The sequence below is a fragment of the Chlorocebus sabaeus genome, chromosome X (assembly GCF_047675955.1).
Source record: "Chlorocebus sabaeus isolate Y175 chromosome X, mChlSab1.0.hap1, whole genome shotgun sequence".
Taxonomy (NCBI): domain Eukaryota; kingdom Metazoa; phylum Chordata; class Mammalia; order Primates; family Cercopithecidae; genus Chlorocebus; species Chlorocebus sabaeus.
In genome coordinates, this window is record NC_132933.1 from 146,419,294 (window position 1) to 146,491,382 (window position 72,089).

A 72,089-nucleotide genomic window follows, 5' to 3' on the forward strand; every position below is an offset into this window, starting at 1 on the left:
GGGGAGGGAGGGAGGAAGGGAGGAAGAGGTGGTGTGTGGGGAGGGAGGGAGGGAGGAAGAGGTGGGGTGTGGGGAGGGAGGGAGGAAAGAAGGAAGGAATAGGTGGTATGTGGGGGAGGGAGGGAAGTGGGGTCCCGCGGGGTTGAGGTCAAAGGGACATGTCACAGTTAGCCAGACAGGAGGATAAGGATTCCGTCACGGCTGAGAACCGGAAACAAATTTCCCCTTCACGGGATGACTCCGCTTCTTGTAACGTTTGTTTCTTCATGCAATCTTGCTGGCACGTACACCAAGTACCAAGAACTGGATTCTACCTACTTAGGTTTCATTGTTAAAATACCTTTTCGTTTATAGAAACCGATGCAAGAATCATCTCCATCCTCTTTCCTTTCAGCGTCCCCTCCCTACAATCTAATATGATTAAGAAGAAAAATTCAAAGTAGGGCAAAATCTGTCTACTTGAAAAAAGCCTTTTTATTTTTGCAACTGAGGAGACAAAAAGTACATTTCATATTTCCATACATCAGAAATACACAGGTCTTTTCTATATATAGTAGAATTTACTGTACAAAACGTATTTAAATATATGTAAATAAAATACAATATACAACTATATTTACTATATACAAACCTATATAGATTATATATATTTATATATAAAATATATAAATACGAATATAGAAATATGGATTATATATTTATATAATATATAAATGTATATAGATTATATATACACATGTTCAAAATACATAGGTCTTTTGTATATGTACTAGAACCTACTATACATATTTATATATTTATATGTATTTTTATGCTTTATGTAGAATACAGATATTTATATATAAATATATATTTTATGTATAAATACCTATATAAAACATATACTTATATTTATATATTATATATAATCATTTGTTTTAGAAGGTAAGGCGTTAGTATTTTTCAAGCATGGTTCTCAGGCAAAAGGAGAAAGGAAATTCTCACTTTAAGAAGAAAAGAGTACAAAATTATCACAATTTAATTTCCAGTTGTTAATAATTACACAGACAGAATAACTCATGCCCTTTAATCTTATAATGAATAACATGTTAAACTTTTATGTGATTATGAAAATACGAATTTCCCATATGATAAGCGTTTGAGATGTAAAGCACTAACTTTACAGGCAGTTTTCACTTGTTACACAGATTGTTCTTATATCTTTAAAGATGTTAAAATTAATGGTGGCTTAGAAGAGATAGTAGCATCATTTGAGAAACAACAGATGAATTCTGTTTCATCCCTTCCTTGGTGCAGTCAGGGCTTCACTTCATTAGCTTAGGAAGAGATTTCAGAGCTTTGCATGTTGAACTTGTAGCTGCCTCCTATGGAATCCTATGAAACCTAGGATGCAGAAATAGGGCATTGCCCCATGTCCTGAACGCCATCATTTTGTGGTGTATTTCTTTTGTATTTCTTATATGGAAATACCATATAAAGATGAGCATGCTTGGTATAACTCAAAGCCTGTTTATTTGCAAGGCTGTATAGACCCTGACCAATAAATATTTGTATGTTATGGATGGGAACAAGTCCGCATGAAAAGCTCCTGCTGTCTTTTAGGAAAGCCTGTTGGCTGTGGTTGTATATCTCTTTCCAAAGGGCAATTGGTGAACTTTCTGCTATAGTTTTTTCCATAATGACAGCATAAAAGCTGAAGTAAACTGATCTTGTCAGTGGTCACTTTTGGGTTTGGTGTATATTAGGGAACAAGTTTGCAATGTGTTTCAAAATTACATTCAAGAATTAATGTTGTGCACCTTATTTTAATGCCATATTTCCATTCAAGCTCTGCAAGCCAAAACAGTCTGTGATGATTCTTTTGGCATTGAAAAAATTATCCATGACACTTAAATCGTGTTTCTTTCATCATTTCATGGCAATAGGAGCTTCAACTGCTATTTGTTGGGAACCCATCCTGACTAGCTCTTTCACTGGGGCTTCATGTTTTATTGTGATGATTGGCAGACCTGTGTTTCAGGCATTTTCAGCTTTGGAAAGTTATTATGATTTTGAAATTATAAATGCAAAAATATCAGTGAATTTATTTTCACAAACTGTTTTAATTCATTATAGACAGTGATTTAATCAGAAATCAATAATTTAAATAATCTTTTAATTTGTTGGAACATTCACAAATACTACATCTTCCTTTAAGTCTTTCTTGATTCTACATGTTAAATACACAGTTAAATTAGTTAATAAGAGTGTTAAATATTTTCCCTCCTTCTCCAACTACCCACAAGCTGAGGCTTAAAGTAAACAGTGGAATGAGTAAAGACCCGAAGTAATATAACAGCAAAGCTGTAGTTGGCTTTTATAATAAAATAATAGATATCAAAGCTTTCTGATGTTTTTAGGCAAATCTTCCTGTGTCCCTAAAGGGAGGATCCCTTTGACAACAGTCGTGAACAACAGGTGATCTGCAGATTCTCAGCTGTCAAAGACAGTTGGTGAGAAAATTTGAAAACACCTTGTACATACTAAAGAGCTCAGCATGAGATGATGTCTACATACATATGTCTCTGTCTCATTAGACCACAGGAAATAGGACACATGGCAGGAAGGCTCACGTCGATTCCCCTTGACCATGCAGCTTCCTCTGCTCCTGACTCCTAAGAACTTTCTGACTCATTGGTCATTCCCAGTTTCAGATCCCTACACTTATGAATTTTCTTTGACCCCATGTCAGTGATACACGGGACATAGAATTGCTCTCAAAAACACTCTGGAATTGAAAAATGACAGGAGAAGCTCAATGCGATGGCCGGGTACCAGAGGGAAGGCCTTCCACTGTTTTGAACACTGATGCTAAGTTCTAGAATAACTGCAGCTGCAGCCCATTGGACCTGGGCATGTGTCAGGCAGGGTGTGAAATGCTCCCCATGCACGTCCTCATTTCTCCCTCACATTACCCCTGTGGATTAATCGGGGCTCTAGAGAGACACCAACAGGTGATCAGCAAAGATAGATGAGAGGGGATTTATTAGGGGAATTAGGGGGTGAAAAGTCTCGGGGCAGGCTGTCTGCAAGCTGGAGCCCCTGGGATGCCAGGAGTGTGACTCAGTCCACACCCAAAAACCTCAGAACCAGGGAAGTGGATGGTGTAATTCTCAGTATAAAAAGAGCCTGAAGTTCTGATGTCCAAGGGCAGGAAAAGAAGAGTCTCAGCTCCAGGAGAGAAAGGGAGGAAAGTGCCTTCCTCTGCCCTGTTTCCTCTATCTGGGCCCTCAGAGAACTGGATGGCACCTGTCTCTATTGAGGGCATCTTCCCCACTCTGTCCACCAGCTCACACCATTCTTCCCAGGAATACATGTGCAGGCTCACCCAGAAACAATGCTTTACCAGTTCCTGATGTATTCCTTAAGGCAGTCAGTCACGTTGACACCTGAAATTAACCATCACACCCTGTAAAATGGGTAGTGTCCCCACTGGACAAATGACACAGACAGTTTGGGTACCTTTCTTATACTGCTTATAGGTTATAGAGTCAGGATTAAAACTCAGGGCTGCAAAGATCAAATTCTAAACTCCACCCTCTTAAGGACTGCTGCTCAACGCTGTGGAAGCAGCACTGTATTACACACTGTACGAGGACTGAAGAGGCATTCGAGACACATTCCCTGCTTTAGGGACCACTTCCTAGCTTGCATTCGTGACAGGAGTCATGTTTCTGTGACTTTACTATAGAGCCCAGAACCAAGTGTGAATTGGCACGCTTTAGGTGTGCATAAGCTCTGCAGAAATCCTAAGAAAGAGCAAGATAATTATAGGCTCAATTCACACAGGGAAGTTTTTATGAAAACAGCTTTCAGTCAATTCCTGAAAGAAAATATTTTCACTGGCAGAAAAATGTTCTGCTGGAGAATAACTAGCTGAAGGGCTTTGGCGGCAAGGGGCCCTGGACACATGTCCACAGAAGTAGGGAAAAAAGACACAGAATAGAAACAGAATTGGGGACCCTTCAGGGAGAGGAGTAAGGAAAAGTGCTAGCCCAGCAAGCTGATATGTAATTTTGAATCTTAACTAGATTGAGAATTTGGATACAACTCAAAACTAGATAAGAGTAATTGCACTAAAAAAATGCAAGGAGCAGGGTAAAATAAAATAAAAATTCTTTAATAATGAATTAAATTATTCATTCAACAAACATTTATTGGGCACCTACCATGGTCCAGGGAGAGGGATAGATGCTAATCAAAAAATAATAATCGCTGCCATGACTGAGCAATGCCTATGAGTCATCCTTAGAACGGTGCTGGAAGATAGATGGGGCTGTCTTATTCCATCCTGAGTTTACAAAAGATGACCCTGAGGACCAGCCAGGCTAAGTAACCTGTTCCAGATCACCTAGTACTTGAACCGAAGCTTGTCTGACTCCAAACCCACACTTTCTCTGATACGCCATGCAGCCAGAAAAGGGCAGTGACGTACTAAGGTTTGCTAAGGTGTTGAGTGTATGGAATAAGATAATCAGGAGTATTTTTAAACTTGTGGTAAAACACACACAACACGACATACACACTCTTAACAAATGTTGAGGTGCATGGTACAGTATTGTGAACTATATGCCCATTGTGCTACAGTGGATGCTTACAACTTTCCGGGATGGTTAATATTGTCAACTTGATTGGATGGAAGGATGTAAAGTATTGTTCCTGGGTGTGTCTGTGAGCGTGTTGCCAAAGGAGATTAACATTTGAATCAGTGCATTGGGAGAGGCAGATCCACCCTCGCTCTGGGTGGGTAACATCAAAACAGTTGCCACTGCGGCTAGAATAAAGCAGGCAGAAGAAATTGGGAGGAACAGACTGGCTGAGTGTTCCAGCCTTAATCTTTCCCCTGTGCTAGATGCTTCCTGCCCTCGAACATCAGACTCCAAGTTCTTCGGCCTTTGGACTCTTGGACTTACACCAGAGGTTTGCCAGGGGCTCTTGGGTCTTTGGCCACAGACTGAGGGGTACACTGTCGGCTTCCCTACTTTTGAGATTTTGGTACTTGAACTGATCCACCACTGACTTCTTTGCTCCTCAACTTGCGGACAGCCTATCATGGGACTTTACCTTGTGATCATGTGAGTCGATTCTCCTTAATAAACTTCCTTTCACATATGCATCTATCTTATTAGTTCCATCTCTCCAGAGAACCTTAATACAGCTTGGTACACCAAGGTTGCTGTGCAGTTCTGGGCATGACATGGGGAGAAATATGTGATGTGGAAGCAGAGAGACCGTCTCCTCTTGTGTATATCTACTAGTTACAAAGGCACATCTCACAAGAGCCTTGCAGAAGACATCCTTCCTCATCTTATTAGCAACAATAAGTTTACTTTCCCGATTCCTGAGCTGGTCACCAGCAGGGGTACAGGGATTGCCTGTGGTTTCATCAGGTATCCCATGGAGATGCACATAGCATCAGCTATTTCATAGATGCTGCACTGGCTACATAGGGATAAAATTGGAGGATAAGAACATGAACAGAATCACACATCAAAGTGGATGTATCAATGGGGAAATATATCCTGGAAGGCAACTGCTGATGTTCCAATGCATATATCTACAAGGGATTGTTGGTTTCTGTTTTTGTTGCCAACAGAATACACTTTCTAATGGTATAAGACTATGAATGCCTGCTTTTGTTAACATCAAATTGAGCAAAAGTTTAAAAGGGTTAGGAAAAAATAGCATGATAATGTTTATGCGTTCTTTGAATTTTATTTTCACTCTGCTGAACATGACAGAACTCAGTAACAACGGTCCTCTTCATATAGCAAAGTTCTTGCGAGAGGAGGAATGAAAGTAACCAAGCTGAAATAATAGCTGAAGACTTCCCATCGCTAACATGCATTGGACTTTGTAATTTTCTCATAAAAGAAAGTGACTCCATTTGAAAAGTCTTTACACAAAATCCTCCTTGTTGCAGCCCTTGTCACCAGTGGTCCGTTTGAAGAAAGACAAAGAAAATAAAGTATCATGAATTCAACTTAATTAGTCTCAGGGCATTTTCTTGGTTTTCTCCATATAACTTACTAGTACCTCAGAATGTCAACTGGAAGGATCTTTTCTTTCTTCTTTTCTTTTTCCTTCCTTCCTTCCTTCCTTCCTTCCTTCCTTTCTTCCTTCCTTCCTTCCTTTCTTCCTTCCTTCCTTCCTTCCTTCCTTCCTTCCTTCTTTCTTTCTTCTTTGTTTTTTGAGATAGATTCTTGCTCTGTCACCTAGGTTGGAGTGCAGTGGCACGATCTTGGCTCACTGCAATTTTTTCTTTTCCTTCCTTCCTTCCTTCCTTCCTTCCTTCCTTCCTTCCTTCCTTCCTTCCTTCCTTCCTTCCTTCCTTCCTTCCTTCCTTTTTGAGATAGATTCTTGCTCTGTTACCCAGGCTGGAGTGCAGTGGCATGATTCTGGCTCACTGCAAGTTCTTCTCTTTTCTTTTCTTCTTCCTTCCTTCCTTCCTTTCTTCCTTTCCTTTCCTTTCCTTTCCTTTCCTTTCCTTTCCTTTCCTTTCCTTTCCTTTCCTTCTTTCTCCTTTCCTTCTTTTTTTCTTTTTTTCTTCCTTTCCTCTTTGAGTTGGAATCTTGCTCTGTCACCCAGGCTGGAGGGCAGTAGTATGATCCTAGTTCACTGCAGCCTAGAACTCCTAGGCTCAAGTGATCCTCCTACCTCAGCCTCCCAAGTAGCTGGAGCTTCAGGTGCACACCATCATGCCTGGCTAATTTTTGCATATTTTTGTAGAGTACAAGACCTCGCTGTATTACCCAGCTCATCTTAAACTGAACTCCGGGCCTCAAGAGATCCTCAAAACTCAGCCTCCCAAAGTGCTGGAATTACAGGTGTGAGCCACTTCACCTGTCCCTGAACTGGGAGTTTTTATACTCATTTGCTCTGAAAGACTGAGAAGAAAATTTGTGCATTTCCATACACAAATCAACAAAATGAAATGTGTCAGATTGTAGCACAATGATGAATGTTTCCGATAAGCCCCAGTAGTATTTTTGGATCTATAGCAACTTAAATGGGCTATTCTGAACTAATTAGCAAAGTACCTATAATTTTAGTTTTCAATAAACATAGATTTTCACTAAATTCTTTTCTTTGACTTTACCTACTCATAGACAAAGATGTTTATTCCTGCAAAATAGCTAATTAGACCTCCATGATTCAATAGGAGTGGCAATACTTGAGAGGGAAGCTTCACTCACAATTTTGATAGAATGACCAAGAGAAGTTTCATTTTTATTCCTGTATGTGTAAATTCCTATTTGTATTACTATTTATTTAAATTTTTATTTATGTATTTATCCAATTCCCATTAGGAACTGCTGTTTACTCAATGCCTCCTCAATCCTTTTGCTTCTGTTTCTTCAGTTCTCATCTGGTCTCAATAGGAGCACTATCTGAATTCACTCTGGAGTCATGGCCTGTCCTGTAATTTCTGTGTCCTGTAAACAAGGTGTCTTGTGACTGGGTATAGTGACTCATGCTTGTAATTCCAGCACTTTGGGAGGTTGAGGTGGGCGGATCCCTTGAGGTCAGGAGTTCAAGACCAGCCTGGCCAACATGGTGAAACCCCATCTCTACCAAAAATACAAAAATTAGCCAGGTGTGGTGGTGCATGCCTATAATTCTAGCTACTCTGAAGGTTGAGGCACAAGAATTGCTTGAGCCCAGGAGGCAGAGGTTGTAGTGAGCTGAGATCACACTGCTCTCTAGCCTGGGTGACAGAGTGAGATTCTGTCTCAGAAAACAAACAAACAAAAAAAGTGCCTTGTGTTGCTTTGGGAATTCTCAATAATCAAATAGTCACTGCTTTTCCTTGTATCTAAGAGACCTTCAATGATAAGACGCACCCCTATTCTTGACTTCTGAAAGAGACTAAGTAAACATCGCCATTTAAACAGATAATACAATATTTTCTTATCACTTATAGTTTGTATTTTATACTTATTCAAACAGCACTTTTTCGTTTATTTAGTTACACCAATTTTGTGTATATATAAAAGAGAAATGATATTAAAAAATTAAAAAATAAATGAGATAAGGGATCCCTAAAACTTTTAAAAAATTCAAAGCAATCAGAGATTACTCTGAGTTATTGAAGTTTACGTTCTTGGGCACTATGGCATAATTTTCCACGTCATTAAATGCACTGCTAACATGCCATTTTTTGCTGTGTTTACCATTTATGTGGAACTATAGCATACATACAGACAAGTGCACAAATAATTCATACGCAGCTTGATGAATTATCACAAGGGAACACACCTGTGCATGTACCTCCATCTTTGAAAAATGGTCAAGAATCTGGCAAGCAGATCCTCTCACCACTAACTCCTCTGCTTCCTCTCCACCAGCTTCCCAATTATGACTGCACCACAGACCAGTTCAGTATCTTTTTGATATTAAATACATTAAATTGTAGAATAATTATTCTTTTGCATCTGGCTTATTTTGCTTAGTGTTATGTTTGTGAGATTCACCAGTGTTGTGTGTAGTGGTGGTTAGCTCATTTTTATTGCTATGTGGTATTCTATTGCATGAAAATTCTCATTTATTGATTGATATTACTACTGATGAACCCTTGGTGTGTTTCCACTTGGGGCTATTGTAAATAAATGTCTTTGGATATATACTTAAAAGTGAAATTGATATGTCTTGGGGTATGCGTACATTCAACTTTAGTAAATAATGATATAAACTCTTCATAGAGTTTGTATTAATTTACACTTCCACCAACAGTGGAATTCCCGTGGAATGTTCTATCCCATCTGGTAGCCACCAGTCACATATAGTTGTTTAGATTTAATTATAATAAAATAAAATAAAATATTAAATATTTAGCTCCTTAGTCCGAGTAGCCAAATTTCAAGGTCTACATGGCCTCATGCAGCTAGTGGCTTCTATATTTAACAGCACAGAAAGAACACTTTTATCATCACAAAAAGTTCTCTGGGACAGCACTGTTTTAAGTCCTTGCAACACTCAGTGAATCTCTTTAAATTTGGAAATCCAGGTGAGTGTGTGATGGTATCACTTTATGGCTTCATTTGCATTTACCTGACTGCTAATAAGTTTGAACAACTTTTCATGTTTCCTGCCTGTTTAGGAATTCCCTTTTATACAATACCCATGAAAGTCTCTTTCTTTTATTTGTATTTGGTTGTCTTTATTTCTCTCTGATAGATTTGAAGCCACCCATTACATATTCTACTATCTCAAGCTCTTTTGGGGGCTATATTTGTTGCAAATATCTCCTTTCACTTACAACTTTCCTTTTCATTCACTTAAGAGTGACTGTTTTTATTCAGAGGTTGTTTGTTATCAGGCAGCAACAATTTATAATCTTTAACTGTAAGGTTAGTGTTTTTGTGCACTCTTTATAAAAGCTTGTCTACCCCAAGGACATGAGCTCTTTGTTGATTGAAATGGATACATTAATGAGTGCTGTAGAAAAAAGAAAACTGTTAGATGTTCAGGATGAACAAGAAAAGTAGAAATAAATGGATTTCTGCCAAAAGGAGCTTTCATAATATGGTGCCATGGCCAAAACCACAGTTACTTTTGCACCAGCCTAAAAGATCACTGTGAAGAAGGCAGAATCCTTCCATGAAGATTCTAGAAAGAGTGCAATGGTACAAGTGATCTTTTAAAAAATATCTTATTTTTATCTCAGTCATATGTTTAATATGAGTACTCATGACATCTATTAAAGACCTGATACGATTTTATGATACACTTTTGCATTTTTATGACTAAAGTTACATGCATCATTTCTGCATATAAGTTAATTCTAATTTCATTGGCATTATTTTATAGGCACGTGAGACCAGCATATTTACCAGAATTTAATATATGATGAAGCTATCTTTTAATATTAACAGGCCTAGCTAACCACTTGATGGGAAAAAGCAACATCAGCAAAACAGTAATTAGATAACTAGATCCCTGCCTCACAACCTATAGCAAGTACATGTCAAGATGGAAATGCAGTTTAAAAAATCATAAATACATTATAAGATAGAGATAAACATTGATAGAATTTGGGGATGTAGAAAGATTTTCTAAGCTGGACCCTAAATATAGAAATCAGAAGGAAACCACCTACTTCGGCTACCGGCGCACACCTGGTTCTGCCATCCACCTCACCTTCCTCCAACCCCAAACCCCTAATCCCCTCCACACACATAATAGACACTAACTCATCCTTCAGACAGTAGCTCCAACATCATTTCTTGCCCATATACATCAACTCTATAGATTATAGAATCTCCCTGGGGAATATTTTGATACCTCTTTATAACATGAAAATTATTAGCTGTATATTTATTTCTGTAATTTTAAACATTAACCTTCTTATCTCCAACACTTTAAGGCCCTCATGAGAAAGACAAGATGTATTTTTCTTACCATTAATACTCTGGTAATAGTGTCTCTTGCCCATAGACAGAGCTCAACAATATATTTTTTAATGAAAAAGAAAATACTTATAAGTTTTACTATACAAATAAATGCTTCTCTGTAACATGAAGGACATGTACGAATATGCAGAGACTAGCTTTTTAAACATGTGGCTTACATGTATTGAACAATTATTATATAAAGAGTTCTTAACATCAATAGAAAAATATTAATAAAATAAAATGTTGGATAAGGCTATAAAAAACTGTTTACAAATGCATTTATAAGACCCATAAACATATAAAAATGTTTAAAGGCACTGGTAAACAAAACTTGCTAGCATTTAAACACTGCATAAGTTTCCCATGAAGAAACTGAAATATAATGGTAAATCATAGACAATGTGGACCAAGATATAGGGGAAAAGATACTCTTGGACACTTTTGATAAATGTGTTTAACATTTATTTATGGTGAGCCATTAGGAAATACATAATAAAGACCTTAAAATGTCTTAAATGTGTTTCTGTAAACATAATTTTATGAACTTAACCAGAGAAAAATAGCAGAAGTGGGAAATTCAATAATACCGAGGAATTTTGCAACACCAAAATATCAGAATGAATTTACTCTCCTATGATAGCTATTGATTAATTAGTTATGACACATTTATGTAAGAAAACACTGATAATGAACACAGATATAATCATTATATGTTGTTTAGTGGCTGGAATAAAAATAGAGCCTTAAATAAGGCAGACAGTTTTTGTCTCTAGTGTGGTAGAATAGTGAGTGATTATTTTGAAAATTGGTTAACTATATTCTCATTTTTCTCCAGTGAAATTGTATATATGCATATATACACATACACACACACACACACACACATATATATGATTAACAAAATGTGGCACATATACACCATGGAATACTATGCAGCTGTAAAAAGGATGAGTTCATGTCCTTTGCAGTCACATAGATGAAGCTGGAAACCATCATTCTCAGCAAACTATCACAAGATCAGAAAACCAAACACCGCATGTTCTCACTCATAAGTGGGAGTTGGTCAATGAGAACGCATGGACACAGGGAGGGGAACATCACACACTGGGGTGTGTCGGGGGGTGGGGGGCTAGGGGAGGGATAACAGGAGAAATACCTAATGTAGGTGACGGGTTGATGGGTGCAGCAAACCACCATGGCATGTGTAAACCTATGTAACAAAACTGCATGTTCTGCACATGTAACCCAGAACTTAAAGTATAATAAAAAATAAATAAATAAAAAACAGCTTTGTTGAGATATAACTCACAGTTTGTACAATGCACCCATTTGAATTGTACAGTCCAACAGCTTTTATTCACAGGGCTGTGCATCCATCACCATGATCCATTTTACAACTTTTTATTACCCCAGAGAGAAATCCCACATCTCTTAACCATCGTCCCCTCAACCCCCCGCCATCTCTCCAAGGCCTAGACAGTCAATGGTCTACTTTCTGTCACTATGGATTGATCCATTAAGGATATTTCAGAAAAATGAAATGATATCATATGTGATCTTCTGCATCTGCCTTCTTCTGCTTAATATAACATTTTCAGGTTCATCCATGTTATAATATGTATCATATATAATAAATATATACAATACATTCATGTTGTATATGAATACAATATGTTCATTTCTTTTTAATTTCCAAGTAATATTTGCACGGATATATCATGTTTTATTCATTTTTACTGTTTAGGTTTATATCTTTGAAACTTTTGAATATCTGCCTTATACACTCAACATTATGTAACTAAAGTTTCTGTAGATTACTAAATATTCCACATTTGTACTGACTGCTTTGTAATATTTTATATGTGATTATGCCCAATATATAAACATTGGGCATATACATTATTTCATAGTATCATTTTTATTAATTGTCACACTTTTATAAACTATACTAACATCCCATCACAATAAGTTCCTTCCTTCCATTCTTCTTCCTTTAATTTGTTTAAAATATTTTGCCCTTTTCTGATAAAATTAGAAATATGTTGTCAAGGTCCAATAAAAATCAATATTATGCCTTTTCATATAATTTTTTTAACAAACGGCAGTAACATGTAAAATTTTGCTGTGAGAAGCAAAGGCAATATGGATTGGTCTATTTGGGATATTTCAGATAGAGTACAGCAGGATGTTTATAGCAGCTTTATTCATCGTTGCCAAAACTTGGAAGCCACCTAGATGTCCTTCAGTAGGTGAATGGATAAATGTACTGTTGTGCATCCAGACAATGGAATATTACTCAGCACTATAAATAAGTGAGAATCAAGCCTCAAAAAGACATGCATATTACCAAGTGAAAGAAGCCAGTGTAAAAAGGCTATATGCTGTATAATTCTAACTATATGACATTCTGGAAAAGACGAAACTGTGGAGACAGTGAAAAGGTAGTCAGGGGTTGACAGGAGTATGCAGGAGGGACGCTTTAACAGGTGGAGCATAGAGGATTTTTAAGGCAAGGAAACTATTCTGTGTAATACTATTAGGTTGGTGCAAAAGTATTGCACCAAAGTATTGGCAAAACCCATAACTACTTTTGCACCAACCTAATATAATGATGGATGCATGTCATTATACATTTCTTCAAGCCTCTAGAATGAACAACACCAAGAGTGAACCCAAATGTGAACTATGGATTTCAGGCGACAATGATGTGTCAATGTAGGTTCATCAGTTGTCACAAATGTACCACTTTAAAGGGGATGTTGAGAGTGGGGGAGGCTGTGCGTGTGTGGGGGCAGAGGCACATGGATACTCTGTACCTTTTGCTCAATTTTGCTGTGACCCTAAAATTGCTTTAAAAAATAAAATATATTTAAAATGTTGAGCCAAACAAGGAAAGGTGTCATAGTTAATCCAAAATAATAACTGACAATCATGACTGCTTACATTTTAGAAAGGTGTGGTGGAGGCTGTATGTTCTCAAAGAGGTGGTTTGTTGGTGGAGACAGAGGCTAATTGTGAATTGTCTGTACTTTCCCTTCAATTTTACTGTGAAACCAAAACTTCCTTAAAATATAAGTTCATTAAATAAAAGCTTTTTACATAGAAAAATAAATTGTTCTACCAAAAAATGACTATACTTGTATATTGATTGTAGCACTATTTACAATAGCAAAATCATGGAATTCACCAAGGTCCCCATCAACAGTGGATTGGATAAGAAAATGTGCATATACTTGTGGAATAATACACAGCTGTGAAAAAGAATAAATTCATGTCATTTGCAGCAACATGGATGCAGCTGGAGACTATTATCCCAACTGAATTAACACAGGAACAAAACCCCCAAATACCTGGGTTTTTTTTGTTGTTGTTGTTGTTCACTAAATTCACTTAGGATAAGTGACAACCTAAATACCACATGTTCTCACTTCTAAGTGAGAGCTAAACATTGGGAATAGATGTACCTACAGATGGGAACAATAGATACTGGGGATTACTAGAGGAGGGAGGGCACAAGGGAGGCAAGGACTATCGGGTACTATGTTCAGTACCTGGGTGACAGCATCGACCGTATCTCAAACTTCAGCATCACATGATGCATATCCAGTCATAAAATCTGAATATGTACCCCTTGAATCTAAAATAAAAGTTGAAAAAAAAGTCTTCATGTAAATCAGGCAACATTTTAGATAATCTTTCGAGGCGATTTCATTTACTGTTACCATGTTAATAAAATAACTTTTAAAAATATTTTTGTTTCTTTTGTGTGCAGAGATTATTTGTGTGCATCTTGAAATCCAAAACTAAAATATAACGTGAAAATCCTGCTTTGAAATATAGGATTATGAAGAATTAATCTTGCATGCTTTTTTCTTTCCTGAGGGTAAAATGTAGTCATTTAAAATATATGTAAATTGTTTATACTTCTACCCTTTGGGTTCACTGATAAGGAGGAATAAACAAAAATAACAGATTTGACCAAATCATAGCATTAACTGTATTTTCAGTTAATTTTCTCAGTGAATTGAATCTCATAATGAAATGATGTTTGTGAAATGGTTTTGAGAATTGGGAAACAATGGAAAAACCTAAGAGTATTTATTTAGAATGATCCTGCCCCAGCAAATACATTCATGGTACTCTCTGTGCGTCTACACAATCCACTTCACCAGAAATCATTCCAAATAATTTCGAAATTGAAACAGTTGTTCTCTTACTGCAAGAGGAGAAAATAGAACGAGGGAAATTATTTCCCTGAGGGCACATACTTAGTGCCGGAACTGATTAAAAATGGAGCCCAGAACCAGGGAAATGAGCAGTCCTGTGGGAAGAGAGAATGTGGCAGCTTACCAGTATTAAACATTTGATTAAAGGAACTACTTTGAGGCCACTGAGCAAACGCGAACTTTCTTTTTATTTCTAATAGCAGTTTTTTAGAATGGGTTCTTCAATACTTTTATTTTTCATGAATGTCGGTAGACCCTCGTGTACACTGTGGAGTAGGAAATTATTGAGTGAGTTTTTGTAAATTCAGAATTAATTTTTTTTAAATCTGAACTTACTTGTCAGTAAAAGGAAACGCCTGAAGGCAGTATGAGTTGCATCATGGGTCATTTTAAGTAAAAAGAATTAATTAGCCATGGTGATTAGAATACCCTTCCCCTTTTTCCCCTGTCATCTCAGAAATCATAAAGATCTGTAGCATCTATAGCAAATTTAATTCATGAGAATGCACAGGTAGGTAAACAAACCTAGCAATCTCTCCAACTCTCCATGAATTGAAGCCTTGAAAAACAACCAAACTAGTATCCATGATAAAAAGCCTTAATAATTAATAAGTAGCTCATTTTAATTCAACAATATTTTGTAATGTTTTCTTAATAGAAGAAAGTCAGTGTGTACACTGAAATCCTTCTGGAATAATCCATCATCTTGTTGGATCATTCCTTGTTAGATGGGTTAACTGATCCCCATAATCCCTAAGTGGGAGTCTGTGTACAGGAATTGCCTGTGAAACACACTGAAAAATGGTGCACCATTGTTAAGACCCTGTTCGATACACTCTCTTATTCTTCCCATGTGCCCTAATCATAGTCTTCATTTCTGCTGAACTGGACTGTGCAGTACAGCTTCCCACTTAGGCCTACAGCCTTAGACAGAGAAATTGGACCCAGTCTTTCTCCTCTGGTTGTGTCCCGAGCTCTGTAGTATCATAAGCTAAGACTGTTTTCCAAAGAGAAGGCATGGTGCATCCCAAGTAAACTGACAACAAAAACTCTCTCCAGTTGAGACTATATATGTGTGTGTGTGTTTGTGTGTGTGTATATATGTGTGTGTGTGTATGTGTGTGTGTATATGTGTGTGTGTGTTTGTGTGTGTATATATGTGTGTGTGTATATATATATAAAATATATATATTCAAAACACCCTCCACATTCTTAAAAAAAAGAAAATGGTTCAGTGAAAACATCTCTGAAAAACCTAGTAATCCTAAGTCTTTTACACAGTCTCATTTCCTACTAAATGGCCTAGCCCCACCTAATGATATCCACAACTTAGACCAGGATGATGTGGGATAGCAAAAGGGTGGAAAAATGTGAAGAAATAGAAATGTCTGTCCTACTTGCTATGTTAAGAAGGGGCTTCACTCTAGAATCTCTCTTTTTGTCATTTTATAATGATTTACCCTTTAACCATTGTGTACGCTGTTTGACACTTTTTCTAATGTGTATGGACTTTCTTCTCCGTATCTTCTTCCTTTAAATTCATCAATGATCACAAGCTCCTCTGAGAAGAGTTCTGGTCCTCTGAGTGCACCCCACCTGGAGCGAGAGGTAGACAAACTAAAAGATGGTAACAGAAAATTCAAGTAGTGCCAGGTTAGAGAATGTAACCCTAAACTGATGGTTTCAATGCACAAGTCAGAGGTGCACAAGTCAGAGTTGACTTGTCAAAGAGTGGAATAAAGAACTTTTGAGCCAGACGGAACAGGGTGCACAGAAACACAGTGAAGTAAACTGCACGGTGCACTTGGGGTAATTAGGAACAGTATGAAAAATACTGGAACATATACTGGGCAGCTGTGACATGAGTGGGTCAGGTAGACACATTAGGGAGTATGGAGTCAGGCATGATGGTCTGCACCTATATATCCAACTACTCAGGAGGCTGAAGCAGGAGGATCCCTTGAGCCCAGGAGTTCAAGGTTGCAGTAAGTCATGATCACACCACTGCACTCCAGCCTGGACCACAGAGCAAACTCCTGTCTCTAAAATAAAAATAAAAAGTGTGAACTTTATCCTGAAGACACTATAGAGACAACAGAGCACTTTAGCTGTGATACTAGGGAAATACATATAGCAAATCATTTTACTAATCTGCTCAAAATAACAGTAGGCTTTTCATCTTTCTCAGTCTCTGTTATAGTTTGGATCTGTGTCCCCACCCAAATCTCTTGTCAATTTGCAATCCCTAGTGCTGGAAGTGGGACCTGGTGGGAGGTGATTGGCTCATGGGGGCAGATTTTCCCGTTGGTGCTGTTCTTGTGATGGTGAGTAAGTTATTGTGAGATCTGGTTGTTCAAAAGTGTGTGGCATCTCCCCGCCTCTTGTCTCCTGCTCTAGCCATGTAATATGGGCATGCTTCCCCTTCTGATTGCAAGTTTCCTGAGGCTTCCCCAGAAGTGGAGCAAATGCCAGCATCATGCTTCCTGTACAGTCTGCAGAACTTTGAGCCAATTAAAACTCTTTTCTTTATAAATTACCCAGTCTCAGGTATGTCTTTATGGCAATGCAAGAATGGACTAATACAGTCTCCATACTTATATTGGACAGTAGATGCACTCCTTCCTTGGGACCTTTCTTGTGTTTTCTGCTTTTCACAATTACCTTTTGGAATTTTACTCAAAAGACATTTTCTGGGCAAATCTTCCATGTGGACTCCTTCTATAACCCCCTCTCACATTCAATACACATACTCATGCTCTTGGTTATGTGTTTCATTTCCCTTTAGGACTATTCTCTTTCTAACAAACTCTAAGTACTCTGCATTGTATATATACACATACCTTTTTTCTCTTTTGGTCTACCTCCCTTAATAAGGTAGATGAGAGGAGATGCCATCTATGCAGATGTGGAAGTGCTAGTATGAGTGAGGATCTCCGGTCAACAGTGTTTAAAAAATCTGCTCTCTCAGACAAGAGGAAATAGCATTGCATTTATTTTATAAAATGCATTGGTTTTGTTTTTCATTTATTAGGTTGGTGCAAAAGTGACTGCAATTTTTGCCATGAAGAGCAACGACAAAAAACCACAGTTACTTTTGCACTAAACTAATAAAAAGTCATAGTTTTATTGCAAACATTTTGAAAAATGTGGACAAGCAAAAAGGAATAATTTAAACTCTGATATTTTTGCTTGTCAAAGATGAGCACTGTCATATGTTTAAATTGTTTATATGATGTGCATTTTATGCATGATAGCTGATACGTACATTAGATGAAAATGTTTTAAAAAGTAGGTTCATACTGCATGTATAATTTTGCATTCTAGTTTACAAAATAATGCTATACTTTCAAAAAATTCCATCATGATACGTATTTTAATCTGCATTTTAATGGCTAAATATTACCACTAAATTTATTCAACTAATTTTATATTGTTGAGCATTGGGACTTGTTACTGATTATCACTGTTATCAGTACATCTGTAAATTCTTCAGATATAAATTCTTCAGATATAAGATCTGTAAACATCTTCAGATATAAACCTTTCTGTAAATCTGATTATTTCTTTAGGGTAAATTTCAAATTGTGGAGTTGTGATAGATTTTAAATTGTACTGTTTCCTTTTGCCGAATCTATGCCAGGTTCAAGAATAACTCAGCCCCAATAACCACATGCTATTTTATTTTCTCTGTATTTTTAGATATATCTGAAGAATTGAGAGAGTGGTCATTGTCTTTAGTTAGAATGTTTTCTTTCAGTTTAATAATTCAAGCTCAACATTTATTCAATTTGCCCAACAATGCAATATGTTTATTTCTGTATTATTTAAGCATCATTTCTCAGTAGACAAGATTCCAGTTTAAGTGATTAAGTACATAGATGAAAAATTGAGAGCTCTTCCCTTTGGAAATATTCATTTATATTGTCATCCATAATGATCAATAGTTATCTTAATTACTTAATTTTCTAACAGAAAACATTGGTGCTTACATGACTATTAAGTAACTCAAATTAATTTTAATTACTTATTCCAGAGTAATCATGTCAGTTGCTAAGACTTTAAATTGGGGAAAAAAATGTCTGGAAGGTGAGTCGCTCCTTCTCCCAAACTGAACATCAATACTTCACTAAAATGGTATAGTGCCCACCGACGTTTACTGAGCTTAGTACTAATGTCAAGCACATGCATGCTAACATACATTCTAAATATTTATGAAAAACTTAGGAAAATCATAAATGAAGAACTCCATTCAATAGAACCAACTATGTAAAGAAATGATTTCAAAGTGATGATGCGTATCAGATCTAAAACGAGAGAGGACAGTAACTTGAAAATTACTCTGAAATGGAGAGAAGAAGAGAGAAGGACATTGAATGAAGTTGGTGTTCACTCTTCAAATAGGGATTGGCTTATTCAGTTTCAAGGAGGAATCAATGCTGTTTCAAATGAAGGATATATTTTATGCCTACAATGGCAAATTGGCTTACAAATCTAATTCTGCTAGAAATAGGGATATTGGAATTTGAGGGGGAAATGCTATTCAAATTAAGATTTAATGAATTAACTCAAAAGACATCTTGTTCATGAATCTTCCATGGCAACCCCTCCCCAGACACCGTCCTCTCCTACTTAGCACATAGACCCACATACTTTGCTCTATTTTTGTTTATCTCAGGGACTATTCTCTTTCTAACATATGGGTAGCTATGTTCATTTATTCATTGATACATATTCAGGACTTAGCTCAATCACAGTCTTGTAGCTGACGCTTGAGAATATTTCTTGTATAAATGTTTGAAAAATTTTAAAATGATCCCTAGGTGCAAAAAGTCAAGCTTTTACAGAAATTTCTTCTAAGATGAGTAACCTAAATTAAAACTACCCTGTATTTCTGTTAAAGTAGTAAGGCCATTTTAAACTTCGATCTCTTTCTTAGTAAAATAAGTGGAAGAAAACTTCATCTTCAATGAGAGCAAGAAACGATGACAAGTTCAGACCACTCAACAAGCCACTTTCTGGTTAACTCTGAAGTCTTCTCAAGAAGAGGGAGATATTGACAGCCTGTCTTCCATCAGAATAAACAGTTCCTTAAAAAAAGTGTCAGAGATCTGAAAGGCATACCCAGTAATTAGATAGAAATGCAAATGGATGCGTGTAAATCCTTTCTCTTGACAAAGCCTGTCTATCAAGATGATATTGCTTGCTAAAAACTCTTATTTTGAATGTTGAAAGCTGACTGTAAACTGCCCCCCCACTTCATCCTCCCAGAGATGCTTATGGGATAAGCATAAAGTCAGAATAAAAGCGGGAAAAGCATCTGAAATTTTTGAAAAACTGTCACCCCCATTATTTTCATAAGACTTAGATACTAAACTCTACAAGGCTGCCTTAGTTGAAGCAAGTTAAATACATTTGAGGAGGAAGTCACTGCAAGATTACAAATATACCCACAGAGAAACGATGGGATAAGGGATGATATGGTTTGGCTGTGTTCCCACCCAAATCTCATCTTGAATTGTAGCTCCCATAATTCCTATGGTGGGAGGGACCCGGTGGGAAATAATTAAATCAAGGGGGCCATTTTCCCTGCACTGTTCTCATGGAAGTGAAATTAGTCTCATGAGATCTGATGGTTTTATAAAGGGAAACCCCTTTCACTTGGCTCTCATTCTGTCTAGCCACTGCCATGTAAGGCATGCCTTTCACCTTCTGCCATGATTGTGAGGCCTCCCCAGCCATGTGGGACTGTTGAGTCCATTAAACCTCTTTTTCTTTATAAATTACTCAGTCTCTATTATGTCTTTATCAGCAGTGTGAAAACAGACTAATACGAGGGGTTTTCCTATCATTTATACCAACTCTAAACTCGAATCTGAGAAGAGACGTGCACCCAGGACAAAGAATAACGGATTTCACAAGAAGAAGTCTAAAGTAACAAACTAAAGGAGAGCTGTAGAACAGAGCCCTTCAATTTTAGCCTTTGTGCATTGCCGATGATCTGTTCTAAGACAAGTAAAAGTCGAAATACCCACCAGAAAACTGTTGCTTAAAAACTGCAAAGAAGGCAGGTGGGGTGGGGTGGCAAGAGAAACAGTCAAAAAGAAAATGGAAAATATTCTTCACATAAGCAAATAGTGATTTCAGAAAATTCTTCAAGTATCATTTTTCATATTCCACAATACATTTTCAACACATGATTTTTCTTTCAACATGAGTTGAAAGAAATACATGTCTTTAAGAAAAAAAGAGAGATTACAAAATAACAGAAGCAACAGATCACTTGATTTAAATTAAGTTGGGAAAGCTCATAACAGAGGAAAAATAAGAACAAAAAGGTTGACAATGCTATTTAGATTACAGTAAAATAGAATTTAAAAGACTGAAATACTGCCAGAAACACAGTGGATAGATTTTAGGAAATCACTCCAAATGATACAAAGAAAGATAAGCAGGCGGGGCGCAGTTGCTCAACCCTGTAATCTCAGCACTTTGGGAGGCCGAGATGGGCGGATCACGAGGTCAGGAGATCGAGACCATCCTGGCTAACACGGTGAAACCCCATCTCTACTAAAAAATACAAAAAACTAGCCAGGCGAGGTGGCGGGCGCCTGTAGTCCCAGCTACTCGGGAGGCCAAGGCAGGAGAATGACGTAAACCCGGGAGGCGGAGCTTGCAGTGAGCTGAGATCTGGCCACTGCACTCCAGCCTGGGAGACAGAGCGAGACTCCGTCTCAAAAAAAAAAAAAAGAAAGAAAGAAAGAAAGAAAGAAAGAAAGAAAAGAAAGATAAGCATGTTTAGCATTGGATTCGATAGCAATGAAAGACAAAGAGGATATAATGATGTTTGCATAATTGACATTCCCTTTTTTAAACTTTTATTTTAGGCTCAAGGGTACATGTGCAGGTTTGTCACTTTGGGAAACTCATGTTATGGAGGTTTGTTGTACAGATTATTTCATCACCCAGGTATTAAGCCTAGTACCCATTGGTTGTTTTTCCACATTCTCTCCCTCCTCCCACCCTCTACCCTCCAACATACCCCAGTGTGTGTTGTTTCCCTATATGTGTCCATGTGTTCTCATCATTTAGCTCCCACTTATAAGTAAAAACATGTGGTATTTGATTTTCTGTTCCTATATTAGTTTGCTAAAGATAATGGCCTCCTCCTCCATCCTTGTTCCTGCAATGGACATGATCTCATTCTTTTTTATGGTTGCATAGTATTCCATGGTGTATATGTGTCATGTTTTCTTTATCCAATTCACACTGATAGGCATTTAGGTGGATTCCATGTCTTTGCTATTGTGAATAATGCTGCAAAGAACATACACATACATGCATCTTTATGGTAGGGCTTATATTCCTTTGGGTATATACCAGTAATGGGATTGCTGGGTCAAATGGTAGTTCTGTGTTTAGCTCTTTGAGGAATAACCATACTGCTTTCCACAACGGTTGAACTAATTTACGCTCCCACCAACAGTGTACATGTATTTCCTTTTCTCTGCAACCTTGCCAGCATCTGTTATTTTTTGACATTTAATAATAGTCATTCTGACTGGTATGAAATGGTATCTTATTGTGGTTTTGATTTGCATTTCTCTAATAATCAATGTTGTTCAATTATTTTCCAGATGCTTGGTAGACATTCCTGAAGACAAGAACAGAAGGACAAAATAAAGATATAACAGAAGAGGAATTTAAAAAAATAAATCAGACTTCACTCTAGTGGTTCAAAGTTGATTTTCAGAAAAAGTGCTACACAATAAATTTCTCACCAAAACATCACTTAGGGATGTTACCAAACATTGAAAATAAAGACGAGGGCGTTAGGGAAGAAAAGGAAGTCCAGTAGAACATGGAGAAAAAGCAGACTGGCCTTGGATGCTCTATGTCAGAATGGAATGGGGCAACAGCTGTAAAGCTTGAAACAAATATGCTCTTCAAAATTGTCCTTGAAGTATGAAGACATATGATAGCAACCAGGGTTTCTTTTTGAAGAAGGGCTACTTAAGGGTGAAACCCATTCAAACAGATGATGGGAAAGTTACTCTGAAATTAAGAAGGCTTGATCTCATGAGTGCTAATGTGAAACAAATCCATCCCAATTTAGTTCTAAGATAAAATTATGAAAGGAATTTTGGAAACTGAATTTAACTGTTACAAAATTTGGCCTTTTGAAAAATGACAGTATAAGCAAAAAAAAAAAAAAAAAAAAAAAAAAACACGAAAAACAAAAAACTGGTAAGTTCGAGAGAGTGTGGGTACCAGGAAGGTATCTGTAGAAAGTGTTTTGTCTTTCATGGCAGATAGTCAATGGATGCCCTTAAAGCTAAAACATGCCAATCACAAAATCATAATGTCTCCAACCTTTTTACAGACTTTTTAATTAGAAGATTCTTTTTTTCTCACGAGACATTTTACTATTTACTTTCATGTTAATACCTACAGATTCTAGTTCATTTATTTTAATTGCCTGATGCAGTTCTATATTATGAGGATGTAACATTTAATCAATTCTTTGCATCTCTATGGAGAAATACTAATATGCCTTCCACTCACTAGCTATGACAAGTAGCATGAGAACTTCTATGCACACATTTTCTTTTTTAAATAAAAATAACTTTTATTTTAATTTCAGTGGTAAATGTGCAGTTTGTTACATAGGTAATCTTGTATCTTGGGAGTTTGTTGTGTAGATTATTTTAGCACCCAGATACTAAGCCTATTACCAATTAGTTATTTTTCCTGACCCTCTCCCTCTTCCTACCTGCCCCCCTTTAATAATCCCCAGTATGTGTTGCTCTCCTATGTGTGTTCATGTGTCTTCATTATTCAGTTCCTACTTTTAAGGAAGAACCTGCGATACTTGGTTTTCTGTTCCTGAAGTAGTTTGCTAAAGATAATGGCCTCCTCCTCCACCCTTGTTCCTGCAAAGGACATGATCTTATTCTTTTTTATGGCTGAATAGTATTCTCTTGTGTCTGTATACCGTATTTTCTTTATCCAATCTGTCATTAATAAGCATTTAGTTTGATTTTATGTCTTTGTTTTTGTGAATAGTGCTGCCATGAACATTCATGTGCATGTGTCTTTATGGTAAAATGATTTATATTCCCCTGGACATATATACCCAGTAATAGGATACCTGGGTCAAATGGTAGTTCTGCTTTTAGTTTTTTGAGGAATCGCCACACTGCTTTCCACAATGGTTGAACTAACTAACACTCCCACCAGCAGCATGTAAGTGTCCTCTTTTCTTTGCAACCTCGCCAGTATCTGTTATTTTTTGACTTTTAAATAACAACCATTCTGACTGGTGTGAGATGGTGTCTCATTGTGGTTTTGATTTGCATTCATCTAATGATAAGTGATATCGAACTTTTTTTCACATGCTTTTTGGCCGTGTATATGTCCTTTATAAAAAAGTGCCTGTTCTTGTCCTTTGCCTACTTTTTAATGGGGTTGTTTGCTTTTTGGCATGCAAATTTGTTTAAGTTCCCTGTAGATGCTTTAGTTTTTAAAAATCCCTAAGTTATAGCATGTTTACTGTAGACAGCAAAGGTGTTTTACTTTATTTCATCAACATTTGCCTACTCTTCTTTGTCTTTCTGTGGGGTCAGTGTCATTCATTTGACATTATACTGGTATCTGTCTACATTGAGTAAGAAACAAAACAGGCCTTGTTAGTTGTCTCTCTGTTGTATACAGAGCTGTGGCCTGACTCCTAGAAAACAACGACAAAACAGCTTTTGATACTATACGGCTAGTGGGAGTTGAATTGAACCTCTGAGACCATTCTGCTCAAGGGCCTTATTAAATAAGGACAAAATCCAATGTCCATAAAGTTTGGAGTCTTACCCAATCAGCACACCTGGGGACAAAACACAAATCGTTCTGCCAGCCTACTTTTGAGAATCCAATGATTTTGTATACCTATTGTTATTGCCCATCTCTGAAAGCGAGACCAAATCAGGCCCGTTCTCTTTGTGCACAGTAATCCAATCACTGTGATGATGGGTTTTGCAAGAGAGAAACAGTTTATTCTCATGAGGCCTCCAAACAAGAAGGTGGCAAAACAGGTCTCAGATCTGCCTTTCTGAAGATGGGGTTTTAGGGATGTTTACAGGAGAAAGAGGACAACAGTCTGCAGCATGTGGAAAGGTGTTTGGAAGTAAGAAAAAGTGAGGGAGTCCACAGTCTGCACATGAGTAGTCAAGCTTCATGGCTATTCGTGGGACACATGTGAAGAAAATGAGGGCATTTGTATGATTTGAGGGGGAGTTTTTGGCCCGTTGACATCAAATGATCACTTCTCATGCATGCACACAGGCCCAGATGAAGGGTCATGGTCTCAATTTGGCTTGAATTGGACAAGACCTGACCTCAAGTTCCTGATAAACAACTTGAAGCAACTGTTAGTATGGTGACCTATGTGTCAGAGATATTATCTATAGGAAAGCTAGGGGATTGATTAACTATGTGACTTTCAGCTCTGTAAGTTTTAAGACTAACTAGACATAGGCAGTTAAAAGCAAGCAAGGCATGTGGTTAGCCTTCAGTTTCAGAGGGTAGCATTATAGCATAATGGAAAGAAAATGATCCATTCCAAACCAAGCCAACTTGAGTAGAAACCACTTTCCCTTTCCAATAACCCATTTCCCTCTTTGTAGACTTTTCTTGAAACCAAATCTGGTAACATATTTAAAATGTCTCACACATTGCTTAACATAAGTGCTTAAGTCTATTCAGTTGTTTTATTCTCACTCCTTTTCCCGCTTTCCTTTTCCCACACCCATCCCAGGATTGAAAGAAAACATCACCTATCTTTAATAGGTGAGTGATGATACTTTTCTTTATTTCTCTTGGCTTTACTTTTCATGGACAGAGAAAATTGGAACTGCAATTTATGTATACTCATAAGTATTCAGTCCACATAGAGGGGTGTTCATTAAGGTAAAATGAATGCTGTATAAATTAATTAAATTCAAGCTGAAGCTGTATATTTTCATTTGACACGGGTGTTTTAAGGAGCTGTGATTGATACATCATTAAAAGAATTAGGTTTGAGGTTAAATTAGTTATTGAACCACCTCCAGGCTGACGCTCTCTATTGTGTATGTGAGACTGGACAGGCCACTAACTGCCCAGCATAAATCAGTGAATCACACCAGGCCTGCTCTACTTACTTCTATCATGCAGAGAATAAAAGAGATTTGACACCTTAGTGGATGAAATAGTCATTGAAAAAAATTGCAAGCAAGTTAATTTCCACCACAAAGGAATCCCTGTAATAGCTTAAGCAAATGTATGGCCCCAATAACTGCACACCCAGGGAGTACAATCCTATGTCTTTCACCCTTTTGAACATTGGATGTCCGTGTGATGAAGCTATCTAGTATCAATTTTAATGATGGAAGTTCAAACAACACCTTAACAGTAAAAAGTTTTATTTTAATGAAATCTTATGCACAATTTTTAAAAAGCTAATCTTGAAATACAATCTAACTTGGAAGGGGAAAATGATGACTGACTGCAACTTAGATTGGGTCACTTATTAATCATTGTAGCTCCACCATGATTTAGGCTACAACATGAGAATGGTTTACATGAAGAGACTAACCACTTAATGAGTGTCTAGGGCTCCGCAAACAATACCCCTACACGCAGGCCTCAGAAATAGCCTCAGAAGCAAAAGTTTTTCTCTGATCTTCTCCTTCTCTCCTGTCTCTCAGTTCCATTCTCCCCTGAGGTGCCATAGAAACTAGAATCCCTCTTCCCCAAGGCATGCCCTAGAAACCAGAGTCCCTTTTCCCCAAAGCCAGTCATAAAACTGGCCATGAAGATATGACCTGATGTACTTTGTTTGACTGTAGGTCCTAAGACCCTGTTCCAGAGAGGGTCCTGCCCCACACCTGAAAGAAAGGCAGCGCTGCTCAGAGACCCCAAGAAGAATTCAGACACACAGGCCTGACTAGGTTTCCTCCCTCAGTCCATTAGCATAAGATCAGGCCCTTTTTATTCAATCCTATTTCTACATAGCAGTCCATACTTTGTTGAACCTAAGTATAAAAATGGACAGTTTCCCTGTATCTTTGGGTTTTCATTCTGAATGATCTCATGTACATGTTAATAAAATTTGTATACCTTTCCTCCAATTAATCTGCCTTTTGAGAGCTGATTATTCAGCAAAACTTCAGAGGAGAAGGGGAAGTTTTGCCTTAGCCCTTGCATGAGGAAACCCTGAAGAATCAAACAGCATTCGTCTACATTCCCTAGACATTGGTGATGTCTCAATTTCATTCAACTGATTTATCAGAGTAATATCATGTTTTATATGTGTATTCAGATAAATGCTTCATGTACCCAAATGGGAACAATGACAATTAAACGGAGTCCATGGTAAAGTAAATAATTATTTCAACGATTATTCACTGCATGTCCCCACCTAAGCTCCAAGCATCCTTCTAGGTAATGGGATACAATGATGAGAAAACAGAGGACGTCTCCAGTTTCACAGATCTTATGTTTTACTGCATGTGGAGTTATCTAGCAAGAGATGAACAGACAAGTACGTGATCAAGCCTCTTTGGCTGAATGTATTTAAAGAAAATAAACCGGCCGGGTGCGGTGGCTCACACCTGTAATCCAAGCACTTTGGGAGGCCAAGGCTGGTGGATCACAAGGTCAGGAGATCCAGACCATCCTGGCCAACAGGGTGAAACCTCATCTCTACTAAAAATACAAAAATTAGCTGGGCGTGGTGGCACATGCCTGTAATCCCAGTTACTCCAGAGGCTGAGGCAGGAGAATTACTTGAACCAGGGAGTTGGAGGTTGCAGTGAGCCAAGATTGTGCCACTGCACTCCAGCCTGATTGCAGAGCAAGGTTCCTTCTCAAAAAAGAAAAAGAAAAAGAAAAAGAAAAGAATCCCAGGTAAGGAGAGAGGTAAGGAGAGAGAAGGCGAAATTTCCTAGGGGAAATTTAGGTCAAGAAGTCATTGAAGATGGTACCTGAAACCCAGTGGTAAGGAGATGCCGTCCCAGGAGGATATGAGGGCTGTGATGTCCAGCCAGTGGCTGGAGTAATCAAAGGCCCTGAGATATCCATGAGCTTTGTGGTTCCAGGAAAGAGGGAGAGAAGATCGGTGTTGCAGGATCACGGTGAAGAAGGAGGCATGGTTAGACTTAGGGTGAAAGGTGAGAAGGAAGCCAGTCACACAGTCCTCATAGGCTCCAAAGTGGAGCTTAACTTACATCCTACATGCTATGGTGAGCCTCGTTAAGCAGGGGATTCATATTCATAACAGTTTAATGCTGATAACTCCTGGAACTGCTTGGAAATAGCCCTGCTATGGCCACCTAGGACTCCCTGTAGGACATAATGGTAGCTTGGATGAAAATGGCAGCATCTAGGCATGTGAGTCTGTCGTGGGTGTTTTGGGGATTTCATGCTGATACAATGAATCACTTCCAGGTTTTTTGCTTTGTGTCAAGCACATGAATGTGTTATTTACTCAGTGGGAAAGACTGATAAAATACCTAATTTGTTTGTGCTGCAAAAGTGAGTCTAACTGAGTCACGTGTTAAATTTAGCCTGGCCAGGAGTGGTAGCTCATGCCTGTAATACCAGCACTTTGGGAGGTCAAGGCTGGCAGATCACTTCAACCCAGGAGTTCAAGACCAGCCTGAGCAACATGGTAAGACCAGGTCTGTACAAAAAAATACAAAATCAGTAAGATGTGGTGATGCACACCTGTATTCCCAGCTACTTGGGAGGCTGAGGCAGGAGGATAGCTTGAGCCCTGGAGACCGAGCCTGCAGTGAGCTACGATCATGCCACTGCACTCCAGTCTGGGTGACAAAGTGAGACCTTGTCTCAAAAAAGAAAAAAATGTTAAAAAATTATGTCCCAGTTTTCTCTTTTTTCTTTTTTCTCCTTCCTTCCTTCTTTCCTTCCTTCCTTCCTTCCTTCCTTCCTTCCTTCCTTCCTTCCTTCCTTCCTTACATATGTTTGGTTCACTCTAGGAAAAAAAGACAAAGAAAAGAAAGAAAAGGAAATAAACACTGAAAGTTAGCCATTCATTGTTTCCCCTTAATTACAGTATCTTTAACAACTAGAGATCACATAAAGCTCCAAAGAATGGAAAAACAATTAACAAATTCATTAACTGTTTGCTTATGCTTTTAGTCTTAAGGATAATTGGTTGTCTTAGATGAAGACTTCTGCTCTTATTAATGCCTTTTGCATGAAAGCAGCCTATATTTCACAAGTATTTTGAAAAATATATCAAGAGCGGCCAGCCTTGTAAATGGGATAATGTGATGGCATCGTGAGTCAAGCAAAGACCATATTGACGCAGCTAAATTTGAGTACCGGGGTGGAAATAGAAACACATCTCATGAATTTGCTAATGTTTGAGTTTCTGCAGCGTTGATCTGAAGTACATAATTTCATCATTGGGGGGAGAGGCCTTGCATAATGATAGCAGGAACTCTTTGTGATGTAGATTTCTTCAATTATTCATATGGCCTGATAATATTTGAGAAACTTGGTAATAATTACTGGTTGCTCCAAATTTATATTTGAAGATCCATTGAGGCAAATTTTTAATTCATTAAGCAGATATTTGTCTTTGTACCTATTGCATGCAGTACTCTATCCTGGGAGTTCTAGAGTGAAAAATGGAATAAGACAGTGTAATTAAGGTTAAAAACCAAAAACACAAATAGACGTAATACAAGGTAAAATATGAAGCATGCAATTTAGAAAAAATAGCAGTATATTAGCTTTTAAAGAAAAAATATTACTTTTTAAAAGTGTCTTTAACTTTTATTTTGAATTCAGGGCATACATGTGCAGATTTGTTACCTGACTATACTACATGATGCTAAGGTTGAGGGTATGATTGATCTCGCCACTCAGGTATTGAGCAGAGTACCCAACAGTTAGTTTTTTTACTATTGCCCCCCTCCATCCCTTCCTGCTTTAGTAGCTACCAGAGTCTACTGTTCCCATTTTTACGCCCATGAGTGTCCAATGTTTAGCTTCCACCTATCAATGAAAACCTATGGCATTTGATTTTCCATTCCCACATTAATTCACTTAGTATAATAACCTCTAGCTACAACCACGTTGCTTAAAAGGACACAATGTTGTTCTTTTTTATGACTGTGTAGTATTTTATGGCCCATATGCACCACATTTTCTTTATCTAATCCACCAGTGATGGAAACCTGACTCCATGTGTTTGCTATTGTGAATAGCACCATGATAAACATACAAGTGCATGTATCTAAAATAGATTACTTCTAAAAGAAAATCAGGGCATCTTGGTGAATGAAGTGACATTTGGCTTGAACACAGTAAAACAGGGGGATATTTGGAAACAGCAAAATTTGAATTTGGGGGTGAGCAGACATCGATGATATGGTTTGGCTGTGTCCCTACCCAAATCTAATCTTGAATTGTCCCTACCCAAATCTCATCTACCATATTCCCACATGTTGTGGGAGGAACCCGGTGGGAGATAACTGAATCATGTGGGCAGTTTCCCCTATACTGCTCTCATGGCAGTGAATAAGTCTCACGAGATCTGATGGTTTTCTAAGGGGAAAACCCTTTTGCTTGGTTCTCATTCTCTCTTGCCTGCTGCCATGTAAGACGTGACTTTGCTCCTCACTCACCTTCTGCCATAATTGTAAGGCCTCCCCAGCCATGTGGAACTTTGAGTCCATTAAACCTCTTTTTCTTTATAATTTACCCAGTCTTGGGTATGTCTTTAACAGCAGCATGAAAATGGACTACTACAATCTATCTAATTGACTCTTAAAATGAAGCTATTTATAAAGCAGACCATGATGAAGAAAGGAAAGAGGGATGTTCCCCTTATTGACAAGTTGTTCTAATATCCTTTGACCAGGTGATACCAATTTTATCATCCCAGGCCCAGTTCCTTTGGAAATAGTTGTTTTTCTGCACAAAGTCTCTTCTCTGCATTTCAATTTATACATTGTCTCAAAGCTATCAGATTTAGTCTCAAATAATATCATTTAGCAATTGCAAGTGACTATGACCCACTGACTCCTGATACACTTCCCAGAATTTAAATCTTAGGAGCAAAAGTACAATTTTGATATTTGAATGATTTAAGAAATAAGTCTTTGGGACCAAAATTGCTAAACAGCATTGTTCCAGGAAGAATTGAGGGCTGATGACCTTGCCATGAATTCCTGTAAAATCTAGGATGAAGACGCAATTTTTCAAATCTAAACCCAGATCATTTGCTTCAGAAGCTGACTTTAAAATACCATCAGGATGGAGGAGGGACTAGGGTCATGGATAGCAAAGTCTGCTTAATCTATATGCAACTGTGAACAAGGTAAGTTATAAATTGGGAGCTTTCTAAATTTTACGCAATGGTGTTGCTTCGTAGGAAGCAGGCTCTTTGCCTCTGATCTTGAGGAACCATTGTGTTAAATGCAAAGAATAAGTGACCCTCCTTGACCCAGCCTTCCCATTACTGGGGATATGCCCAAAGGATTATAAGTCATGCTGCTATAAAGACACATGCACACATGTGTTTATTGTGGCACTATTCACAATAGCAAAGACTTGGAATCAACCCAAATGTCCATCAGTGACAGACTGGATTAAGAAAATCTGGCACATATACACCATGGAATACTATGCAGCCGTAAAAAAGATGAGTTCATGTCGTTTGTAGGGACATGGATGCAGCTGGAAACCATCATTCTCAGCAAACTATCGCAAGAACAGAAAACCAAATCCGCATGTTCTCACTCATAGGTGGGAATGGAACAATGAGATCACTTGGACACAGGAAGGGGAACATCACACACCAGGTCCTATTGTGGTGTGGGGGGAGGGATAGCATTAGGAGACATACCTAATGTAAATGATGAGTTAAGGGGGGCAGCACACCAACATGGCACATGTATACATATGAAACAAACCTGCCCGTTGTGCACATGTACCCTAGAACTTAAAGTATAATAATAATAAAAAAAAAGAAGAAGAAGTGACCCTCTTTAAATAACCCGCATTGCAGTCACAGCTGATTCTGTAATGAGATACCATTTTTTTAACTTCCAGGATAGGACAGAATTATCCAAAGTCTGAATCTCTTGGAACATGGTGTATTTATATATCCAATATCCAGTGCTGGGTGTCTCCTAGGAACACAGTTTTATTATATTGTACAAGTTTAAATGGAGCAATAGGACTGTCCTCATGATTTGTTACTGATAGTCTTTGAGGCAAAGGACAACAGATAAAATACAAGGTTTCATTAGACCAAAGGGCAGTGTCTCTAGGAGAGATTGACAGTGTACCACATAATACAATAAGCATTTACTTTTTAAAAAGTCTCTTTTATAGACTGAGTCTCCCTAGTTGAGGTAGTAGACAGGGATTCCTGTGATTTCCATATAACTAAATGCTGCCTCTTTAGTGATCACCCCTATGATATATTCATTACAATGAAGGTAGCTATTACAGTATGATAGACCTTGGTGAATTTCAAACGCAAACTCATCTTTCATTTCCTTGTTACTTATTGCTTCCTGACCCTAAGATGGGCAACAATAGAATTCAAGAACAAAAAATGTGCATTTGAAGGCCAACGAGTGAAAGGGAATGCATAGAAATATACAATTTATGTAGCAAACCTTATTTAGATAGGTGGATATTTCTGTGAAGGGTTCCTAAGTTCAGGAGGTTTTTTTTTTAGCATGTTTCAGGAAAATATTCAAAAGTGATCTTTTTTTCACATTGTATTGTATTTAAGGAAACACTACTTTCCAAAGAAGGTAATTTTCTTATGGTCTCTGGTTTAGGAAGCAGTTTGATATTTCTGGAATCAAGAGTGGATTGCCACTCTTCTGTTATCTGATGGTAGAAACTCTACTTACCATGTTTACCTTTCACCTTCTGTAAAATGATGTACAACAAATCTTTGTCCTACTCATGAACTTTTTGTACAAGAAAAGATTAAAAATAGTAAAACTATAAAATTACTAGCCACCTAATTAATGTAGAAAGTTCACTTATAAAATATCATTTACTTGGCAACCAACCACCTAGCCTGAAATTTCTTGAATAGTGAGCCAAGGGTGTTTGCCAATCATCAATCAACTCTACAATGTGAAATTTTTAACTGCAAACATGAATTTAGGTGGGAGAAATATTAAAGATGCTTTTTTCCCATTTGTATGTGAAAATAACACAAGAAACAATCCAATCCTTGGGCACTCATGTGACATACAGCTTATCATACCCATTGGCATGCTTTTGAGAATAAAAAAACAGTTTTGTTTTAAGTTGTGTCAGAAAGACCGGTTTAAATTTAGAAGTGTGGTTTTGTATACACACCCATTGTAACCTGAGAAAACTCTGGTCCAAAGAATTAATTGACTTTGCTAAGAGAAACAAGAACTCTTCAGAATCTATCCCCCAAGTTAAAACTGTTGGGGCCAACTGTGAAACTCCAACATAGCTTCCTCACGGTTAACAGCAACATAGCATGCAAGATTGAACTGAAAATGTGATATTATGTATAGGATGTATTTCTTCCACCTACAATGCACCTCAGACATTCCATTATTGTTTCCTCTCTTCACATCTCATAATGTTCTGTAGATATAGACAATTATTTGCCTACTTTGGTAACTGTGACCAGGGACTGCATTGTGATGAATTAGCAGTCAAACATATGCTCTGTCCCTTCAAAAAAGCACCATGTCTGCTCAGTTTTATAGGTGAATCTTAGTAAAATTTCATTAAAGAGAATATCTTAACTTTACAAACTTTTTCAAAAATATAAAGTGTATAAAACCTTATTGGCACATTTTATAATTCTGGTGACCCTTTGATATAAAAATTGTCTATGTATAATTTGCATGTAAAAAATATTTCTTCCTATTTCAAATAAACAAAGAAGATAATGCCCCAATGCAACCATAAAATAATACACATTAATATTATCTAATCTTATGTTTAGAATAAACTTTATTAGCCATAAAACCATAGCAAGAACCTATCATTGTGAAGACTTATAGGTTAATAAACTATAAAAATATTTTATAAATTTATAGACTTATAAACTATATAAAATTTACCAATGTACTACATGCAATGTAATCCGTAAGCAAACCTAAATGCAAAATGAGAACCAGCACAAATATTTGCAACATACAATTCTGCCTTAGTGTTTTCTGACACTATACTTATCTCTTTCCTTTCTTATCTAGACAAGAGATTGGCAAACTTTTTCTATAAAGGGCCAGGTAGTAGATAATTTTAACTTTGTGTATGATAGAGTCTCTGGTGCACCTACTCACATCTGTCATTGCAGTGGAAAAACAGCTACCCACAGTCTCTAAGGGAGTGGGAATGACTGTGTTCCAATAACATTTTAATTACAAAACAGGCTGTGTCCATGGAATATAGGATGCTGACGATTAGTCTGGATCTTCCATGGTTTTTTTAAATTTTCTAAAGACAGACTGGTCAAATGTTGTATTTACCCTGTATCTGTTGTTACTCACCAACAAAATATATGTGCTTTTAACCTTCCCTCTGAAGATGAGAAACTTTAATTATCTGAAGGGTCTCCAATCCTTCCAATAGTATGGCTCACTGAATATTGATGACTGTGCAAATGACAAACAGGCTGACACTGGCCTTCCACCAAGACCCTCCAGAGAATACGAGGCTGATTCTTCCAAAAGCAACTGATGTGAATCTTTTCATAGCTTTTGCTGGGCAAGTGAGTGCCAGCTCATTTTATGTGAAATGCATTTAGGCCTTTACTCAGGCAAGTAACATTCCAAATTTCCAAATAAATGTTGGGAGTCACTTATAGCAAAAGGACCTCAAATAGCTGGCTTGCTTATTATTCAGGCAATGCAAATATGGTCACACATTTTTGCTAGTCTTGTGTCTCATAAGTCAGACAAACCATTACATAACAGTGACCAGGTTCTTTGGCTCCATAACAATTCCCCACTTTGACTGATAGAAAGAGGGTTCTACATTGGCCAGGCTCAATCTACTTTGATTAAGTCTATGAACCCAGTGCTTTGGGAGGTCAAGCAGGAGGATTTCTTGAGGCCATGAGTTTGAGAACAACCTGGGCAACATAGTGAGACCTTGTCTCTACAAAAATAAAAAAAAAAAAGTAAAAAAAAAAATAAAGAAAGAAAGAAAAGAAAGAAGGAAGGCTTTACAAATTCCACAGCAAAAAAAAAAAAAAAAAAAAAAAAAAAAAAAAAAAAAAAAACACTTAACAAAATTGGGGTCAAAAAGTAAGAAAACTGCAAATAAATCTATCAGCTGTTCATTATCTCAATTATTAAAGAAAAGGAAAACTAAAACAATAAGATGTCATCTCTTTAAAATTTTTTTCATAATTGGAATAAAATGAAATAAAGGTAATGGACAATATGGGTAAATGCTGGGTGACAAGGTCAATGCCATACACTGTAAGTGGGCATTTAGGTCTTTCTGTAGGCCAAAGTGAAGAGGAAACAAGAGAATTGCAATTTGCATGCCCTTTTGGGAAGAGGATATTGGGAAACAAGACTGGAAGTATGGGATACTAGAGGTGGAAAGAGTAAAGAGATGACCATCTTAAATCTTTATCTGCCAACGATGGGTGTTGGCAAAGCTTGGGCATCCTCTTGTGACACAATTTCCTTAAGTCTAGCAGGCTTCAAGTCACCCAAAAGGCTGAAAAGAGAAGAGAACTCATCATGATTGTTGAGTCTGAGAATCTCCTTCTCCTAGATGCAGTTCTCTGTGGGTGTGCATAGACTACCCAATTCTCCAACCTTTCTGTTGAATGATGGCCAATTTTAATATTGGCTCCTGACTCTGGACAATTTGAAGTGATATTCTCAGGCAGAATACTCTTCCCTGACCCCAGTTCTTTATCCAGCCTCCTACGTCACAAAGAACTTGGTCATATTCCTTGGCAGGCAGAGAACATTTTGCAGTGGTTCTCAACCTCAGCTGCTATTCACATCACCTACAGAGCTTTAAACATCCCCACTCTCATGTTATAACCTGTACTAAGTTGAGCATGCACTGGTATATTGGGACAGATTTGTCTTTTGTGCCAACATTTTCTGTACTAAAGGTGTCAACACCTGCTTCTGCTCCTGATGACTAACATGAGTGACAGGCATAATTCTCAATCTTTGGGGCGTATTCAGCCATTTTAGGGCATGTCTGGGAAAAACACAAGCCACTGACACACCTGTGGCTGTTTTTCCAGAGAAGTTTTCAAGAGGTTTAGTATTTATATATTTCCTTAAAGGTGGGGAAGCATGGAGGAAGAGGGGCAGGTAGGTGGTTAGACAAATACTACATTTTGCATATGATATGGTGAATGTCTGAAGAGAAAAGGTTGTAAAGGAAGAGTCAATTATGCAGATGTCTCTGCCTAGGTAGAGGAAAACGTCTTGACTTTGCACCTCGGAGGATAAGCTTGTAGTGGACATTATCAGTGTGGAGTCTTATAAGCTAGACTTTGATGGATTGTAGACTGAAGTTATGATTGGCATGTCCTTGTTTCTGGGAGGCATGCCAAGAATTTACTTGTGAATGACCTGTGGAGGCTGTCCTTCCCAAGTGCCTGAGGACTTTCACCCCTCAACAGGATCTGGTTGGTACACAACGTAAAAGCTATTCATTTGGAAGAGGGTGCTGCAATGGCCTTCCCTTTCATGTAAGATGTTTGGGAGAGTAAGTCCTGAGGTTCATAAAATTTTTCTTTACATTATTTTTATTAAAAAAAAATTTTTTTAATGCCAACTATACCGAAAGCACTATTCTATGTGCTGGAGAAATAAGAGAGAATAAAATACAGTCCTTGTCATAAGGTCACTCATTCCACCGGGAAAAATCAGACATTTGAAAACAAATGAATAGATGTATTAGTCAGTTCTCACACTGCTATAAGGAAATACCCAAGCCTGGGTAATTTATGAAGGAAAGAGGTTTAATTGACTCACAGTTCTGCAGGAATGGGGAAGCCCCAGGAAAATTACAATCATGGCAGAAGGGGAAACAAACACATCCTTCTTCACATGGCGGCAGCAAGGAGAAGTGCCAATCAAAAGGGGGAAAAGCCCCTTATAAAACCCTCAGATCTTGTGAGAACTCACTGTCATGAGAACAGCATGGAGTTTACTGTACCCAAGATTCAATTACCTCCCACAGGGTCCCTCCCATGACACGTGAGAATTATGGGAACTACAATTCAAGAAAAGATTTAGGTGGGGACACAGCCAAGCCATATCAACAGATATACTGTCTATCTGGAGATGATAGAAAAATGACATAGGGTAAAATGACATAGTTAGGCAGTAATGGGGAATAAGTTGCTATTTTAGAAAAAGGACCCAAGAAAGATCTTTTGAATTAGATGACATTTAAATAGAGACCTGAAACAAATCGGGACACAATTTATCACTCATGTCCAATGGGGGAACCATGCAGATATCTGGGAAATGGCACCCCAGGTAGAATTAGAAAGTGCAAATGCATAAAACAGGAGCCTATATATAGTTAATGACTTTACAAAAGACCATGGGAGATTTTATGGCTGGACTAGAATGAGCAACATAAGGAATTGGGGATAAGACCAGAAAGGTAATAGGATTCCATGTCAAGTAGGGCCTTTAGGCCATTGTTAACAGTTTAACTTTTATTTTGAGCAAGATGGGAAACCATTCAAGAGATTTAAGCAGAGCAGTGACACAATCCCATGACCTACATTTGCAGAGAACCTACCTGGTTGCTGAGTTGTGAATAGGCTGCCGGTTGGCAGGTTGCCTGCAAGACCTGGGGTAGAAGTGATGAAGACTTGGACCAGGTTGGGATGGAGAAGATGGGGAGAAAGTTTGAGGGTTTGGATTGGTTTTGACCCTGGCTGAAGAATGTGTAAGGAAGAAATGAGATGTGGATGACTCCATCTATTTTTGGCCTCAGTAGCTTGAAGAATAGAGTAGCTGCTTTCTAATTCGGGAAAGACTGAGAAGAACAGATGGGGCAGAACAGAAGGGGGTGCGGGAGGGGGCATCTATTGCACAAACCGTAGCTTGGGGTCGATAGAGACTTTGGATCTTTCAAGATACTTTGAATTATATTCTATAGGCATAAAGGCTTCTCTTACAAAATCTGTATTTCCCACCTCTCTGATTTTACATGGCCCAATATTAGGAAAATCCTATCTCTTGCTTTTAGACTTACTGAGAACTTTAGGAAGTAGCTAATTCACTCCAACACCCTACGTTTTTTCCTCCCAGCTGCCCTAAACCTTGATAGGCACGGGAACTGCATCCCAAGAAATAACTAGTGATTTTTTTTTTTTTTTTTTTTGGAGACAGAATTTCGCTCTTGTTGCCCAAGCTAAAGTGCAATGGCGCAATCTCGGCTCACGGTAACCTCCACTTCCCAGGTTGAAGTGATCTCCTGCCTCAGCTTCCTGAGTAGCTGGGAGTACAGGTGCCCTCCACCACGCCTGGCTAATTTTTTGTATTTTTAGTAGAGATGGGGTTTCACCATGTTGGCCAGGCTGGTCTTGAGCTCTGACCTCAGGTGATCCACCCACCTCAGCCTCCCAAAGTGCTGCATTTGCAGGCGTGAGCCACCGCTCCTGGCCACTGGTGATAACTTAACTAGTGTTTTGTAACTACTTATTAATAATAAGCAACTTAACATCCCGGAATTGTTTCTGTCTATCATTGGTTCAACCAATTCAACATTTTAGATGTGTGAATTATGGTATACCACTTCTTGAGACATTATTCCTTTGTTAGACAATTTTGGATGGCAAGAAACATGGAAAAACATTACTCAAACTTGCTTAAAAAAGAGCTATGTGTATTGGTGAATGTAGCTGAAATTCAGATGTAGGGCAATTTTCAGGGTTGGTTTAACCAGCAATTCCTCCTCCATTTTTTTCTGAGATTCCTTTGATCTTGCCTTTTGCAGGGAGTTGGCTGCATTTTCAGCCTACTCCCTTTCATAGTGCCAAAGTGGCTGTTGCGTACAAGCCATCACACCCACACACCACTGTGTTCATAGAAGAGAAATCCTCTTACCTAAGCATGATCAGCTACAGCCCCAATATTAGCTCAAATTGGACCACTTGGGTCACATGTCCTCCATGTGCTGATTGGATTAAGCCAAGTGGGTGCAGCATAGCTGTAGGGGTAGGTTCAGCCTCCATCGAGGTATATGGCCAATGTAGATAAGTGGTGGATACTAAATGAAAACATGGGTGACATTAAGAAAGAAGATTAAATGGATCATGGATTGGCAACCTACAATGTCAATTCATATTAAACACACACATAAACACACACACACACACACACACACACAATTTGTCTGCTTTCATCTCTAAACAAATGATATGGTTTGGCTGCATCCCCACCGAATCTCACCTTGAATTGCAATCATCCCCACATATCAAGGGCAGGGCCAGGTGGACATCATTGAATCATGGGGGTGGTTTCCCCATATTGTTCTCATGGTAGTGAGTAAGTCTCATGAGATCAGATGGTTTTATAAATGAGAGTTCTCTGCACAAACTCTCTTGCCTGCTGCCATGTAAGACATGACTTTGCTCCTCATTTGATTTCTGCCATTATTTTGAGACCCCTCCAGTCATATGGAACTGTGAGTCCATTAAACCTCTTTCCTTTATAAATTACCCAGTCTCATGTATGTCTTTATTAGCAGGATAAGAACAAACTAATACAACAATCACATCCATTCATAAATATTTACAAATATAGGATAAAGAAAATGTGGCATATATACAGAATGGAAAACTATTCAGCCATCAAAATAATGAAACCTTGTCTTTTGCATTAACATGGATGGAAACAGGGTCATGGAGGTTATTGTCTGAAGTGAAACAAGCCAGACACAGAAAGACAAATAGCACATGTTCTCACTCATAAGTGGGTGCTAAAAAATGGGTACACATGAATGTAGAGAGGAGAATGATGAACAGCGGAGACTTGGAAGGGTGAGTGGGTGGAATGGAGATGAATGATGATAAATTACTTAACAGGTACAATGTTCATGACTCAGGTGACAGATACCCAAAAAGTTCTGACTTGACCATTATACAATCTATGCACGTAATTGCACTTGTATCCCAACATTACATGCATAACTCTGCCCTCCCCCAAGAAACAAATATGCATTAGTTGTTGCGATAGGCAGCATCTATGAGGGTCTCCAAATTATTTTCCCCTGTGATATTTATACCCTCATGCAGCTCCTTCCCTCCAGCCTGGGTTGCACCAAGGAAGTTACTTCTAATAGAATACAGCAAAATAATGGGCCACTATTACCGAGATTAGAATTTCATCTTGTGTGTCAACTCTCACCTGCTTCCTCTGAGGGACACCATTTGCAACCACTGGAGATGTCCTACAATAAAGACCACATATAAAAGAGCTACCGTCTCTGGGCAACAGCTAGCAAAGAACTGAGATTAGCAAAAAGCAACATCAGTGCACCTGGAAGCAGATTCTTACCAAGTCAAGTTTTCACACAAAACCTCAGACCCAGATGACATTTAATTGCAACTCTATAGGAGTCCCTATGCCAGAGGACTCAGCTCATCTGCTCCTGGATTCCTGAGACACAGAACCTGTGATGTCAATAATTACGTTGCTAAGTTTTGGGAGGATGTTGTAATGCAGCAATAGATGACAAATACAAATATAATATCTCAAAACTGGAAACATTTTAATATTTAACACTACGGGCTTGATCAGCCAACTTAACCTAGATCTATCTTTTAAGAAAGATGAGTCAGTGGCTCATACCTGTAATCCCAGCACTTTGTGAGGCCGAGGCAGGCTGATTAACTGAGGCCAGGAATTCAAGACCAGCCTGGCAAACGTGGCAAAACCCCATGTGCGCCAAAACAATACAAAATTTAGCCGGGTGTGGTGGTGCAGCCTCCCAGCTACTTGGGAGGCTGAGGCAGGAGAATCGCATGAACCTGGGAGACAGAAGTTGCACTGAGCCAAGATTGCACCACTGCATGAGACTCTGTCAAAAAAAAAAAAAAAAAAAAAAAAAAAAGAAAGAAAGAAAAAGAAAAAAGAGATGAGTTAGACCCCTTGGTCCCATCCACTTACTCACTGAGCATGTCACTGTGGCCAAGAAATTTAGCCTTCTATGATATCTCCAATTCTTTAAAAGTTACAGTACCTGTATCATAAGATTATTGTGAAGACTAAATGACACAATCCATTACTCAATAAAGTGCTTGGCAGAGAATAAATAATCAAAGTAAGATTTCATTTTTTTTTTAAATTACTGTGTACCTATTATAAATCATACTCCTGCAGAACATTCATAAATATGGGAAATGCTCACAATGTATTGTGTAAACTTAAAAAAATGTGAATGCAAAGGCCAAAAAGCTAGGGGATTTTTATGTTAAAACGTAAGCGGACTAATATTGATTGTGGTGATGGCAGCACAACTCTGTGAATTCACTAAAAACCACTAAATATGGACTTTATGCAGGTGAATTTTATGGTGTGGGAATTATATCTCAATAAAGCTGTCAAAAATGTACACAGTGTTTTTGTTTTCTGTTGTAGAACTTTGTTTGCATCCTTATACATTTTGACATTCTCTATTGTGACCATATTTTTGTTTGTTTGAGACAGTGTGTTACACTGTTTTCCAGACTGGAGTGCAGTGGCATGATCTCGACTCACTGCAACTTCAACTGCACAGGCTTAGGTAATTCTCCCGCCTCAGCCTCCCAAGTCACTGGAACCACAGGTGTATGCCACCATACCGGGCTAATTTTTGTATATTTAGTAGAGATGGGATTTTTCCATGTTGCCTAGGCTGGTCTTGAACTCCTGGGCTCAAGCAATCTGCCCACCTCGGCCTCCCAAAGTGCTGGGATTACAGGCGTGAGCCACCACGCCCAGCCAGCCACCACACTCGGCCTCGTTTTTAATAATCGGAAAGTCTTATTAAAAATCGAATGAGTTTAATTTAAAAATACATGCAGTAAACAACTGTCTAGTAGACATGCTAGTCCATCTTCCATTTTGAAACTTTATCTCTAACTATACACAGCTTTATATGAATTTAACATTCCTGGAAGCTAAGCAAACAAAATTGTTTTGTCTTATTTTTGTTAGTCTATTAAATAGGATAGGTTGACGGACTTGAGGACAGTTGGAGAGAGGTCTCTGTTCTTTGCTGTGCTAGCTTCCAACACTTGGCAGTTTGCATCACCAAAGTATTCAAGGCAAAAAGGCAGTAGAGGTTGCCTGCTACTAAGATGGTGGCCACATATCTTTCTGACCGAATCATGGAAGTGACATCTCATCATTTTTGTAGTATTCCATTTATCAGAAACAAGTCATTAGGTCCCATCCACACACAAAGAGGGAATTATAACAAGGGCATGGCTATTCAGGAGGTGGAGTTATTAGAAACTCTCTCAGAAGCAGATGAGCCCATAAACCTGGAACATGAGAATGAAAAGGTACTCAAAGAGATAATGAATCCCAGGCCTTGAACAGACTTCTGGGTAAAGAATAACCAATCAATCAATAAAGCATATTGAACTTAATCAGTTGTGTTTTTTAGTAGTTCTTTCTCAGTGTTTCAGGGTAGGTTATATGCAAAGTTATTTTTTAAATACTGCAAAATGATTTCCACTGCTTTTCTTTTCCTTTCACATGATATAACACTCCTCATGCCAATCGGATTTACTTATGCCCCTTATAAAGTTTTGGCTGTAATAGAATAACAAAAGTAAGACAAAACAATTTTGTTTGTTTGCTTAGCTTCCAGGAATGTTAAATTCATATAAAACTGTGTATAGTTAGAGATAAAGTTTCATAATGGAAGATGGACTAGCATGTGTACTATACAGTTGTTTACTGCATGTATTTTTAAATTAAACTCCTTTGATTTTTAATAAGACTTTCTGATTTTTTAAAAAATGGCCAGGTATGGTGGTTGGCTGGGTGTGGTGGCTCACGCCCACCAACCTGTAAGAAATCAAATCCTGCCAGCACCCGCATGAGCTGAAAGTGGATTCTTTCCCTGTTAAGCCTTAACAGGATTATGGTCAGAGAACCTAGCTAAACTGTGCCCAGATTCCTGACCATAGATCCTGTGAGATGATGCACGTGTGTTGATCTAAGCCACTATGTTTTGGAATAATTTGTTCTGCAATAATCAATAACTAATATAGTCTATTACCGTGTTTACCAAATGGGAAAGACATTATGTTGGGACAACCAAAGGGAGTGCTATTTTTATATAAGTGGGAAAAACTCTTCAATTTTTTATGCAAAGAGGTGTTCTCACCAGGAAATACAGTATTTCAACAAGTTGTCAGATTTGGATAAATGAGTGGTTGATAGGAACTGAGGTTGGAGCTCTATTTTGAAAGCAAACTGAGCTTACTTTCTTACAAAATGTCTCAAGGCATCTGTGTCTGACAGAATCCTAGCCTCAGGCTGTCATTTTTGCCACCACTATCACCCACCCAAGTCCATGCCCCTCGTTGTTATGGTAAGAATCAAAGTTTACAAGTCTTGGTTTCCACACGGGAACTTTTCACTATGTAATTCTGAATGCTTCTTTCTTAATTTGTAGGGATTTCATGGGGTAATTTGAAGCCTGTGTATAGGCTATGTTATGTACACACTATTAAGATAAGACTGTTTTTGTCTCTGAGTGGATTCTTCATGGGGTTTCAATAGCAATGATGCCTTTTGGATAATAACGGGTTTACATCTGTGCACTTTCCATTATGCAATGAGATAAACGGCCAATTACCCCAGCTGTACACTGTGTGAGCTGCGTATTTAGAAAGTCGTAAGTCATCACTCTGACCACAGCAAATGTACATATATGGAACAAACGTTTTCTGGGAAAATATTGTTATCCTCACATAATTCCTCAGAAAGTAAAGCTGGACTTGAACTTTGCTATGTGTCCAAAACATTATTGTTAAGACATAAGCTTTTTTTCCCTCTGTAGATTTTTATTCTCAAGGAGTAAAAGATGTTTCTTCCAGCTAACCCCAACATTTATTCAGGATTTTTTGTATGTAAAATGTAGAGTACTTTGTAGTTCACAAAATGTGTTTCCACATGTTTTCTCCCACAAACGTGATACATGCGGGAAGTATATTATGTATCTACTCTTTAGAAAAGAGTAATGGAAACAGTTTTCAGGGAAGTGGTCAGTGTCAGTTATATAAATGTAAAACAGCAGGCAGCCAGACTTCAGCGAGAATATTCCAGCCTTAAATTGCACATGGTTCCCACGATATTCCCCCATCTCTGCTGTCTGAATTGGGTATTATATAATAAAATAATGCTTTTCAGCTGAACGAGCAGAAATGGATTCATTTAGAGGAGCAGAACATTTCAATTCCCTAGCAACGCTTCTCCCTGGTAATGCCCACCTCAGAACTTGAGGCATAAACATGTTGACCAACCATTTATTATTTTTTGCTTGTTTCATTGCTCATCTCTTTCAATGCTATTAAACCAGTGTTTTGCTTCATCAATGTAAAAAAGATGCATATTTGCATTCTACATGGTTCCAATTGGCTTAATATTTACAGTAAAAGTGTTTACTCCCCCTAATTATTACATAAAAATGTTAGGCTATAGATTTAAATATCTTTTGCTTAAAAATATTTTAAGTATTCTCACACTTCTATGCCTCAAAAACTCTTACCATGCTAAAATTGTGGGAATTTTTAAGACTCCAAATCTTAAGTGGCATTTTTACTTCAAAAGTGTAAAGTTAGCTATTAGTAATTTTTAAGACAATTGAATTCCCAAATCCCATTCAGAATACTACCTCTGTATTTTTCAGTCTTCAAAGAGACTTAGTTTATAGATAAATGCAATTTTTTCTGTGTATAAATTTAAATGTAGCTAATAAAAGTTAGTTATGTCTAATTTCTTGACATACATAACTTCTAAGGAAAAGGTAAAACACAAAAATAGCACAATTTTCTACACAACAGTTTAACAAGGTGTCCAGTCGATAGTTTACTTTGACCTAATATAACACAATGTTTTCAGAATACCATGACTAAAAGTATATAAAGTTGTCATAGGTTATTATGTAGATTTTCAGTTGTCAAAGCCACGTTAATATTGTATGCCTATGAGAGAAAAATGAGGTTGTCTTATGTTGATCATATATAAATGAGGACTAGTTAAAAATACTAGATGAATTCAAAGTGAAATAAAAAACATAATATGAATTTCTCTTCTACATAAATCATCATTGAAAATCTAGTCAAAGAGGCAGTCTAGAGTTGCCATGGACACATAGCTATTTTTACAATGAAGATAAAACCAACATCATTGCTTTATAATGATGTTTTGTGAATGTTTTGAATATTACTGAATTATCCACTCTTCTAAGACAGTGAAGTTATTAACTAAAGGTGACCAATTAGAGAAGAGTAAGAACAGTTCAAAAAGAGGGTTTATTTGGATTAACGAAGATGGGGAAAATCTTTTTCTGGAAATTATACAATCTCTGAAGCTTGAGTGAGTTGATCTATAATATTTCATTCAAGTATACACACTCCAAACCTTGCAGCATTAAACCCAAATAATGACAAAAACAGAAAGGAGGAGTGAACTCAAAATTTCCACAGTTCAGTTGAGATCTTTCTTTAATTATTTAGATAGGTAACCGCAATGATTGCACCCACAAAGACTGCACTTTTCCCCCAAATAATTTAAATGTCCTTGTTCATGAGCAGCTAATAAATTAAGTTAGCTACAAGTAGTTATAAATTAAGTAATTTGTTCACAAAGATATTGGAAGTCCCGTCATCAGGCAGACTTTATGCAGGAAGGGCACATCATAGACAGTTGCAGAACTCAAATGTTAAAAGCAAACAGTATTCCTTAGTTCTGAGATTTTGAGAAAACCATGTCTCCTCTCCAAAACTCAAAGTACTCAACTGTAAAATGAGAAAAACAAAGGCAGGAACTCCCATGATAGGGATGTTATGGATAAATAAGTTAATTACATGTAAAACTTTTAGTGTAGTGGCTGGCACATAAGTCTTCAATAATGAGCGTTGGTATTATTATTGTGTACTTATGATAAGATTGGCCAATGAACAGCAATGTTATGTGAAGTATATGTTGCTTAAATATGCTGCTTTCTCTTGCTAGAAAAGGAAGGAGTAAGCAGGATTAAGAGCTGGTAAAAATTGCTATGGGCAGAGGATGCCATGTCTGGAAATATGCTTGGAGGTTGGGCATATAAAGAGGTTACTAAATAAAGGGGACACTTTTTGCTATTTCCTGGAGACAAAGTTTGTGTGTGTGCATGCGTGTGTGTGTGTGCATGTGTGTCTGTGTGTGTGTGTGTGCAATTAGGAAGAAAGGAAATCAAAGTCAGTTTCCTATAATCAGATCAAATTGGAGTGATTGGGGGAGACACAGAGACCAGAAGAGTTAACTAGCATTGATGTCAAAAATCAATTTTTGCAGAGACATAAGAAGAACTTTCGGAGCTTCTAAGGCAGGACTTAGTGTTTGGTTGTCACCAGGTGTGGATGAATAATTGACATGGTGTTGAAACCACCTTTGCAAAATTATAACTGAGAAAATTATGAAAGTGAAAGAGATCAGACCTAACCAACTCCATCTTGCTTCTGACCTTTAAGCTGTCCTTCTTCATTCCTAGGTGTAGGCTGAACTAACTTTGGGAAGGAATTCAGTTCATGGTTTGACTCTGAAACAAAATTGATAATAGCCCTTTCCCGAAAAGGCCCCCTTCTTGCCTGGGGACCAGACTGCCTTTGCAGGACTAATAAATTAGCTACAAGATTAGAAATGACAGTTTAGGGGGCATGCAGCCTCTTTCAGGAACAGAAGACAGCAAGAAAACTCACTTTGACCCCCTGTGATTCCACCTCCAACCTGACCAATCAGCATTCCCCACTTCCCAAGCCCCTACCCACCAAATTATCTTTAAAAGCTCTGATACCTGAATGCTTGAGGAGACTGATTTGAGTAATAAATAAAACTCTGGTCTCCTGCACAGCCAACTCGGTGTGAATTAGTCCTTTTCCATTGCAATTACCCTGTGTTGAGAAATCGGCTCTGTCTAGGCAGCAGGCAAAGTAAACCTACTGGGCAGTTACAGTGTGAAGCCTGGAGATTGGAGTTTGTCTTTCATTGTTTGGAGAGAGCCATTCAGACGCCATGCACGAATGTGATGGAGCCTCCATTCATGTTCAGATATTGGATCTTCAGTGGAAAGAGGAGACTCACAGTCAGGCTTTGACCTAACGCAATGAAGAGCTCCTCACATAGGGTGGTGGAAAATCACAGTAAAACAAAATCAATTAGCTTGAAGATGACTAGCTCAGCACAAAAACAACAAGATAGTATTAAATAGATATTTTTTTCATTTCCAAGACTCTTGATTGTGGTGGCTAAAAAGGGAGACAAAGGGTGAGCAGAAAAAAACAAAAAAAACAAAAAAACAAACCATGTTTTCAACTTTGCATTTAAAGATGCACTTTAAAAATTAATTGGGAGAAGCCGATTTCTTTTTTTTTTTTTTCCTTTCTAAATTATGGACTCACTAAAATTTCCCTAGAAGATAATCCACAATATCAACAGCCTTCAGTTAATAATGTGAATAACATGTAAAGAGATCATTACCTGGTATTTAACAAAGAAATCTTGCAATTGATGACTAGGTTGATGTTTCCACTATATCAGTCATTTGGGAGAAATATCTTTAAATATGAAATTGCAAAACAGGATCTTGTGCATTTGTCTTTGTCTTTGATAATGTTCAAAGATCAAGACAAATAAGTATGATCTTCAATGGAAAGTGGCATAATGGGAAAAAGTGAAATATCTTCTGAAGGTTTTTAATATTAAACTCAAGACAGGCACGGTGGCTCACGCCTGTAATCCCAGCACTTCGGAAGGTCGAAGCAGGTGGATCACCTGAGGTCAGAAGTTTGAGATCAGTCTGACTAACAAGGTGAAACTCCGTCTCTACTTAAAATACAAAAACTAACCAGGTTTGGTGGTGTGCACCTGTAGTCCCAGCTACTCTGGTGGCTGAGGCATGAGAATCACTTGGACCCAGGAGGCAGAGGTTGCAGTGAACTGAGATCGCACCACTGTACTCCAGCCAGCCTGGGCAACAGAGCAAGGCTCTCTCTCAAAAAAAGTAAAATAAAACCTCAAAAGCATACATACTATTGCAGAAGTTGCAGAATCACTGAGAAGCAAACAGGATAAAAAAAAAATAAAGCCTTAGAAAACAATGTGGTAACACAAGGCAAAGTGAATGAATACAGAAATAGCACCACTGTATGTTATTTGCAGGAAAAAAAATAAATGAATCAAAAGCGTGAAACAGATCTGAGAGCTGCTTATGGAGTACTGTCCTGTGTAAATAGCCTCCCAGGTTTTGTGTTTGTCTGTAAAGTTACAAATTGTGATTCTTAGTTCTGCCTGGGACAATACGCCTGTGTACTACTCTTTCTGTATATTTCTTTTGCTTTTGTATAATTTCAGAGGCCTATTCAATTGGCAATGTTCTCAGTGAGCCAAGATAAGCTTCTCACTACATGGAAAAATACAACTTGGTTCTCAGGTTATGGAAAAGTTGAAAGCATCTGAATTTCAGTGAGATGACCAGATTTAATTGGAGCCCAAAGGAGAAATTCCCATTTGTACTAGCTCCAGGCTTCCCAAAGTTTTAGGGACTACATAGAGATCAGAGCAAATTGGCTCTATATTTTCAGTGCTTCATTGTTTTCCACCCAGCAAAGTACTTTGCTGAGATCATATGGGTTTTTAAAAAAATTACATGGAAATAACAAATGTTTTACCTTGCCTCCAACCCTAAAAGTATTAAGAAAATTGTGATAATATTTTTAAATAAATGGTGCACTTTTTTCTTTTTTTAATTTATTATTTATTTTCATTTTTAATTATCATGAATATATAATAGTAGTACATATTTATGAGGTACATGTGACATTTTGAAACAAGCACACAGTGTATCTCTTCTTAAGTTATGAATTAGTAATAGTAATACCTGTCTAGTTCTAGGGTAGAAAAAAAGCCTCTTATTAATATTAATATACACTTACAAAGAACCTAGGGGATATCGTATGCTCTGTACTAGACAAAGAGAGTGAAAGAACATATGTTTTTCTTCAGGTGATTTGCATTCTCTTGAATATAACAGAAAAGCACAAAGATGCATAACAGACTGGCGTATGCCATGCACGAAGAGTGTCTAAATTCTGGACTGCTGAGTGAATGCATAGGACAGGATTTTAGGGAAACAAGCAGGAACTTCGAAGGAAGTCTTCAAACAGAAAATAGAATTTGAGCTAACTCTCCCTGAACTCGATATTTTATTTAAGAAAAATTTCAGATATAAAGCAACATTGAAAGAATTTTAAAGTGAGTGTCCACCTACCACATAAATTGTATTAGGTGGATGCTGCCTTTAAATTACTATGAATAGTCTTATTAAGTTGGTAAATTGCTATACTATTTTCATGAAATGTCTATTCACCTATGCATCCCTGTATCCATTCATTCATCCATCTTATTTTTTATTCATTTCAAAGCAAACCTCACACATTAGTACATTACTTTCTAAATTCTTCAGTATGCATAACAGAAACCGGATTTTAATATTTGTTTATAGCTGTTGAATTAGGTTTTACATGAAATGAGTTGCACACAGCTGGGCTCAGTGGCTCACTCCTGTAATCCCAGCACTTTGGGAGGCCAAGGTGGGTGGATCACCTGAGGTCAGGAGTTCAAGAGCAGCCTGGCCAACGTAATGAAACTCCATCTCTACTAAAAAGATAAAAATTAGCCAGGTGAGGTGGCGGACGTATGTAATCCTAGCTACTCAGGATGCTGAGGCAGGAGAATCACTTGAATCCAGGAGACAGAGGTTGCAGTGAGCCAAGATCACGCCATTGCATGCCAGCTTGGTCGACAAGAGTGAAACTTCGTAAGAAGAGAAGAAAGAGAGAAAGAAAGAAAGAAAGAAAGAAAGAAAGAAAGAAAGAAAGAAAGAAAGAAAGAAAGAAAGAAAGAAAGAAAGAAGGAAGGAAGGAAGGAAGGAAGGAAGGAAGGAAGGAAGGAAGGAAGGAAGGAAGGAAGGAAGGAAGGAAGGAAGGAAGGAAGGAAGGAAGGAAGGAAGGAAGGAAGGAAGGAAGGAAGGAAGGAGGGAAGAAGGGAAGAAGGGAAGAAGGGAAGGGAGAGAAGGGAGGGAAGGGAGGGAAGGGAGAGAAGGAAGGGAGGAAGGGAGGAAGGAAGGAAGGAAGATGCACACTTGGTTGAAAGAAATTGAGATGCACACATTTTAGCATTCATTCCCTGAGTTTTGACATACATATACATCTACAAAACCAAACCCCTTTCAAGATAGAAAACATCACCACCCCAGAGATATCCTTTGTTTCCCTTCCCAGGCAAGTCTAGCCTCAGCAACACCATCTCAACCCCCTTCAGAGGCAACTGCTATCTTCAGGTTTTCCCAGTGTAGATTAGTTTTGCCCATCCTGAAACTTTATTTAAGTGGAATAATACACTACACTCCATTCATCTGTGGATGAACATTTGTGTTGTTTCTATATCTTGGCTGCCATCACTAATGCTGTACTTGGACAATTTTAAATTTGAGGCTATTATGAGTATAGCTAGGCCAGGAACATTCTTATAGTCTTTTTGGAGACGTATATCGCCATTTCCATCAGATATTGGTACAGCCACTTCAGCATATTTGAGCTTGCTGCTTGCACTGTATATTTTTTCCCATCCATTTGCATTCAGACTATGCATAAAACACTTGTTTATAGACTATGTATTGGTTTTGCTTATTGATCCATTGTTACAATTCTTGTGTTTCATTGAATTTTTTATTCCATCAATATTTATTGTAAATTAATATTAATCTTTTGATTTTATTTTTATTCCTTTTTTCTTGACTACTTTTGTGATTTTATTTTTTAACTTTATTTATTTATTATTTATTCAGGGGTACAGGTACAGTTTTGTTACATAGGTAAACTTGTGTTGTGGGGATTTGTTGTACAGTTTATTTCATGACTTAGGTATTTAGGTTCCACTTTCAATTATTGATTGGATTTTGAGCTATCTTTAGTGGTTGCAATACAGAATACACACATTCTTAGCTTTTCATAGCCTAAAGTTAATATTGTACCACCACGCATAAAATGCGGAAAACACACAGCTCTTCAGGTTCATTTACTAACTCCCCCCCCCCCAGCTTACTGTACATTACACAGGTTTTTACATTTACCTAGGTATTTATTACTTCTGACATTATTCATTCTTCCTGAAGATCTAAGTTTTACCTTCAGTTCTTAGGTTTTCTTATCATTCAATTTTGCAAGTGATGCATTTCTCGTTTTCTTTTCCCTGAAAATACCTTTTGTTACCTTCAGTCTTAAACAATACTTTTGCTTGATATAAAATTCAACGATTTTTCACTAACACTTCGAAAATATGGCTCTATAGTCTTTTTGTCTCCATATTTGTGAAGAAGACTGGGCGATTATCCAAGGTTTAAGTAATGCATCATTTTCCTCTGGCAGCTTTCAAGATTTTCTTCTTATCATTGTCTTCCAGCAGTTTGACTCCACTGTGTTTACACGTGTTTTTCTTAGTGTTTATTTTGCTGATGCTTATTAAACTTTTGAATGTATAAATGTATGTCTACCACCGCACTGGGGAAATTTTATTCAATTATATTTAGTGTAGCATTTCCCTCTCTCCTCCCGGGATTCCAACTACATATTAGTTAAATATTTCTTACATTGTGATACTGATTCAGGTGGTCTGCTTATTTTCTTCAATCTCTCTTGTCTCCCTCTATCATTCTTGATAATTTCTAGAAATCTGTCTTTATGGTCGCTAATTCCTTTTTGTCCATTCTGCTGCTAAATCCATCCAGTTAATTATATCAGGTATTGTATTTTTCACTTTCAGTATTTCTACTTGGATTTTCTTTTCCATTGTTCCACTTTCTCTGCTGAGACTCCCTATTTTCTCAGTCATCTTGGACATATATTCCTTTTCCATCTGAAACATATTATAATGGCTGTTATAAACAACTACTTTGGTAGTTCCAACATCTGGATCATCTTGATGGAAATGGGGAGTGGTCTCTGTTGAGGATCGTTCTTCTTGAGAATGTTTCCCATATTCCTTGTTCATTGTATGTTGAGTAACTTTGGATTTTGTCTCGAATATTGGCAATTTTATTTTGTGTTAATGGGGGCCCTATTCATTTATGTGACGTGTGTGTGTGTGTGTGTGTGTGTGTGTGTGTGTGTGCTTTGCCAGACAATTGCTTTTGTTAAGGGAGCAGGTGACTAGGAGAGGCAGAGTGACACCATTTTTAAAACAACTCCATCTTAAAACTAGCAAGGCACATTTCTTGCCAGTCATGAACCATGGTCAGAAAATGTTTATAGCTGAGGAAACAGCCTAAAGATACCTACAAGGACACACTCATACAACAACAGAAAGTCCAGATGTCCCAATACCCATAACAATATATGCTTAACCGACTTGCTTCTTTTACCACTCTCTGTGATTTGCCTTAAATGCCTTCCTGAGTGGGATCCAAGAACTCTCTCTTGAGATCTGGATCAAGACCCCTTTTTTGCTGGGTAACAGTTTCACTAGACTCTAAATGCCAGCACAGTTTCTGGATGGCAGATAAAATCTCAGCCTAGTTATTTTATTTGTGTCTGAGATGATTTGTCTCTGAATTATACGTGCATGTGTCAGCTAAAGAGTTGAGACAAATTTATACACAGAATTTAGGGCTCCTTGTATGTGAATATTTTTACTTTGGGATGTACCCCTTCACTTTGCAAAAGATATAGTTGCCCCAAATTCTTTAATTTCTTCTGGCTAGAGAAACCATAGGTTTTGTATTGGAATTTCAGTTGAAGTGTTACCTGTGATGTGTTTTCTGGCTAAAATCTGTAGGAATGGAAAAATTCAAACTTGTGATTTGTTTTATTCATGTGTCAACTTCCCTCCAAAATCAGCCTGCTTGTATTTAGTTTCTTCTGACTTCAGATCGTTGATTTGTGTCTCTTCCCTAGATTTTATTCTTGCTATCTGGGTATTTGTTGGTGCATTATGGGCTTCACTGGACACACAGAAGTGAAATTCCTGAGCTGGGTTTCTACAGAATTTGATACTTAGGTAAACAAAAATCAGAGAGTGATGAATTACATGCAAGAGAAATATGCCTATCAGAGATTCTGGGGCACATTTGGTGTGCTCCATGTGCAATGAAAGAAATATGGTGGATCACTTTGGTTTAATACAAGTGGGAAGCTAGATATCAAGGCTGGAAGCAAACCATGCCCTTATAATTGTCAGGGCTAAGTGGCTATATTGGGTCTTGTCCAATGGCTGAAAATTAGAGGTGGGAGATCAGAGGAGCTGACTGTGAATCCACACCAATAATTGTATCAGAAGGAAGAGACCACAGTGATTGAGATAGGGAAGCATGATGGAGCAGATCTTTTTAACCAACATAAGGAACATGAGGTTGTATATTGAGAGGCACTGATAAGTGGAGTGAGAGAGCTTCAACTAAGGAATGGATAAATATAATGTGATACATTTACACCGTCAAATTTTATTTGGCAATAAAAATGAAAGACACACCGATGCATGCTACGTCACGGATACACCTTGAAAACATCACACCAACTGAAAAATACAGTCAATATAGGCACCCATTGGACAAATCCATTTATATAAAATGGAAGAAAGAGAAGAGGCAAATGGCTGTCTCTTCATTTTCTCTTACACTGGCATTTTATAGAATAAAACTCTTGCATGATTACTCTTGTCTTGACATCTGCTTCTCATGGGACATGGGATAAGGTGAGAATCCATCCAAGCATCCTGAAGTTTTCATACCAGCATCTCATGGCAGTATCTTCCTCCAGGTGCCATGGCACTACACCATCACCCTTCAGTTATTTATCTGTCTTTCTTATTAGATTGCAAGATCGTTGAAACCAGGAATGTTTTCTTATTCTTCAAGCCTACTACTCTATATGACACAGTAGTGATGCTTAAATACTCTGGAAAGAATAAATAAAAGAACATAGTCTGTTAAGCTTGCATAAGAGTAAATTACACAAAGGCTGGTGAGGATGTGGAAAAAGGGGACCACTTGTACTCTCTTAGAGGGAATATAAATTAGTACAGCCCCTATGGAGAACAGTCATTTCTAAAAATAGAACTACCATATGAAGCAGCAATCTTACCACTGGGTGTACACCCAAAAGAAAGGAAATAAGTATATCGAAGAGACAGCTACAGCCTCGTGTTTACTACAGCACTATTCACAACAGCCAAGACATGGAATCAAGCTAAGTGTCTATCAACAGATGAATGGATAAAGAAAATGAGGCACATATACACAATGAAATTTATTCGGCCACAAAAAATGATAAAATCCTGTCATTGGCAAGAACATGGATGGAACTGGAGGATATTATGCAAAGTGAAATGAGCCAGGCACAGAATGACAAATTTTGTATATTGTCACACATATGTGGGAACTAATTTTTTTTTAAATTGAACTCATGAAGATAGAGAGTAGAATGGTGGTTATCAGAGGCTGGGGAGGGTAGTAATGGAGAGGGGAGGATAAAATGGGGATGGTTAATGGGTGCAAAAATAGCAGTTAGATAGAAGGAATAAAATCTAGAGTTTAGTAGCGTAACAGGGTGACTATAGTTAACAATAATTTGTATATTTCAAAATAACGAAAGGAGTGGAATTGGTATGTTCCTAACACAAAGAAATAATAGATGCTTCAGGTGATGGATACTTCAGTTACCCCGATGTGATCATTACATGTTGTATGCTTGTATCAAAATATCACATGAACCCCATAAATACATACAAAATGTATATACCCATAATGATCAAAAGTAAAAAATTAAGACAAAAACAGTAAATTATAATGATGTCTGGTTAATTTCGGAGCCAACTGTCCTTCTCTATAAATCACTGTCATAACACCTAAAAAATCAGATTCAAGGTACTCTCTCTATTTGTATGTAAATTTGTGTCATTCTCTGTTAGTGGCCTCTGCAGATACGACAATGCTTCTCATTATAGGCCATTCTTCGTGTGTGTGGCTATTTAAACCACTTAAGGCCTTTTTTTTTATGTGATTTGAGAGTGAAACATGAAGTATACTATATTAGCTTCACTACTCCTCTTTTCTCATGGAGGGAATAGCTTAATAAAATAAGTCATCCATTCTAAGCGGGTGATATCTTTAGGAATGCCACTGATGTAGTAACAAGAAAATTAGGAACCGAATTGCTATTTCAATTCTAGTCAATATTTTCCAAACGTTAGTGAGCATATAGTCTCCTTGGAAATCTACATTAGGAAAAATAATAGCTAAAATACTGCCATAGACAATAATTTACTACATACAAATTGATTATTTTTGTTACAATAAAGAATGAATCATAATTTGTCCTAGGTAATCCATGAATAGTTTGAAGGAAACGTAACTTCTGCTAACTATATTAGATAATTTACCTCCAGCTCCTATATTTCCACTGCCTAGATTCAGGAGAATGTGGTTGTACAGTAAAATGTACCTGTACTCCTTTATGAAGTAAAATACATTGGATCAATCCAGATAATGACTGTGATGTTTTGCTCAAAGTTTTTGTGATCATCATAGAGTGAAATACAGCTCATTTCAAATAGTATTAACTTCTCTAATAAATGTACATATGCAGGATGTTTTAAGAAATAAATTTTGCTTCTAGTTATCTCAATGTGGCTGAAAAGGTCAGAGTATTTTTCTTTAATTATAATGAAAGAAATCTCAATCTTGAACTGTATTCACACTGTGTCAGATTATAGAAAATTGAGCTCATAATGAGACCCTCTCTCTTATTTTATAAACCAGCATTGTTGGCTTTGTGGGTACATATATTAAAAACAACAATTCTCCTGTGGGTTATAGTTAATGATATCTTTAATCTCGACGTCTCTGTTAGCTGAAAGATTCCAAAGTGAGATTTTACAATACAGAGCCATTTTTTTTTTTTCATATGGAACCAGAAACTAAATGGCAAAACAAAACAAAACAAAATGTTCTTGGTAAGATAACACTAAGAACAATTTACAGGACAAAAAGATTTTTATCCAAAACCCAAGAAGCAATGCCGTCTGATCAATTGTGGGTCTTTGGCATTAGGCTTTATCTGCCACGTATTCTAAGAAACATTATCATGACTTTACCAGATCATCATACATACCAGACAATAATCACTATTTTTTCCAAAATAACCTCAAATCTCACATGTTTCATAAGTTTTAGAATTCCATTTTTTAAAACGACACAGATGTCATGAATATAAACCATTTGCCTTCCAATTGCAATATCTGCATGATGCTGAATGGCCCTGCCATTAAATGTAGAACAAAGTGTTATTTCTGAGTGAACCCCATAGCACATTACAAATGCCTCTATTTGGTAATTTATAAAATTTTTTCTTTTAGCTTTTTATCAAGATGCTTCAGGCACTGCTTTATCCGGGGGATTTTCTGGAAATTGCTCACTTTCTTTGGAAAACAGAAGAAACTTTTTTTTTTTTCCAATTGAAGAGTTTCTGAGTACAAATGTGGAGTATCCCTCTGTGCTGTAGCCTTTCTCATATCATGGCCACCTCATAATAATTTAGCCCCCCAGAGAGTCATCTGGTTTCAGATGCATGAAGGCAGGAAATAAAGTGAAGGAGGAGGAAAACGTAGGTCAGGAAGAAATGAGGGAAAAATAAATAAGCCAAACTCAAGCAAGCTTTCTGTAATAACAAATAATGATTATCAGATCGCAAAAGCAGTTATGTATGTGCTAAAAGTAGAATATAAATAACGTGATATTTATTTGAAGAGTCATCATGCTTTGTAGAATGATTAATAATTATGTTGTTCTCATAATTTACATCTAACCTTGCAATTACTTTTCTATAAAGTATTACCTCCTGTAAATCTATAATAGTGGCCATTTTCTCTACACATGCCAAATCATAGATTTAAGTTAATCTTATAATAAAATAATAGTGTACTTTTTTCTAAAATTATTCCATCATCACTAAGGGTTTTGAATTTAATCCCTTTTGACCTATTATTTTATCCTTCAATGGATAGTCACCTTAAAATTTTTCTTTCTTTAATTCTATGTTTAACATGTATAAAAAGAAGATGAGGTAGGGTCTTGCCATTGTATAATCATTGAACTTCTATGTACTAGTTAACGGTTAAATATAAAGCTAAAAGACTTAGTGACATACTAGAAGCAGAAAAGCAGTTTAAATTATAATATCCATACGTATTTTAAAGCCACCATTACAGGGCAACATAAATATATCTAACCTATTTCCCAATGAAAAATGAGAAAGTAGAGTTAATAGTACAGCAAAATAAGGAGACAGTATTATAGGTAGATTGAAAAACAATCATACATTTGAGTTGTACAATGTGATGCTTTGCTACATGTATATATTGTGAAGTGATTACCACCATCAAGTTAGTTAGCACATCTATCACCTCATATAGTTAGCTTGTGTGTGTATGTGTGTGTAGTGAGGACACTTAAGATATACTCTCTTAGTACATTTCAAGTATACAATACAGTATTGTTAACTATCATCACCATACTATACACTGGGTCTCCAGAACCTGTCCATCTTTTATAATAACTGGAAGTTTGTACCCTTTGACCATCATCTCCCCAAGTTTCCCACTCCCTAGTCCTGGTAACCATCGTTTTACCTTCTGCTTTTACATGTTCAATTTTTAAAATTCCACACATTGGTGAGATCATGCATTTGTCTTTCTCTCCCTGACTTATTTTGATTAGCATAATGCTTGGTTGCAAATGACAGGATTTACTAAAAGTGCTAGAATATCCTTTGATAAACCAGGTTGAGGTGTAAATGGAAATGCATAGATTGCCTTCCTATGGGTCACATGGACTCCAACTAGGATAATATTTGATGGTGGTCAAACAATACAGCCATTGTTGCTGTAGAAATTCAGGAAATTGGAATTGAGCATGATGACTTCCCTCTGCCTTGCATAGAAATGGACGTTGCTATGTGACCCACCCTCAGGTAAATAATTAACTGTGTAAGTCTGCTAATCTGTGAGCTCAGCTTTTATCCTGAATATAGGATGTCTGCCTGTTGGTAATCACATTATCATCATTGTCATCATCACTGTCCTTATTGCCATCTTCATAATAATTACCATCATCCCCATAACTATCATAATTATCACCATCACCATCATCATCATTATTGCCATCACCACTATTATCACCATCACCACTATCATTATCACAATTATCATCACCCATCATCACCAACACCATCATTGCTATCATCATCACAAACATCACCATCATCATCATTATCACCATCATCATCATCACAATCACCATTATTATCAACACCATCATCATCATCATTATTGCCATCACCATCATCATCATCATCATCACCATTACCATTAACATTATCACAATCATTACCATCACCATCCTCACCATCACCACCATCATCACCACAATCATCACCACCATCATCACAATCATCATCACAATCATCATCACCATCATCATCACAATCAGCATCACAATCATCATCACAATCATCATCACCACCATCATCACCATCATCATCACAATCATCACCATCATCATCACCATCATCATCACAATCATCATCACCATCATCATCACAATCAGCATCACAATCATCATCACAATCATCATCACCACCATCATCACCATCATCATCACAATCATCACCATCATCATCACAATCATCATCACAATCATCATCACCATCATCATCACAATCATCACCACCATCATCACAATCATCATCATCATCACAATCATCACCATCATCATCACCATCATCATCACAATCATCATCACCATCATCATCACAATCATCATCACAATCAGCATCACAATCATCATCACAATCATCATCACCACCATCATCACCATCATCATCACAATCATCATCACCACCATCATCACCATCATCATCACAATCATCACCACCATCATCACAATCATCATCACAATCATCATCACCATCATCATCACAATCATCACCACCATCATCACAATCATCATCACAATCATCATCACCATCATCATCACAATCATCACCACCATCATCACAATCATCACCATCATCATCACAATCATCATCATCATCACAATCATCATCACAATCATCATCACAATCATCATCATCACAATCATCATCACAATCATCATCACAATCATCATCATCACAATCATCATCACAATCATCATCACAATCATCATCACAATCATCACCATCACAATCATCATCATCATCATCATCACAATCAGCATCACAATCATCATCACAATCATCACCATCACAATCATCATCATCATCATCATCACAATCAGCATCACAATCATCATCACAATCATCATCATCACAATCATCATTATCATCATCACTCATGTATTTTTTTACTGTTAACCAAGTATTTTCATGTTTTCTTACTTGAAATGAATTTTATGAATTTCTGTCTTCAAGAAATTGTATGTAAAATGGGTAGACAAATTGATACTGAAACACAAGCAGTGAATATGAGTTAAGTTTTGAGCATCTTGCAGTGAACAGGACTTAAGTGTTTGACTATGCTGTAGAAAATGCTGAGTAGGGCAGATGGAGCATTTTAACATTGGAAAAAAACTAGAGACATCAGAAGCAAAGTTCTTGGAGAAGTGGGATCCTGAAATGCATTCACTGATTCAACAAATAATTTTTAAGTGCCTGTTTTATTCCAAGTTGGGTGGCAGTTGTGAGGGGCTGCAAAGATATGTGAGTTAAAATCTTCATCTTCAAGAGAAACATGCAGGCTAATGAGGAAGAAAACAAATAAATAAGATAAACAAATAATGTGATTATTGTATTACCTAGGCTTCCCTTAACAGTGGCAGGAAAAGCTTCTAGGTGGATACTTTAGGCAAGAATGTAGTTCCAGGAAGAAGTAGTTTAGAACAAAGGGAATAAAACAGAGAGCCTTTAGAACAAGGATGCTTCATTGACTTATCCACCTCCAGAAAAGCACATGTTCAATCCTGTCAGAGACCTTCTGAAAAGCCTCTGAAATACATCTTAAAACTGTCCATCTGAGATATTAAAGGGGTAAGCCACTTATTTTACAGCTCCTGATAGGCAGTAGCCAAGGGCGGCACCATTGACACTATGATTTGTGACTGCCCATGAGTGGTGGGCTTTGCAGATGTCTCATGCTGAGATGTCAGGGAAGCCCTAAGCAAAGCAGCATGAAAAGTTGTTGTCCAATTATACTTGTGTAAAGCACCACACAGAAGTGATGCTATAAGAGTTGGAGAAGGAAGGATATTGAGGAACGTAAGACTTCCATACAACAACTCTGCAGAAGTCTTCCTTTCATACTCTAATAGTAGCAAAATCTCAAACAAATGTATATGCTTTGATAAAGCCACTAACGATCACATTTATTTGATACATTTTGAAATTTAGTTTTATTTTGCCTTGACAGGTAACCACACAATACTTATTCTCTAAGATAAAAATATTTTCACTAGCTTTCTAAGAATTGGAATGTTATGAAATTAATGAGGCACTCATTTTCTTTGCGTATTCCACAATTTACTTTCAAAATAAGCAAATTTGTGACATATGCCCTTAATAAAGTTTTACACCAATTTTTAAATAAAACATAATTTGAGTTTCACAACACTGAAGTGAGAATTTTTAGAGTGTTTTCTAAGATGAGTATTCTTCACCTCTCGCAGGATCACCTTTCTATTTCAAATCAGAAACATGTCTTTAGATATGTAAGATTGTTTGACAAGGAGAAATATATTCTACATTTTGTAGAAATGTAGTACCTGAATTACATTCTCCCAAAAGGAAGCAAGAAAAGATTGACAAGAGAAAGTGGTTGTTCCATGAATATGGGTACCTGTTGGACTGAGGATTGATAATAGGTGAATGATGGTAGGTCTATACAAAGCCAACTTATGTGAAAAACAGTGTTGAAGCTGAAAGAGTGGTTCTTATCCTTGGCTGCACATTAGAATGACCCAAGGAGCTCTTTGTGTAAAATCCCGATGTCAAGGCCACCTCTTAAAGCAATAAAACCAGATGCTAACCTTGATTTACAATGTGTAGCTATAGTTGAGAGCCACTTACTTAGAGGAGTTCTTCTCAATCTTTAATCTGTGTGAGAACTTTCTTGTTATCTTCTTAACATGTAGGATATAATTAACTCAGTGTAGGGTGAAGGTTTGAAATTCTGCATTTCTAACAAGCTCTTGTAAGGACCAAGTTGATGTTCTAACAACCAGTCCTGGAGTAGTGTGGTTGAGTCTTGGCAACATTGAGATTACTCTCCCAACTCGATTTTTAAATACGTCAGTGTGTTTTTATCTGTGTCCTCTTGTAACCTTTATTAATCACCCACAGAATATTCAACAGACATACAAACATGACTAAGACATGACCCCTGCTTTCAAGGTGGAGACTAAGTGTGAAGAGTTGTCTATACCATGGCATGGTGCCTGGGATACACTTATCCACACCAGACTGCAGCTCTCCACAGCAGCATCAGAAAGGTAAGGTTGACTCCTTCTGGAAGAAAGAAGCATGAGTCCACTTGCAATGCCTGAGAGCAGTGTTTTCAGAGCAAGTATTTGCATGTGTTTGGTTTTTTTCTGGCTGCTGTAACAAATCACCAAAAGGAGAATGGCTTAAAACAGCAGAAATTCTGGAGATCGAAAGGCAAAACTGGTCTCACTGGAGCAAAATCAAGCTGTTGACAGGATTGTGTACCTTCAGATGCTCAAGGAAAAGGTGGTTTCTTGCTTTTTCCAGGTTCTAAGGACTGCCAGCTTTGCGTGGTTCATGGTCCCTTCCGTTCATCTGCAAACCCAGCAACATAGCCTCTCTCTGACTCTGGTGCAGTCCTCACATCTTTTTGTCTGACCTCTTCTGCCTCCCTCTTCCGTTATGAAGGACCCCTGTGATTACATTGGTCCCATCTTGTAATTCAGGATGAGCTCCCCATCTCACAGTCAGTAGATTAACAGCCTCAATGGCAACTACAGCTTAACATCAAACCAAAACATTTGGTTTTTATTTGATGTTAGGTAAATAAGTGTTGAACACGGAATTCGGAAATAAAACGGAGCAAACATACAAACTATATTTCCTGTACACCTCAATCGTCACAGAAACAAGTAATTACATTATAGGCTTGCTGTTTACCTATGAACACAAAGTTACATGTCTAGTTAGAAATCTAACATCAAATAACATCAACCTAACCTCAGATAAACCTAACATCAAATAAACAACAAATTTTTCCTTTGCCATGTAACAGCATAATCGTAGCTTCTGAGGATTAGGACCGTGGACATCTTTGTGTGGGGATCGTTACTGCTAACTTTAATCAAAAAGGTCAGAATCTAGTTTAAAGAGGGTTTATTCAATCACAAAGTTAAGGACAGGCTGCCCTGGGAAGCACAGATTCCAAATAATGGAAGTAAGTATTACAAAATGTGGAAGTTTGGAATTGCTTATTTAGACAACGTTCACAGAAGTTTAACAGAATTTCAACATCTTTCAATATGATGTTTGATGCCGTTACAGTGATCTGATTAGTCAACATAGTCTTATTCTTTGAGGAAAGGTGTATTTAACATTCCACACTGAAGATGTGACTGTGAAGGGATTTTGGGCACCATCTGGTCTGAGTTAGGTAAGAACAATAAAGGAGGCAGTTAATCTATAACAAAGATCAGTAATTGGAAGAGGAAGGCCTAGTCTCTGGTCTCTCCTAGTCATTTACAGAACAAAAGCAGTAAAGAAGAGCGTTAAGCTATTATCTAAGAAGCAGAATTGCAAGCATGCTACATGACTCACTTTCCAGGGTTTAACTCCCTCCTTGACATCATAAATTTAGAGGGTCCTGAAATTGTATTTTATTTTCTACATTATTGTGCCAACCACAGCAAAGGCACGAAACCCACAGTTCTTCTCATCACTCACTCCCTTCTCTGTTCCTTGCAGTACTTTTCCCTTAGGGGATACTTGAGAGTTGAATATATACTTTTTTGTATTGGTATCTTTTACTTCAGTGAAATCTGGCTTTCCCAGTGGAGTATAAATGCCTTAATGTCAAAGGCTAAAAGGGAATCTCATAGTCATACATTGCTTAACTAGAGGGATACATTCTGAGAAAGAGTCTTGAGGTGATTTCATTGCTCAAACACCATAGCATGTGCTTACACAAGCCTAGACAGCATAGCCTACAACACACCTGGGTGATACTGCCTATTGCTCCTAGGCTACAACCTGTACAGTGTGTTACCATAATGAATATTCCAGGCAATTGTAACACAATGGTCAGTGTTTATGTATCTAAACATATATAAACATGAAAAGATACCGTAAAAATTTAGTATTAAAATTATGTTTAAACAAAGAATATGTACAGTGAAAAATATGGGATTAAAGTATTTCTGTGATTAAACATATTTAAATACAGAAAAGTTATAGTAAAAATGCAGTACTAAAATCTTATGGCGCCACCATTGTTTATGTGATCTGTCACTGACCAAAATGTGGTTATGTGGCATGATTGTATTTTTTCCCTTATCTTATGAATCACAGTCCAGTATTGTTTTAGACTTTAAGATAACCATTTCTAGAGTTGACAGATAGCTATGCTAAATTTCAGAAAAACGACAAAGAAAGATATTAACCAGTTTTTAGACAGTCTTACATGTTGACTTTTATTACTTTTTTTTTTCTGTTGGAAAAAACCTAAACCTATACCAGAAACAGGAGCTATATGTTGAGATAAGAAAGATTTGTCAAACCTAAATTCAATGAGCCCTTAAAAATTAAAATTTATATTTAAAAAATAGAAGTATAAATTTTAATCAACATTGTGGTGACTGGATTATGATGTTCTCATGCAAAACAAAACAAAAAAATAAACAAAATAGTTAAACGTCATCCTTAGGAAGCCGGGCATGGTGATTCAAATCTATAATCTTGGCATTTTGGGAGGCCAAGAAGGGAGGATCATTTGAGGCCAGGAGTTCCCGACAAGCCTGGGCAACATAGTAAAACTCCATCTTTACAAAAAAATTTAAAAAAACAAAATTAGCCAGATATGGTGGCACGCACCTGTAGTCCCAGATACTCTGGTGGCTGAAGCGGTAAGATTGCTTGAGGTGGAGGCTGCAGTGAGTCATGATTGCACCACTGCACTTCAGCCTGGCTGAGCGTGAAGACCCCATCTCAAAAAATTTTTAAAAAGTAAAAAACTAAAAATCATCTTTAGAGTATATAGTATCCTAGTTAAAATTTTTTTTTCTTACTAACCCAAAGTTTGTTCTGTAATTATTAGAGTTTGTTTCTCTCTCATTTATCATCTCTTTTTGAAAGGAGTCCTGTCTTGCCTAGCTCTGTACAATTTTCTTCTCATGTGTGTTTTTGTACACAACAGATGCTTAATAAATGTTTTTACAATTATTTGTACTAAAGTCTCTGATCTTGTGGATTAATGGATGTGAATTTTCTTCCTCTCTGAAGAAGAGATAATTCCACTGTGCTTGGGTGTATAGTTACAAACTCACACTCGGTAAACCCACCTGGGTACCTCATCTATCTCCTTGCCTTACTTAAATTTGGATTCCAGGCAATTATCTAATGTCTCTCCACATCAATTTCCTTCTTTGCCAAGTGGGCATAATAGCAACAATCCATTTGCTGAGTGGTTCTGAGGATGCAGTGCATATAAAATTCTAAGAACAGGTCAGATATCACTGTGGCCATTATACTAGATTCATTTCAACCTTCAGGTGATCGCTTTACATATTTTGAGGGTCTATCTAATTTTCTTTTTAATGCAGGAATATAAAGGACCAGTGCTAGGCTATTTATTCCAAGTCTATTTATTTTGATAAGTAAGATGGTGAATATCAATGTTTTAAGAGAATGGTTTTAAAGCTTTGCAATCTATCAGAGAAAGTCGAGTGGAATATTTTTTCTGCTGTTCATCCCATAATGAAAATGTTCCTCTAGTTGAAACCATCACTTTAAATATTCATGCAACCTCAGTTTAAATATAGTTAAAGAGTCATTTCCTCACCAGTAAATAAAACATAAGCCCCAAAGAAAGCAATCTGAATGTTCAATGTAGAAATTAGGTATTATTCTTCTACCAGTGTGTGCCCTTAGAAGTGGATCTGTCATGTTATCCTAACTCCCTCTCTGTGGCATTCAGACTAAAATATTCCCAGTACTATTAATAAAAACATTTAACCTTTGGATATCATATTGAAAATACAACAAGTGCTCTGCACGCTGATGAAGAGATATTGCATCACAATTCTTTAGGATAGGTCTAGCAGCATTTGTTTTTCAGCAGAAAAATCTTCGCCATTAAAACCCAGCACAGCACAATTTACTCTGGTTTAATAGCAACTGATTAACTACCTGGATCTGATTTGGAATAACTCATCTTTAATGGAAATAGTCTACAGATCTTCAATTGAAGAGGAGGTAAAATCCCAATCCTTCCTTTTAGAAGAGAGGATTTATGTGCATCATTATTTCACTGTAAAAGGCTCATTGAAAAACATCTGATATGTGGAGGGGAAACTTAGTCCAAGTTATTCAAAGGATGAAAAATTGATTTCAATGTTAGAAGTGAACAATGCTAAAAGGGACAGGATGAATCTCTTAAATCTCCAAGTCTCTTTCCAAAATATAAATATATATGTGTGTGTATATATATATGTTGAAATTTAACATTCCAACCGATCTTAAGGAATATACTTGATATCCTGGAGTGTACTTGATTTCCATGTTCAGATGATTTAAGATTTTTTCCCCAATAATTTGATTCATTTGGAAAAGCATTGTCTGTGACTTATAGAAAACAGCTAAATGAGTTGGAGTCATCCCAAGACCGACTGGGTATATACCATCAAAGACATGTTATGGTCTTTTTCAAAGAGATGCTCACTCTTAACAAGAAATTATGTAGTCTATTTCCTGAGTTCATTCATCTTGATTTGATTAAGAATATAATTGCTTTGCCCGCGAACTCAGGGTAAATCATTTGTGTGCCTGCTGAATAAATAAATGAGTGTGTGCACCCCTGGGAGAACCTGGAGGGAGAGGAGCAAAAGCACAAAAGTAGAAAAGTGGAGATTGATGGAAGAGCAGGAGGAGGTGGTTGGTAGAGGAAGAGGCAGAGAGTTGAACCACATGATCACTCAGCCCCACTGTCATTTCCATTTCTCTGTGGCACAGATTCCCCAGGAGGGGGCTGTAGGATTAAGATGTTTATTTTCCCCTCTTTGCCTCTGTCATTTGAAAAAAAATAAAAGTACATCTTCACCAAAATCACATTTAGACCTTTGCTTTGTGTATTCTGGGAAGGAGATAGAAGAAGCAGCTTTGGTAATTCATAGTTGACAATGTCATCCCATTTGGGAGAGCAATCACATAATTAAAATACGAATTTCACCTAGTCTTTAGAAAGGGAAAGGGGGATTTTGGAGGGGCTAGAATGTATTGTATTGTTTTGTTTAAAATAGAAAACGTTTGCTTTGGAGATGTTCTTTTCATTTCCCTCCCAGCCAGCCACACTAACTACCTCCCCATGTTTTGTTCCAAAAGATCCCACTGCTTTGGAATAGATGCCATTCCAGCCTAGAAGTAAGGATACACATATTTTGGGTGAACCAGTTTTGCCCTTGCTTTTGTAACATGTCCATCTTGGTGCGTTCCTTTTTATTCACCTCTATCACCCTGGCCTCTATTACCAAATCATTTTTTTTTTCAACTGCCAGTTGCTATGGTTTATGAATATCATATTAAAGTCATTTTTTCAGTCAACGTCCCAGAAACAAACTCCTCACCCTTCATTGCACCTGCCAGCACAAGACCACAGACTGATCTGAGCTTTAGCTTCCAAGGACAAGGATGCAGGATAAGTTCAGCCTGCCTCTTCTGCAGCTTTTCTCAACAAGAGCCAACATAGCACGGAACATTTCAAACCTGTACATTTTACACTCCGTGGCATGGCCCATTTGTCATCTAGAAAGATACTTGGCCACCTCCGAGCATGCACAAGGAAAAGGCAGCCAGGACCTGCTCCTCTGGCCCTGATTAGCCGGCACCCATAAGTAACTCCCACTGCTGAATCAAGCCGTCATTATTCATCTGGCTGAGTACTGCGGAGAATCCATTAATCCATTATTTGTGGTTCAATATATGCTTTCTAAATCAGACCATCTACAAACCTAATGTGTTTCTTTGCAATTTTGTTGTAAGTGTTGGTCTTGCTTTGTGGATAAGGAGATTCTGCAAAGTAATTGACATCTCAGTTGGATGCATTTTAAGGACAGGTAAGACGGAAAGGGGAGGGAAAGGGAAACCGTGCTGGTTAGCCCGATTTAAATGTTTTTATTGCCAGTAGGCATGCAGAACTTTCTCAGGTTTTTGTTTGTCTGTTTATCAAATGAATCTTCCCTAACAGGCTACTCTATCACAGGGGCAATTACTTGTATGTATGTATGGGGTTTGATACAGACATACCTTCCTTCTCATCATACTGTGATTGGAAAGAAACGCCAAAGACAGTAACCACAGAGAAAATGGAAGGACGTCATTTTGACTTTTATTTGCCATTTTGCCTTCTTGCCTCAAACATAGAGCTCCCTTTGTGTCTCAAGTTTTCTATGTTTTACTACAACCCACACCCAGCAACTGAATCTCTACGTTCTGGTAAGAAAACACCATGACAGGTTGCAGTTTTTCATCGAGGTGATGGGAGTGAACGCTCATCTTACTTTTCTAGATTTCTGTCTTTTTGTCCTCAAGTTTTATTGCTTTGACATCCGTGAAGCACACTGCCTCAAAAACTAAGAAACAATCTTTTTATTGTGGTTATTTTGGGGTAAAAATGTAGAAGACAGGAAGACTGGAATCCAGTGCCAGTGGAATTTGACCCTTGTCCTACTATTAAGTAGGGAAGTTAGAGAAGTTAGAAAAGTAGATCTTACCTTAGAGAAGATCATATGACCGCTTTGAGATTCATTCTGAACTTCTGAAAAATGGGAATAATAGTACCTATTTTATAGCAGATCGCCCTAATGGTATACCAGGGTAGACAGACTGGGCTCAATAACCTCACCCATTTATCCCAGTGCACAAGACAAATATGAGCTGTGTGTGTGTGTGTGTGCGCGTGCACACACGTGTGTGTACATGCAACATTACATGTTAAGGATGGGTAGCCTTGACTTTGAAGGTTATTGCAGGAACCAGAAGTCGTGAACGCAATTGACAACGTTAAACTATACCTGTGCTCCAGGAAAACAGTAACGATGAAGAAACACCCCCTCTAACTTTTTGGTGTGTTCTGAGAAACCGGTTACTGCAAAAGCCACCCTTCCCCTTATGCCTTACAGAAGATTCATGGATGCCCTCCCACTTTTATTTTCACTTACGACAAAGACATACACAAACCCTTCAAATTCCTATTTTTTGTCTCATAAAATGTTAGCTAAACTACTGCTCCCCACAGATGCATCAGAATGCAATGCTCATTCATGGGATTGGACCCAGTTCATTTACATTTCTCTGCTTTGCCCAGAGGATCCTGAACTTTGACCCAATCTCAGTTTGAGCCAGGACACAGACCCTCTTAAGGGCTTCTCCTGAGAATTAACTGACCTTACCACAAGGAAGACATTGTCTGGTCCAATTATGCCACCCACTCGCCCACGTCTGGTCCTTTCCAGTGGTTTGTCTCTAAATTCCTTTCTGTCTGACCTTTGACAGGCTTCAAGATCTTACTCTCTGTGCAACTCCACATGCCAATACTCCCTCTCCCATTATTAGAATAGTACCCCTCCTTATTGCAATAATCTTTTAGATTAAAGTTTTCTTTTCCTACATCTAGATGTGTTTTTACCTGACACAACACAATGAATGCTTGTGTGTCTAGTACCACAACCTACATGTTAGATAGCTTTGAATATTACAATTTTCCTTATTTGCAATCAAACACATGAAATATGCAATTTGAAGCCCTGCCTGCTGCCCACATACTGCATTTTGAGTGAGTCTGTTTGCACTACTCCTTATATCATGGTGACCTTTGGTTTTGATTGTGCAAGTGTTAGTTCACCTGACTCAAAAGGAAGCATGTGTTTGCACCTTGCATAACCATGCTACCTTGCATTTATATCTTTCAGGGCATCAGAAAAGGAATAAGGACATAGGAGTGGAACGTGACATCCCTGTTTTTGAGGAGGTTACTGTCTAGATAGGGTGGTAGTGGTGACCCACATGCATGGAAGGACAGAAAACAATATAAAAACCACATCACTGAGCTCTTAACTCTGTCTTCTAAGAAGAGAGTGATTAACATGACCAATCAGCTCACAAAAGACCACAAACAACTCCCAGTGCAGTTGGGCAATGAGGGAAGCTGGATTCTCCTTGAGGGTGTAAACCAAAAAGTATCTGACACAGCTCTCGATCAACTTAGAAATTTATTTTGCCAAGAAGAAAGACATGTCCAGAAGAGATCAACACGAATCACAGAAACGCTGTGTGGTCTGTGCCTTTCTCCAAAGATCATTTTGAGGGCTTCAATATTTAAAGGGGAAATGGGGGCTAGAGGGGAAGGAGGGAGGGTATGGTCATATTACTCAATCTACAGGTTGTGAGAGAAAAGGAGCAGGTAGAGGAATAGTCAACTGTGTATTCCTCTTCAACTCAGTAAATGGGTACTTTATGTAAGATACAGAGAACATACAGCAGCCACCTGTGGTGATGTTTAACCTTTTATCTATAACTATCTGCTTAGGAACAAAAGGAAAAGGCCACTTCTTGCACGACTCAGCTTTTAGCTTAATTTTTTTGTTTTGTTTTTCTTTTGCATAGCAAATTGGGGTCCTGAGTTTTTATTTTCCTTTCACAAGGGAAATTCTTGGCTCCTGGAGTGGAGGCTGCCTATAAAATTGGAGAGTGGGAATGATCTGGGAGCCACAGGCATGATCTAGAAACAGGAGGATGATCTGTGATCCATGTCTTTTTCTCTCTGCCTTCTGATGCCTAGACATCCTGCAGCAAAAGCTTGGCCCCTTATTCACAGAGCTGAATGCACACCTGAAAAGAAGTCCAGAAAAAGGTAGAGCAGCTTCAGGTCCCATGGCTACCCTCATGCAAAGGAGGTGAGGCCACAGGTAAGAGCCAACAGGCCTGAGCTACCAAAGCTCTCATTTGTTTCCCCAATCTTGAGTGCAAAAAAGCAATATGACTGCAGCTTCACTTTTGCCCTGATGTTGTTCAGAACTGAACTGGGGTCTGCTCGCCTGGCACAGCAAAGCCAAGCACTAACATTAGGATGGCAGCGAGAGGAAGTGAAGCACTTCTTTGCAAGCACCAAGCAAAGAGAGTTGGGCAGTTCATGCCTAAGATCCCACCTGCCTAGTGGCTTGCAGGTAAGGGTTTGTAAACACAGGGGTAAATTTCAGGAAAGTAGAAGCTACAGGCAAAATCTTAAATCAATACAAGGAGGTTATACATTGATTTTGCCCTAAAAGGAAGGATATCTTGATGCAGGAGACTCACAGGTCATAGGCAGATTCAAAGATTCTCTGATTTGCCATTAGCTAAGAGAAAGAAGTTTTGTTTGAAACTTGGGGTCAGCAGAAAAGAATGTTAGCTCTGACTCATGGACATGACTTCCTCCAGCCCCCTCAGGAAGACATTTAAAATAAAGAATGGTGGTTAGAGTTCAGTCCTCAGTTGCCCCTTAACTGAGATCTGCATGCCAGTGAATGCATTTTGTGAGGGTCTAGGTTTCTGAAAAACAACTCAGGGACTTACGTTAAGATGTTATCTTTAGTTCCTACAGGTAACCTAGTATCTCCCGGCTCTAGCTTCCTTGTCTGTTGTTTTAAAGTACCATTACCTTATTGGATATCAAGTTGCTCATTTACTTTTCACGGCTAGCCAAGTGCCTGGAATTTCCCTTGAAGGAACTCGAGATTTTTCTTGACTTTCATGAGGCCCTTAAGAGGGGGTCCCGGCTTCATCACAAAACCAGGATAAAAATGGCTTTTGTGGGACACAAAAGATAGAAACACACAGGTGGGAGGATTCTAGGAAAAGTAATTTAGTCTAGGCAGGTTGACACATTACAAAATCACAAGGCTGAAATCTTCTCCTTATATGAGTAATTTGACATTAGGCAATGTGTTTTAAAACGGGTCTTTTTGAGAGATTTACTTTATATATTTATGCCATTATGGAGAATAACAGTGAAAATTCTAAGCTGGATGTTAATTAAAACAAAAAAAATGAAAATGTCAAAAACTCAGTTATGCAGGTGAGGCTGTCTCTTTTCAATGGCAGCATGAGAAATTAGTGTCCTACATCTACTTTTTTGAAATAACAGTCCCTGGTGCCTTCAGGGATGTGTGTTGGTCACAATAAATGCTACAGAATACAATACCAATGTGGGAAGATGACAGAAAGATTCTGGAAACCTCAATCCCACCTCATTCTTCAAGATCCAGCTCAAAAAGCTCTCTGAATAACTCAGAAAAACTAAGCTGACTACTCCTGCTTTGATCATGCTGATGCCTTGCTCAGAATTATAGGATAGTCCAGGGGATCACCAAAAGAGATCACCAAACTTTCTATATGAAAAACCAAATACTACAAACTTCTGTCTTTGCCGGTCACGTGGTCTCTGACTCAACTGCCCAACTTTGCCACTATAACTTGAAAGCAGCCATGGACCATATGCAAAAAAATGGGTGTGGCTGTGTTGCAATAAAACTTTATTAGTAGATGCCGATCTTTGAGTTTCACATAATTTTAGTAGACTTTATTTTCTTAATATCAGTTTGAGCTTCATAGCAAAATTGAGAGGAAGATACAGAGAAATCCCATCTACCCTCTACCCCTCCACAGTCTCCCCAGCTACCAATGTCTTTCACCAGAGTGGTGCATTTGTTACAATCAATGAACCTACATAGACATATTATCATCCCCTAAAGTCCATAGTTCACATTAAGGTTCACTCTATGTTCATATTCTGTGGGTTTGGACAAATGTATGATGACTACTTCAGTATCATAC